Consider the following 72,089-nt stretch of genomic DNA (forward strand, 5'->3'; position numbering starts at 1 on the left):
ATTAATAATGCAGTGTAAAGATTTAACTTCAATAAGGACATCACATGAAAGAGTAATGAGCAAAAGTCAATGCATCCAATAACAATCATAAACAATCATTACACAAGGAAAGGATTACACATGCAGAGGAGAACAAGTAAATCTTGAGTAGAGATCAGTGGACCTGACGTTCGTGTTCAGGTTTGGGGTTCGCTCATCTCTAATCTTGAATCAGCAAGTCCTACATAGAAGTATGCTGAATAACTACACATGTGCTAAACCAATAAAAAGCATATTGTCAGGATTCGGGGTGTGTGAATCCCCTGGACCACTGCGGGAGGTGGTACCAGCCGACACCTGGGACCGGAGTCCAAGTGGCACCTGGTCTTCACCAGAGCCTGTTGCAAAGCGGGTTGGACTTGCTGCGGCAGAATACCACTTGGACGTTCCACAGGTGCGACTGGCCCGCGGTGGCAGCCGAGGTCTAGTTACCTTAACATCTCGTGGTCGGGTCCAGGCACAGGGTCAAGGCAGGCGGCAGAGATGCAAGGTCAAGTCCAATCCGGGGTCAGCAACACGCAGACACACAGGAACGCAGGAATACACAGGAACGCAGGAATAATTGCTTGGAAGCTTTCTCTAAGGCTATGAGGCACAAAGATCCGGCAGGGAATGATGGGAGACATAGGGTTAAATACAAAACAGGAAATGACCAGCGCCAATCACCTGCGCTGGCCCTTTAAATCTTGAGACAGTGCCGCGCGCGGCCCTGCTCCCTAGGGCGCGCGGAGACCTAGTCCGGATGGGAGCGGGAGCCAGGAGGGGTGAGTGCACAGGAGCGGGACCTGGGCAGTGGAGAGAGGCACGGGTGCACCCGCGATCCGTGGTATGGATTGCGGGGGTGCCCGCGACAGAGGCACGGGTGCACCCGCGATCCGTGGTATGGATCGCGGGGGTGCCCGTGACAGTACCCCCCCCCCCCTCTTCGGCCTCCCCCTCTTCTTCTTGGTCCCAAGAAACCTCTGGAGGAGAGTCCGATCAAGAATATTCTCTTCAGGCTCCCAGGATCTCTCCTCAGGCCCGAAACCCTTCCAATCTACAAGCAAGAACCGCTTACCCCTTACGAACTTCATGTCCAGAACCTCCTTGACTTCATATACATCTGGAGAATCAGCTTCAGGGGCCGGAGGAGGGGATTGCTGGGTGAAGCGGTTCAAGACGACTGGCTTCAGGAGGATACATGGAAGGAGTTCGGGATGCGCATAGATGGAGGAAGGCGGAGCTTGTAGGCCACTTGATTGATGCGCTTGATTACCTCAAAGGGGCCAAGGAACCGGGGCCCAAGTTTATAGCTGGGTATCTTAAGCCGGATGTATCTGGAGGATAGCCATACTTTGTCAACAGGAGAGAAGACAGGAGGAGCTCGACGTCTTTTATCAGCCTGGGTCTTGGTACGGTCTGTAGCTCGTAGAAGGGACTGGCCCCAAACAGCCTTGAGATCCTGCACCAGATCCTCCACCGCAGGGACAACAGAGGGAGTAGACAGCAGGAGAGGTGGGCGAGGAATACGTCCACAGACCAAAAAGAATGGAGCCGAACCAGTAGATCCCGAGTCCAGTGAATTGTAAGAGAACTCAGCCCAAGGTAGAAGGTCAGTCCAATTGTCTTGACAGGCTGAGACGAAGTGGCGCAAGTAGCAGCCCAAAGTCTGGTTAACCCTCTCTACTTGACCATTCGACTGAGGGTGGTAAGCAGAAGAAAAGTCAAGGATGACCTGCAGCTGGTTACATAAAGAACGCCAGAATTTTGACACAAACTGGACTCCTCAATCGGACACAATGTGAAGCGGAAGGCCCTGCAGCCAGAAGATATGTTTGAAGAACAAACTGGCAAGCTGTGGTGAAGACGGAAGACCTGGAAGGGGAACAAAATGGGACATTTTGGAAAACCGGTCCGTCACCACCCAGATGACAGTATTGCCCGAGGAGACAGGCAGATCGGTAACAAAGTCCATTGCCACGTGAGACCATGGGCGACTGGGTATCGGCAACGGGAGTAACAGTCCAGAAGGTTTGAGACGAGAGGCTTTATTGCAGGCACAGGAGGAGTAGGATCCCACAAACTCCCGAACATCTTTGACCAGGTCTGGCCACCAGTAGTAGCGGGAGATGAGGGCCACGGAGCGTTGCACCCCAGGGTGCCCAGCCAGACGAGAAGAATGTCCCCAAGACAGAATCCTCTTCCTGAGAGCAGGTCTAACATACGTCTTGCCAAGAGGTAGCTGCCGAAGGTCCACCGGAGCTGCAACAACAAGCTGATCAGGAGAAATTATGTGCCGAGGAACTGGTTCATCTCCAACAACATCTGAAGAACGGGACAGAGCATCAGCCTTGACATTCTTGTCTGCCGGACGAAAATGAATCAGCAGGTCAAAGCGGGAGAAGAACAAAGACCACCGGGCTTGCCTGGGATTCAGGCGCAGGGCTGTCTGGAGGTACAGTAGATTCTTGTGGTCAGTGTACACACAAACTGGATGGAGAGCTCCCTCCAGAAGATACCGCCATTCTTCAAGAGCAAGTTTGATGGCTAACAGTTCTCTGTCTCCAATAGAATAATTTCTCTCAGCTGGGGAAAAAGTCTTGGAAAAGAAACCGCAAGTCAAAGTTCGGCCCTTGGGCCCTTTCTGAGTGAGCACCGCTTCAGCTCCTATGGAGGATGCGTCCACCTCCAGAAGAAAGGGTTTGTCCGTATCTGGCCTAGAGAGCACGGGAGCCGAGGCAAAAGCGGACTTTAACTTGGAGAAGGCCATTTCAGCAGCCGGAGACCAGGCGCGTGGACTGGCACCCTTCTTGGTGAGCGCCACGATGGGAGACACCAGAGTGGAGAAATGGGGAATAAACTGCCGGTAATAGTTCGCAAACCCCAGGAATCTCTGTATGGCTCGGAGACCCTCTGAAAGTGGCCACTGAAGAACTGCAGACAGCTTCGCGGGGTCCATCTGGAGGCCTCTGTCAGAAATTATGTAACCGAGGAAAGGAAGGCAGTGCTGGTGAAACAGGCATTTATCTAACTTGGCATAGAGGTGATTGGCACGAAGTCGACCTAGAACTTGTCGTACGTGTGCCTGGTGGGACTGAAGGTCTGGAGAGTACACCAAAATGTCATCTAAGTAGACCACGACACATGTATAAAGAAGGTCCCGAAAAATGTCGTTCACAAACTCCTGAAAAACAGCAGGGGCATTACACAGTCCAGAGGGCATTACTAGATACTCAAAGTGCCCGTCACGGGTGTTAAACGCCGTCTTCCACTCGTCACCTTTGCGGATCCGAATGAGATTGTAAGCACCACGGAGGTCCAGCTTGCAGAACACCTTGGAACCACGCAGGCGATTAAAGAGTTCTGCAATCAACGGCAGGGGGTAACGTTTTTTTACCGTGATCTTATTCAGCCCACGATAGTCTATACAGGGACGCAGGGAGCCGCCCTTCTTGGTAACGAAGAAGAAACCTGCGCCAGCCGGAAAGGAGGACTTGCATATGAAACCCCTCTGCAGATTCTCCTTGCTGTAGTCGGACATGGCTATAGACTCAGGTACAGAAAGAGGATAGACACGACCTCTGGGAGGAGTGGCGCCAGGAAGAAGATCCACAGGGCAATCATAGGGACGATGTGGTGGCAGAATCTCCGCTTGCTTCTTGGAGAAAACATCCGAAAAGTCCCGATAACAAGCTGGCAGACCCTCCAGAGACTTGGGAGCCAGAGTCGAAGTCCTAACAGGTAGCGGACGGGGAATCTGCATACAACGTGAAGCACAGTTCGTTCCCCAACGGAGGATTTGCCCGGAGGACCAGTCCAGTACAGGGGCATGAAGCTGCAACCAGGGGAGACCCAGCAGTACAGCAGAAGTGCTTTGGGGCAGCACAAAAAAAAGTCTCTCTTGATGTAGGGCACCAACTTGCAGAAGCAGGGGTTCCGTGCGAAACCAGATGGGTACGGAGAGAATCTGACCATTGACCGAGGCAATGTACAATGGCTTCTCGAGACGAACCACCGGGAAGTGATGCTGAGAGACCAAGGCTGCATCCACAAAGTTCGCTGTAGAGCCCGAATCCAGGAAGGCAGAAACCTGGATCTGAGTACCGGTGCCAGCACTGAAAAGCACGGGAAGAGTCAAATGTGGAGAAGCTGTACTTACACCTAGGGACGCTTCTCCCAAGAAACCTAGGTGCTGTCGTTTCACGGACGTTGAGGTCGGACAGGACAGGAACCGATGAAGTGCTCTGGGCTGGCACAGTACAGACAGAGGTTCTCCTGTCGGCATCTTGAATGCTCCTGCAAGGAGAGCAGAATTCTGTCCACCTGCATAGGTTCCTCAGCAGACAATTCAGGCGAAGGCTGGAGAGGTCTTTGAAAGGCAGGAGCCAGGCAAGGAAAACGTCTTACCCGGGCTTGAGGGTGCTCGGTGCGGAATTCCTAGGCGCGTTCCTTGAACCGAACATCAATCCGAGTGGCCAGTGTGATAAGACCACTCAGAGTTGACGGCAGGTCCCAAGCAGCCAGAGCGTCCTTAACCTGCGCAGAGAGTCCCTTCTTAAAGGTAGCAATGAGGGCTGCATCGTTCCAGGCAAGTTCAGAGGCCAGGGTGCAGAACTGAACCGCATACTCTCCCACAGACGAGCTGCCTTGGCACAGCAGTCTCGGCAGAAGAGGCCCGTGCAGGTTCCTCAAATACAGCCCGGAACTCTGCCAGAAAAGCTGTGAGAGTAATCATGACTGGCTCTCCTCTATCCCAAAGAGGGTAGCCCAGGCCAGGGCTTTCCCGGAGAGGAGACTGACGAAGAATGCCACCTTAGACCGGCAAAATTCTATAAAAAGTGATCAAAAGGTCATACAGTCCTAAAAATGATAACATTGAAACGTCATCAAAATCCCCAAAAACCCACCACCGCACCACCCACAGCTCCATACACCAAAGAATAAAAAAGTTATTAGCGCCAGAAGATGGCAAAAATCCCCCCAAAAAATTTTGTACAGGAGGTTTTAATTTTTTATATATAAATTTGTCATCCCCGTAATCGTACCGACCCAAAGAATAAAGTAGACCTGTCATTTGGGGCGTACAGTGAGATCCGTAAAATCCAAGCCCACAAGAATATGGCACAAATGCATTTTTTTTACCAATTTCACTGTATTTGGAATTTTTTTCCCCACTTCCCAGTACACGGCATGGAATATTAAATATCCCCATTTTGAAGTGTAATTTGTTACGCAGAAAATAAGCCATCACACAGCTCTGTACAGGGAAAAATAAAGAAGTTACAGATTTTTGAATGTGGGGAGTAAAAAATGAAAACGGAAAAGCGAAAAAGGGCTGCGGCAGGAAGGGGTTAAATAACAAAAAAGACAAAATAAATAATATTCTCAATAAAAGATAAAAAGTATCATAGAAGGTGTGAACGCAGGAAGGGAGTCAAAAAGACAACAGCATACTGCTACTGATATATGAAATGAATAAAATCGGAACAGATGCCATAAAATATAAATTTTATAATTTATGTTAGTAGGCTACTCTAAACTCAGGGATTAGATATTGTGAGCCACAGGCAGGGTCTTCCTACTTGTATCCTGGTCACTGTAGTTTTGTATTTTGTACTTGCACCTGTTTTTGTCATAATGCAATGTATGTGAACCCCTTACTGATTGGACAGCACCATGCAATTAAATGGTGCCCTCTAAATAAATAATAACAATAAAACAGAATTTATCGCTACTCAGTAGGAAACTGGAAATGTTAGCAGAATTCCTATTGGATGTCTTTGTGGCCTTAATGCCATTACACCGTAGGCAGACCTACTGTGGGGGTTATGCTTCGTCACACAGGTCACCAAAACAGTAATGTCCAATAATGGAAGGTTTATTTTAAAGTCACTCATTCAGCAGGGTGCAAAATGAAGGCATAACATAAAGTTGACTTTTCTTCAGGCAAAAGGCTTTAACATAAAACAGGTTATCCTCACCATACAATCTGTAAAGTTACAGCAGAGTCCTCCAGCGTCTCTGACCAAGTCCTGAGACAAAAGCAGAAGAAAGACACCAGACCTACACTTCAGGCTTGGAGCCACACACTCTCCGCTCTTCTAAACCTCCAGGCTAATAAATGCTAGGCAACACCTGGCCTGGACACATGGGAGTAGTCATCCCACCCAGCTCTCAGACTACTCCAGTAAAAGCCATCCAGGATCAGCTGCAGCAAGCAGCTATACTACTTTTAAATAAGGGTCAGAAACCTAAGGTTCCTGACAAAGATTAGCAGCTTACTTCACTGAGGTCAGGCACCTCAGTGATATATATTGGCCCTCAACCACGATAACCTGTGCCTTATCACACTACCTCTAGGCAACACCTGGCCTGGACACATGGGAGTAGTCATCCCACCCAGCTCTCAGACTACTCCAGTAAAAGCCGTCCAGGATCAGCTGCAGCAAGAAGCTATAGTACTTTTAAATAAGGGTCAGAAACCTAAGGTTCCTGACAAAGATTAGCAGCTTACTTCACTGAGGTCAGGCACCTCGGTGATATATATTGGCCCTCAACCACGATAACCTGTGCCTTATCACACTACCTCAATAGGTAGTGTGATAAGGCACAGGTTATCGTGGTTGAGGGCCAATATAGTGGTGAGACCTAGTCCACAGATTACCTAAAGTTAAGAAACTGTATGCCTCTGTCTCTAGAGATTTGATTGCCTGTCTCCATTTTATCATTTCAAGGCTTATGTGAGAGGTAAGGAATGCTGATTTGCCACAAAGGTTCAAAGACAAATGTCTTTTCATGGACTGTCCGCTGGCAAGAAGAGGGAATTTCAAGAAGCAGCAAAGATCCTCTACTCTTACAATATTTTCTACAAGTGGGCATTCACTGTGAAAATGATTATCACTAAGGACGATAACAAAATTGTCATCACCTTGACAGGAAAACTTTTTCAGCTTCTCCAAGAATGGGATATGGATCCAGAGTGAGATCATCCAACTTCTTCTGCATCTACATCTCCATTGGAGGAAGGATGGCAGAAAATAAAGTAACCATAATTATTGCAACATTCCTTATTTTTCCTGCTTTTATGTTGGCTAGAATGACCTGTTGGTGATAATATTACCTATTAAGCAGAGTCGGGTTACAGTAGTTTGCTAGTCTATTCTGTGCCTATTTCCCAAAGTAGATACTCTGGTACCATCAATTCACCTTACTGTTTGGTGACATATGTTACATTTCTGTTTTATGTTCCTGTATATATATATATATATATATATATATATATATATAGAAAAGGAGAAGTCCAAGGCAGCACAACCTGTTTGTCTGGGTGCAGGATCTGTATATCCGTGGCAAGGATCCGGTAATATATTCAAGGAAGGCAGCAGCACTCCAGTAGGTGAATTAAACCAGGGTGATCTTTATTTCAGATGCAACGTTTCGGTGTATCCACCTTTTTCAAGCATATACATATATATATATATATATGTATGAGGTAATAATGCTCCTATGCCTCGTGAAGGCTATGTGTAGATATGCATCTTTGTCTAAGCTAGATTTGTGGATATACACTCACCGGCCACTTTATTAGGTACACCTGTCCAACTGCTCGTTAACACTTAATTTCTAATCAGCCAATCACATGGTGGCAACTCAGTGCATTTAGGCATGTAGACATGGTCAAGACAATCTCCTGCAGTTCAAGCATCAATATTGGGAAGAAAGGTGATTTGAGTGCCTTTGAACGTGGCATGGTTGTTGGTGCCAGAAGGGCTGGTCTGAGTATTTCAGAAACTGCTGATCTACTGGGATTTTCACGCACAACCGTCTCTAGGGTTTAGAGAGAATGGTCTGAAAAAGAAAAAACATCCAGTGAGTGGCAGTTCTGCGGGCGGAAATGCCTTGTTGATGCCAGAGGTCAGAGGAGAATGTGCAGACTGGTTTGAGCTGATAGAAAGGCAACAGTGACTCAAATCGCCACCCGTTACAACCAAGCTAGGCAGAAGAGCATCTATGAACGCACAGTACGTCGCAGATGGGCTACAGCAGCAGAAGACCACACCGGGTGCCACTCCTTTCAGCTAAGAACAGGAAACTGAGGCTACAATTTGCACAAGCTCATCGAAATTGGACAGTAGAAGATTGGAAAAACGTTGCCTGGTCTGATGAGTCTCGATTTCTGCTGCGACATTCGGATGGTAGGGTCAGAATTTGGCGTCAACAACATGAAAGCATGGATCCATCCTGCCTTGTATCAACGGTTCAGGCTGGTGGTGGTGGTGTCATGGTGTGGGGAATATTTTCTTGACACTCATTGGGCCCCTTAGTACCAATTGAGCATCGTTGCAACGCCACAGCCTACCTGAGTATTGTTGCTGACCATGTCCATCCCTTTATGACCACAATGTACCCAACATCTGATGGCTACTTTCAGCAGGATAATGCGCCATGTCATAAAGCTGGAATCATCTCAGACTGGATTCTTGAACATGACAATGAGTTCACTGTACTCAAATGGCCTCCACAGTCACCAGATCTCAATCCAATAGAGCATCTTTGGGATGTGGTGGAACAGGAGATTCGCATCATGGATGTGCAGCCGACAAATCTGCGGCAACTGTGTGATGCCATCATGTCAATATGGACCAAAATCTCTGAGGAATGCTTCCAGCACCTTGCTGAATCTATGCCACGAAGAATTGAGGCAGTTCTGATGGCAAAAGGGGGTCCAACCCGTTACTAGCATGGTGTACCTAATAAAGTGGCTGGTGAGTGTGTATGTATGTATGTATGTATGTATGTATGTGTATATATATATATATATATATATATATATATATCACATATATACTCAAGTATAAGCCGACCTGAGTATAAGCCGAGGTGCCTAGTTTAAGCACAAAAAACTGGGGGAACCTATTGACTCGAGTATAAGGCTAGGATGGGAAATGCATTGGGCACAGTCAGTATAAAGCTGACCATCCCATATTTCCCAGTATATAGTCTGCCAGCCCCTGCCCCCCAGTATATAACCTGCCAGCCCCTGCCCCATCAGGTATATAGACTACCAGCCCCTGCAGTATATAGTTAGCCAGCCCCCCAGTATATAGCCTGCCAGCCCCTGCCCCCTAGTATATAGCCTACAGGTCCCTGCAGTATATAGCCAGCCAGCCCCCTAGTATAAAGCGTACCAGCACCTGCCCCCCAAGTATATACCCTGCCAGCCCCTTCAGTATTTAGCCAGCCCATGCCCCCCAGTATATAGCCTGCCAGCCCTTGGCCCACTAGTATATAGCCTACCAGCCCCTGCAGTATATAGGCAGCCAGCCCTCAGTATATAGCTAGCCTGCCAGCCCCCCAAATATAGCATGCCAACCCCTGCAGTATATAGCTAGCCCATGCCCCCAGTATATAGCCTACCAGCTCCTACCCTGAGTATGCCAAGCCTTTTAATAAAAAAATATTTACACTGTAGTCAGACGTCCCCCACAGGTCCTCTTCTTGCAGTGGATTCTCCGATTCCTCTTTGGGTCCTCCTTGGGTTGTTCAGCTCCTCTTTGTGCCCAGCACACACAATGATGTCAGTGGCTTGCTGACTTCATTGTTTGTGAGCAACCAGCATTAGGAGGGGACCGAAAGAGGAGCAGCAGGACGTAAAAGGGCATCAGAGCATCCAAAGCAAGAAAAGGACCTGCAGGGGGGAACCGGAAGGATGAGTACAGTGTTAATTTTTTATAGACTCGAGTATAAGCCAAGTTTGTTTTTTTCAGTACAGTAGCTTATCCTTTATAAAGGTATAATGTGTTAATACAGATTACTTTAGTTAATATAAAAGGTGTAAACAGTCCTTATAAAAGGTCTCGTATGTGGAAGGTGTTCAATGCTCAGTGTTCAAGAGTAGATATATTTTGCATTTATACATTTTTTGCCTCCATCATGAACACTTTCCATTAATATTACTTTCCTTTCATATCTTATCCACAGCACCAGCGGTGGATAAGAAAAGGGGGGTGTTTATAGCAATAAGTAGTAATTAAGCAATAAGTCTAAAGCTTTCTCTCTTATTGACAAAATCTGGACCCATTGGCAGAGACGTCATTTTTATCTGTTCTCTCAACAAGATTACTTACACAATTATTTCAGTCTATGCTCCAAACTCACATCAGCCTAGATTTTTAAAAGCCTTTTTCTCCTTGGTTTATCCATGTAAACAAAGCGCTGTGCTTCTTGTTGGTGACTAGAGATGAGCGAGCATACTCGTCCGAGCTTGATGCGCGTTTGAGCATTAGCATACTCGGACGAGTATTTCGCCCGCTCAAGAAAATGTCATCTCGCTGCGTTTAGATTTTTGGCGGCCAGAAACAGAGCCAATCACAAGCCAGGAGACTCTGCAGTACACCCAGAATCACGTGGTACACTTACATGTCGATAGCAGTGGTTGGCTGGCCTGATCAGGTGACCCTGGAATATACTAGCCACTGCCCGCACTGCTCGGATCATTCTGTCTGGATGCCGTTAGGGAGAGAGCTGCTGCTGGTTAGGGATAGCGTTAGGGTGTTCTAGTAGATTACTCTTAGGCAGGGACGATTCCCCAAGAACCTTACTGTTACTCAGGAGTAATTCTCCAAGAACCCAACAGCCCTTGTTAGGGCTACATTAGCGTTTTTCAAAAGTTAAAGTGACACACTCAGTCACAGCACTAAATCCTTAGCAATCAACTTCTGTGGTTGCTGTCTGATTTCTTAAGCACGTTTTGTTCTATAAAAAAAAAAAATTACAGTTTATATTACTGTTTTGTCTATATAATAGACTTTAATTTTGAAAATGTTGAACCCGAGGGCTAGGGGTAGAGGACGAGGGCGTGGGCATCCAATTACTGCTAAGGTCAGAGGCCGTGGAACTGGGCGGGGTGAGACACCACCTGCTGATGAGGGAGCAGGGGAATGCCGCAGAGCTACACTCCCTAGCTTCAAGTCTCAAGTTACTAGGACTCGTGGTAGAGCACTGTTGAGGCCAGAACAGTGAGAACAGGTGATGTCATGGATTGCGGACAATGCTTCTAGCCATTTGTCCACCAGTCAGTCTTCATAGTATCATAGTATATAAGGCTGGAAGAGACGCAAGTCCATCAAGTCCAACCTTTAAGAATTAAATAAATGTTTTATCCCCATAACTCGTGATATTTTTTCTCTCTGAAAGGTATCCAGGCCTCTCTTGAACATGTACATAGAGTCCGCCATAACAACCTCCTGCGGCAGAGAGTTCCACAGTCTCACTGCTCTTACAGTAAAGAACCTTTGTCTATGTTGATGGTAAAATCGCCTCTCCTCTAGGCGTCGAGGATGCCCCCTTGTCCTGGTCACAGGCCGAGGTATAAAAAGATCTTTGGTGAGATCCTTGTACTGTCCGTTCAGGTATTTGTACATTGTAATGAGGTCTCCCCTCAGTCGTCTTTTTTCTAAACTGAATAATCCCAAATTTTTTAATCTGTCAGTATATTCTAGTTCCCCCATTCCCCTAATAATCCTGGTTGCTCTCCTCTGCACCCGTTCCAGCTCTACTATATCCTTTTTATACACTGGTGCCCAAAACTGTACACAATATTCCATGTGTGGTCTGACCAGGGATTTGTATAAGGGCAAAACTATGTCTTTATCATGAGAATCTATTCCTCTCTTGATACATCCCATTATTTTATTTGCTTTAGCAGCAGCCGCCTGGCTCTGGTCACTAAAATTAAGTTTACCATCCACCAATACCCCCAAGTCCTTTTCAGCTTCAGTTTTACTAAGTAATTGACCGTTTAGAACATAATTATACTTTTTGTTTCCATGGCCCAAGTGCATAACTTTACATTTATCTACATTAAACCTCATCAACCATTTCTCTGCCCATCCCTCAAACTTCCACAAATCCCTCTGTAATGCTAAACTATCGACCTCAGTATTTATTACTTTACACAGCTTAGTATCATCTGCAAATATTGAAACTTGACTGTGTAAACCCACTACAAGGTCATTAATAAAAATATTAAAAAGAAGTGGCCCCAATACTGACCCCTGTGGCACTCCACTGGTAACATCAACCCAATCTGAGAATGTGCCATTAATGACCACCCTCTGTTTTCTATCACTAAGCCAATTACTTACCCAAATACACAGATTTTCTCCTATTGCCAGCAGTCTCATTTTATATACCAACCTTTTTTGTGGCACGGTGTCAAATGCCTTTGAAAAGTCCAGATATACAACATCCACAGCGTCCCCCAGATCCAGTCTTGAACTTACCTCCTCGTAGAAACCAATCAGATTAGTCTGACAGGACCGATCTCTCATAAACCCATGCTGACGCTGGGTTATAAGGTTGTGCACAGTGAGATACTCCAGGAAAGCATCTCTAATAAACCCCTCAAATATTTTCCCCACCACAGCAGTTAGACTCACGGGTCTGTAGTTTCCAGGATCGCTATTTGATCCTTTTTTGTATATTGGTACCACATTTGCTATGCGCCATTCCTGTGGAACATAACCAGTCCTCAGTGAATCTTCAAATATTAAAAATAACGGTTTGTCTATCACCGTACATAATTTATGCAGAACCCGGGGGTGTATGCCATCTGGCCCAGGTGATTTATCTATCTTAGTGGTTGCGAGGCGGCGCCGTACCTCTTCCTGGGTTAAACTGTTGACATTATAAAAAGAATTAACATTATTCCTCATTGTGTCTTCCACCAGGGGATTTTCCTGGGTAAAGACAGTTGAGAAGGCGACATTCCACACAGTCCACCCATGTTACCCAAGTGAGCACTCCACCACCTCAACCTCCTTCCCCCCATTCTGCCCCCTTCCAGGAAAATTTGGCATTTGAGCCGGCATACTCTGAGGAACTGTTTTCTGGACCCTTCCCAGAGTCACAAACCACTTGTCAGGTTGCTGCTGAGCTCTTTCCCGATGCCCAGGTTTTCCACCGGTCGCAGTCTGCGGGTTATGATGAGCTTCTTGATGAAAAACTCTCTGGTCAGCATGAAGTCAGAAGATTTGCGTTCGTCACAAGAGATGGCGGAAGAAGATTCATAAGTCGATAGCCAAAGCACCCTCTGGTCTGTTTCTCAGCGCATATCGGAGGAGGTGGAGGAGGATGAGGAGGAAGAGGAGGAGAATGTTGGCGAGACAGAAGAGGGGAGCATTGCTCATGCCTTAACTGTTTAGCGTGTATAGGTAGAAGAAGAGGAGTTGGAGGAGGAGGAGGAAATGGAGAGTCAGGCCAGTGAGGGGAGTGAATTCTTGCACGTTGGGACTCTGGCGCATATGGCAGATTTCATGCTAGGCTGCCTATCCCGTGACCCTTGCCTTCAAATAATTTATTCCAGCACCGATTACTGGGTATTTTCTCTCCTGGACCCACGGTACAAGCAAAATCTTTCCACTCTCATCCCTGTAGAAGAAAGGAGTGTGAGAATGCATGATTACCAGCAGGCCCTGGTGCACAAGCTGAAACAGTATTTCCCTTCTGACAGCACTAGCGGCAGAGGGCGTACTTCTGCGGGACAAGTAGTGAGGGAGAGTAGGCCAGCAGGCAGCTTGTCCAGCACTGGCAGGGGTACGCTTTACAAGGCCTTTGCCAGTTTTATGTCTCCCCAGCAAGACACTGTCACCTGTCCCCTGTCTCGGCAAAGAAGGGCTGATCTTTACAGAAAGATGGTGAGGGAGTACATAACTGACCATACCATTGTCCTAAATGATCACACAGCTCCCTACAACTACTGGGTTTCAAACTTGGACATGTGGTCTGAACTGGCGCTGTACGCCTTGGAGGTTCTTGCATGCCCTACCGCTAGCATGTTGTCAGAGCGTGTTTTCAGTGCAGCTGGTGGCATCATCACCGATAAGCGTACATGCCTGTTGACTGACAGGCTAACATTTATCAAAATGAATCAAGCCTGGATTTCTCATGATTTCCTTTCTCCACCAGGTGAAAGCAGCTCAACCTGAATAATTCTCATGTATGCACACCTCCTCCTCATTCTCCTCCTTCTCCTCCTCCTTGTACACTAAAGCAGAGGCAACTGGCTATTTTTTGCAATGGGCCAGCTGGCTCTAGTTATAGTACTATATCTATTTAATTTTTTCTGGAGGGCCACCTACCCGGTCCTCTGTTTTAAACAATTTTTGGGAGTGCCACATACAGGTACTGAATGTATTTAATTTTTCTGGAGGGCCACTTACCCGCTCCTCTGTTTTGAAAACTTTTTTGGACTTCCACATACAGCCACTATCCAAATTTAATTTTCTCCATAGCAGCCTCCACATGTCGTCTTTATAGCAGCCTCCACACGTCCTCTTTATAGCTGCCTCCACACTGTGTCTCCATTGCTGCCTCCATATGTCGTCTCCATAGCTGCCTCCAAAATTCGTCTCCATAGCTGCCTCCACATGTCATCAACAGATACGTTATAGAACTTGGTCACTATTTTGCCACCATGCTGTGTTATCGACTAAATATACCGTCAACCTTTTTTTCACATAGGAAATCATTTCAGTGCTTCTTGCTCACCTCCTTTGGCTCCTCTCTGCTGCCATAACCAGGCCAAAAACTGATACGTACATTGCTACACATTATCCTCGCCAAAAGGAATTTTTTAAATTGGTTTGAAGCCTGAGTCCATTTTTGGGTATGTCGCCATGCCACTCTCTAGCCTGCCGCTGCTGCCTCCGCATGCCGTCCCCTATAGTGTCAGGGTCAATTATTGGGTGTTTTAGATGCTATCTCGTTTCACTCGGTCACTCTGTCATCGCCATGCTGTTGCCCATAATTTTGGCTTAATGGTGCGATTAGGCAGACTCAGAGGCATCCATGCATGCTACCACTGCTGTTTCCTGTCCATTTCCACAGTGTTTCCATCATTTTCTGAGGTTTCCAGGTGTTTGGCCAAGCTTCCCTGTGCAGAGCCTTGGTCCCCTTGAAAAATTCTCGAGTCTCCCATTGACTTCAATGGGGTTCGTTATTCGAAACGAGCACTCGAGCATTGGAAAAAGTTCGACTCGAGTAACGAGCACTCAAGCATTTTAGTGCTCGCTCATCTCTATTGGTGACTTGAATATACCAATGTCCCCTGGATAAATCTCATCTTTCCCATTCTTATCAGAGATCTTTCATCTTACACATAAGGAAGTATATTTAGACGTTTGGAGGTTGCAACACCCTGCTGACAGGGATTATTCCTTTTTTTCATATCCTTATAAAGTGTTTTGCTGAACTGACGCATTTCTAGTTGACCATTTAATTTACTTTTCAGCACAATTATTGTTCAGAATAGATGTTATTAGCTTGACTAACAACACTCCTATCCACCTAGAAAGTGCTGAAAAGTGCACTACAGTACATCCTGCTTCCTGGAGTCTGAACAATTTTCTACTACATCTCCCTAAATACTATAGGGCAGATTTCATCAATAAAAGGGATTAGTCCTTACCTGTAATTAGGTTTCCATAAGTCCACCATGATGGCCTCCTGAAGGTTGCTTCCCCTTCCTCTTTAGGGACAGGAAATAAAGAGATAAAAAGCCCCTCCTTCAACCTCTCCTCAGTGTTTTACCAAATGACTACAGGCGGTCCCCTACTTAAGGACACCCGACTTACAGACAACCCATAGTTACAGACAGATCCCTCTGACCTCTGGTGAAGCTTTCTGAATGCTTTACTATAGTCCCACACTGCAATAATCAGCTGTAAGGTGTCTGTAATGAAGCTTTATTGATAATCCTTGGTCCCATTAAAGCAAAAAATGTTTAAACTCCAATTGTCACTGGGGCAAAATTATTTTTGGTCTGGATCTACAATTATAAAATATACAGTTTCAACTTACATACAAATTCAACTTAAGAACAAACCTCCGGACCCTATCTTGTACGTAACCCGGGGACTGCCTGTACATCGGTATAGGATTCAACTCAATTTTATTAGTACATTCATTTCATATACAATTCAGGAACCTAACAAACAGAATGATCCTATGGGAGGTAAAATATAAGGTCCGTCATGGTGGACTTATGGCCTGGTCTCCAGATGATGCAATAACCAGTCTGTGGTGTTTAACCCCTTATTGATATGTGACGTAATACTTATTCGATAGGACAACCTAGGGTTAAAGTACCCTGGGGAGTCTGAAAAATAGTAAAAATAAAAATTAAAAAAGAAATTAGAATAAAAAAACATAAAAATTCAAATTACCCCCTCTTTCCCTAGAACTGATATAAACATAAATAAACAGTAAAAATCATAAACACATTAGGTATCAACACGTCTGAAAATGCCCGATCTATCAAAATATAAATAACTGTTTTGTACTGCGTTTAACTCCATAATGGAAAATAGTGTCCAAAGGTCATATAGTCCTAAAAACAATAACATTGTAAACGTCATCAAAAGTCGCAAAAAACAATGTCTCCCAAAGCTCTGTATACCAAAGTATAAAAAAGTTATTAGCGACAGAAGATGGCAAAATCCCCCCAAAACATTTTGTACAGGAGGTTTTAATTTTTGTAAATGTATAAAAACATTATAAAACCTATACAAATTTGGTATTCCAGATAAATTTGCGATGACTTCGGCATTTAACGGGTTAACGGGTTAAACACCCACGATCGGAGACCACTACGACCACGGGTGTTGCACTTGGGTTTCATGCTATTAATTATAGCTGGACGCCCTTGTATCCCAATGCCGGTTCGGCTCAGATCTTGAGCTGAAGCGGCATCAGCTCTGCGTCCGATATATCGGATGTTGAGCGCTAACTCACTGCGCTCAGCCTCCGATATATCAGACAGTGGGCGCCAAGAGGTGAAATCTACCAAGAATGTGTACATTTTTTAAAAATACATTCATAAAGCCAAAACAAATTTTATTTCGAAATTGCACCTGATTTGTTTTTCTCCTCTGAAACAATAAAGAGTTAACAAACTTCTGAAATTGATTAATTTATGGGGTTTTACAATTATTTAGGCCTCTCAAAGTGAGCAGTGAGCAAAGCTGAGCCGATCCTTCATGCATTCATTCTTTGTTTGTTTGCATATCATAACATTCTGCTAAGTATACAGTTTATCTCTGAGTTCCTCTTTCACCCATGTACTCTTTCAATCCAGTCTCACCCTCTGCAATAGTATATATTTCTGATTGCTGAATACATCTTTCCAGGGCCGACTCCAGGTTTCAGTAGGCCCTTGGGCAACAGAGCCTCAGTGTAGAGGTATGTATTCATTTTATACACTCACTGGCCACTTTATTAGGTACACCTGTCCAACTGCTCGTTAACACTTAATTTCTAATCAGCCAATCACATGGCGGCAACTCTCTGCATTTAGGCATGTAGACATGGTCAAGACAATCTCCTGCAGTTCAAACTGAGCATCAGTATGGGGAAGAAAGGTGATTTGAGTGCCTTTAAACGTGGCATGCTTGATGATGCCAGAAGGGCTGGTCTGAGTATTTCAGAAACTGCTGATCTACTGGGATTTTCACGCACAACCATCTCTAGGGTTTACAGAGAATGGTCCGAAAAAGAAAAAACATCCAGTGAGCGGCAGTTCTGTGGGCGGAAATGCCTTGTTGATGCCAGAGGTCAGAGGAGAATGGGCAGACTGGTTCGAGCTGATAGAAAGGCAACAGTGACTCAAATCGCCACCCATTACAACCAAGGTAGGCAGAAGAGCATCTCTGAATGCACAGTATGTTGAACTTTGAGGAAGATGGGCAACAGCAGCAGAAGACCACACCGGGTGCCACTCCTTTCAGCTGAGAACAGGAAACTGAGGCTACAATTTGCACAAGCTCATCGAAATTGGACAGTAGAAGATTGGAAAAACGTTGCCTGGTCTGATGAGTCTCGATTTCTGCTGCGACATTTGGATGGTAGGGTCAGAATTTGGCGTCAACAACATGAAAGCATGGATCCATCCTGCCTTGTATCAACGTTTCAGGCTGGTGGTGGTGGTGTCAAGGTGTGGGGAATATTTTCTTGGCACTCTTTGGGCCCCTTGGTACCAATTGAGCATCGTTGCAATGCCACAGCCTACCTGAGTATTGTTGCTGACCATGTCCATGCCTTTATGACCACAATGTACCCAACATCTTTCAGCGGGATAATGCGCCATGTCATAAAGCTGGAATCATCTCAGACTGGTTTCTTGAACATGACAATGAGTTCACTGTACTCATATGGCCTCCACAGTCACCAGATCTCAATCCAATAGAGCATCTTTGGGATGTGGTGGAACGGGAGATTCGCATCATGGATGTGCAGCCGACAAATCTGTGGCAACTGTGTGATGCCATCATGTCAATATGGACCAAAATCTCTGAGGAATGCTTCCAGCAGCTTGTTGAATCTATGCCGCGAAGAATTGAGGCAGTTCTGAAGGCAAAAGGGGGTCCAACCCGTTACTAGCATGGTGTATCTAATAAAGTGGCCGGTGAGTGTACAGCCTCCTCACCCTCATGGATTAATTATATGTATCTCCCCACATGGATTACTACTCCTACTCCCAATATATTACTTATATACAGCCCCCCTCATATTCCAATTCATTATATACAGCATGGGCCCTCTTTATCCTCCTATTCATTATATATAGCCCCTCCTAAGCCCCCATTCATTAAATGCAGCCCCTCTTATCTCCCATTCATTATAATTAGCCCCTCTTGACCACCCATGGACTAGTAAGTGTGACCATTCAAAATAAAAGAATTATACACACCTCACTCTTCTGCTCAGGTCCAGGGCTTCCTCTCCTCCAGCAGCCACACAGCACTTTACATGCAGAGACGCAGGACAGCGTCTTGAAGCGCACACAGCGCCGCTTTACAGGCTGCTGGGGGCGGAGATGTCGTCATGAGTGGGCCCACCCTGCAGCTGTGGGCCCCCGCACTTGCCAGGGTTTGCTGGGTGCTGGCCTTACATCTTTCACCTATGTACTCTATCTTTAAATTTAGTCTCACCGTCTGCAATGGTATATATCTGTTAATTACCTTGTATTGCATGTGTCTTTCTTTCTCAAACATTTGACCCATTTCTGTGCTATCCGTGAAGGAGGCCGGCTGCATGTGACAGCCGATCCTTCACACAAGCAGCTGGGATTGCGATAGTCGTGATCCTGGCTGTTTAACCCTTTAGAGTATGGGGGTGCCCATTATTGTCTCCATGGCAGCCCCAGGGTCCTTTGAAGGACCCCAGAACTGCCTTACACTACTGCCTGGGTCGGGCGGACCCAACATTGCAGATATCAGCTTGTTGTTGCAGATTACATCACATGTAAGTAAAAATAAAAAGTAAAAAAAAAAAAAAATTAATAATTTATTTTTTATATACTAAATAAAACTTCCATAAATGCCCCAATAAGCTTAAAAATCACAAGCACAATAAAACATGAAATTCACAACACAAGCTGCACATATTGTGGCTCATTTACTAAGGGTTGTGCTGCTCACTTTCGTCTGACTTTGCAGCTTTTTAGGGGATTGCACGGCTTGGACAGGTATTTAACAAGTATCTGTGCTGAGATTGTGTCGCACGTGTTCCTTTTGTGTCGCAGCTGCGCTGGCTTCCATGCAACGCTAATTGGGGGGAGTGCCGTCAGATGATCCGACTGATTCGGATTGAGGGTGGGATTTAACTTTCAAATTGTGTCACAAGCCCATGCACTTGCATGCACCACTTAAAAGATGGTGAACTCTGTCAGACCTGAGCGAGGAAGTGACATATCCATGATATCAGGCGCACGATCTTAATAAATTATCATCAGACAATGCTTTTTCAGTGAACACTGGGGACGGGGTAAGTAAATGTGCCTCATTGGGTATCGCCACGTCCGTATAAACCCGTACAATAAGACTAAAAATGTTACTGAACCTGTATAGGGAATGCCTTAAAAAAAAAAATAAAAACACAGCATAAAAAACCCACCATAAAAGTGATCAAAAAGTTACATTTACCCCTGTGTGATACCAATAAAAAGTACAAATCGTACTGCAAAAAATAAGCCCTAAAACAGCTCAACCAAAAAAATAATAAAAATATTACGCCACTTAGTAGACGGCAATGCAAAATGAAGGGATTTTTCTCTCCAAATGAGTTTTTATTGTGTAGAACGAGTCAAACAGCTATATAAATGGGATATCACTGTAACCATACTGACCTATAGAACATAAGAAACATGCTATCTATGCTATCTGGTATTTTAAACACAAAAAAAATTTGAAAATCAATTAATGAATACATTTTTTTTGAGACCGTTCTCCAAAAAATGCTTTTAAAGGTTTAACATTGGGGTATTGCGCACCCAAATATAGTTTAACTGCCATCCTTGAGGGCTCTAGTTTTTAAAATGGATCTATCCTTTAGAGGTTTTTACTGCCCTATGTTAGAGTAGTTTAACATACTTGGTTAACTAATTTAGTTATCCGCTTCTTCACTTATGCTTCCATGAACTTTTTACACACTAACAACTTGGAATACAGAAATATAATTTTGTTTTTGTACAATAGTTGCACAATAGTTGGCCTCTATCTTGGATGTTGGACGGATGCGGATGACCACAAGGATATATAGGTGTATAATCCAAGTTTTGATAAACAATGTTGTGCAATCTGTATAAATGTCAAATGGGAAACACATTTCTATATTTTATCCTTTTCCACATTTTTTTATATCTCATTAATTATATTGTCATGAGTTACTTATGCAAATGGTATAAACACTCTTACTTTGAAAAGGTATAAAATAAACTGTGCGTAGATCATTCTATTAGATCTCCGTGGATACAGCTATCTCTGTCTGTGTCTACGTCATTTCGGCCGTTTTATTATTTTTATTAATTACTCTCTGCCTGGTTGATATTGAACTACTTTTTACTTCAACACCTACTATATTAGAGGCTCAGACATTGTGACACAGCAATGAAAATCTGTTCCAGCAAAATCCGCCAATAGATGCCCCTTCCCTTCTGAGGCGCATTATGTGGCCATACAGCAGTTTGTAAAAACATGTGGGATATTACTGCATTCAGGAGAAACTGGGTAACAAATTATGGGTGCGTATACATCTTTAACCTTTTTTAAAAATAAATATTTAGGGGCCAAAGTAAGTTTTTTTTAAAAAAATGATTTTCTCTTGCATGAGCCATTGTAAATACTTGCTATAAAACATCTGTGTGCGCCCATACAGCAGTTTGTGATAACATGTGGGATATTACAGCATTCAGGAGAAACTGGGTAACAAATTATGGATGCGTTTACATCTTTTAAAAATAAAAATTTAGGGGCCAAGTAAGTTTTTTTGGAAAAAGATTTTCACTTGCATGAGCCATTGTAAATACTCGCTATAAAACATCTGTGGTGATAAAAAAAATATCAATATCAACGTAGACAAATTCTCCATTGTGTTTTAAATCTTGTGAGATGCTTAAGGGTTAAAAAGCTTAACAACAGCTGATCTGAATAGTCTGAGGGGTACAGTTTTAAAAATGTGACTATTTGTGCAGGATTTTCTAATAAATAGAGCTTTAAAAACTCTTATGAAGATGAATTATCCTCTACAAATATTGAATCTGAAATTAAATAAAAAAATTGGAAAATCACTGTTCGAACTTTAAGCCTCCTTATGTCCTAATAAAATAAATTAATTAAAACTATGTCAGCATAAAGCAGACATATGGTTAATGTTAGTTTGTAACCAACTTGGGCGGTTACACTAGCTATATGATGAGAATGACATTTAGAATTCAGAAAAATAGGCCATTTTTTCAAAATTTTCACCAAATTTCCATTTTTTTTACAAATAAGTGCAATATACGTTCACTAAAATATAGCATGTAAAGTACAACATGTCGTGAAAAAACAATCCAAAATCCGGGTTACCACTTCCTGACCAGGACTGATGAATCCAGATCACAGTAAGTTTCAGATTACATATGTTAACCTGTGACTTCCCTGTGACTCGAGGGGTGGTGATACCTGTGGCTGTAGACAGCTGGGATTGGAGGATAAATATGTAAAGCCACCTGGTGTCCTGCACGGGGTCTGAATTGTTAGACACTTCTGTGTGAAATTGAAACATGTGCCTTGGCTGCTGTGTGTAAGCGCTTGCTGAGCCAGAACAGAAAGGGAGGATGTTCCCAGGTCACACAAGATACTGAGAGAAGTACAGCGAAGCCGCAGTGAAGATCAGACACAGGGGCCACCAGAACAGGAGAGAATGGGACAGGTGTTTGCACATCAAACACAGGCTGCCAGAACAGAGGAGAATAGGACGGGTGTCTAGGCATTTTGACAAAGGCCACCAGAATAGTGGAACAAAGAAAAGGACAGGTGTCTGGGGATTTTGACAGGAATTAAGAGAAAAGGGAGATTGTTAAGTGGGGGCCTTCTGATAAACCTCTAACTGACACGCAGTGAGCTAAATCTCTTTTACTGGTGATCGGGGAACTTGGATGTCAGCCCTTAAGCTGCACTGGTAAGGACATCCTCCCGGAGGGAACAACTTGCGCACTAGTTCAGTGCAGGGAAGGGAAAGATGCATAGACAGAGGTTTTATGTAAGTAGTAGGTTGGTTGTTGAGTTAAGTAGGACTGTTGTAAAAATGCAAAGTTGACATAACAGAACAGGATGGCTGTTAGCATTCTGGTGAAAAGAAAAGTAGTAGTGAATGTTTGAAGGTTTTGGGATGTGTCAAATGATCTGATGATTGTACAAGTGAGAAAACTTGATCAGACTTGCAAACAGACCCTTACAGCCTCTGGCTTTGACGGACGTACCAGGACAGAGTGAAGGAATCCTTCAGAGTACCCATTAAGGAAGAGACAGACAATAAGGGGCATTTCAAAGTTTTTGATGTGGAGAGAATTTGAGAAAAAGAGTAGAGATGAGCGAGCACTAAAATGCTCGGGTGCTCGTTATTCGAGACGAACTTTTCCTGATGCTCGAGTGCTCGTCTCGAATAACGAACCCCATTGAAGTCAATGGGAGACTCAAGCATTTTTCAAGGGGACCAAGGGTCTTCACAGGGAAGCTTGGCCAAACACCTGGAAACCTCAGAAAAAGATGTAAACACCACGGAAATGGACAGGAAACAGCAGGGGCAGCATGCATGGATGCCTCTGAGGCTGCTTAATCGCACCATTATGCCAAAATTATGGGCAACAGGATGGCCATGACAGAGTGACCGAATGAGGCTAGATAGCATCTAAAACATCGAATAATTGACCCTGACACTATAGGGGACGGCATGCAGCGGTAGAAGCGGCAGGCTAGAGAGTGTCACGGCGACATACCCTAAATGGACTCAGGCTTCAAACCAATGGGTGGCAGAGAGGAACCAAAGGAGGTGAGCAAGAAGTGCTGAAATGATTTCCTATGTGAACAAAAGGTTGACGGTATATTTAGTCGATAACACAGCATGGTGGCGACATAGTGACCAAGTTCCATAACGTATCTGGTGAAACACCCGAAAAATGAGCCTGACACAGCTCGTTTGATAAGGGGACGACATGTGAAGGCAACCTTGGAGACGACTTCCATGATTAAGAGTGACAGTATGGGGCATCCATATTGCGCTTCTATGATTGCAACTTCAGGTCTCCAGCATGGCGGCGTTCCATTTTGTATCTGGTGAAACACCTGAAAATTCGGCCTGACACAGCTCGTTTGATAAGGGGATGATGTGCTGTATATCCTCTCGTGCTCCAGCGTCTGGGGTATAGAGAGTTGAAAGTTGCACATGGAGATATTGGTGGATGCTGTGGAGGTTCGTGGAGGCAAAATGGACAGGAAAAAGTATGGGCAGTATGCATGGATGCCTCTGAGGCTGCCTAATCTTGGGATAGTGCTGGTGGTCCACTGCCAGGCGAGCTTTCGCCTGTCCAAGCCCCTGTCTCTCGGCTCCTCCCCACCCAAAATGGGTCTGGGGGCCAGAAGCGTTTACTTTGAAAAAATTATAATTTTCTAAGCAGACGGGGTCGTTTGAATATTTTACCTAGGAATAATGGAATAGCATAGCGGTTCAATTTTTAATAGTTTTTTCGTAAATGGTTCCATGATTAAGAGCGACAGTATGGGGCATCCATATTGCGCTGCTATGATTGCAACTTCAGGTCTCCAGCATGGCGGCGACAGATGGGCCGAGTTCCATTATGTATCTGGTGAAACACCCAAAAATTCTGCCTGACACAGCTCGTTTGATAAGGGGACGATGTATGGAGGCAGTAAAGTAGTAGTAGATAAAAGGTGCTGCATTTAAAACTATGTTAGTTGGATCTTGGGATGGAGCTGGCGGTCCGCTGTCAGACGAGCTTTCACCTGTCCAAGCCCCTGTCTCTCGGCTCCTCCCCAAAAAGCAATTCTAAGAACCTTTTGTATAAGATCAAGTGTAGTAGTGTTCTTATAAGTTTGGGTTATGGCGGGTGAGGGGAATGTAAACAGATGCGCAAGAAGCGGTGAAATAATATCGCTAAATGATAAAAGTTTGGCAGTAAATTTTGTGGATTACACAGCAGGGTGGCGACAAAGTTAACAAGTTTGATGTGGAAGCCATGAAAACAACCCAAAATTCTGCCTGACACAGCTCGTTTGTTAAGGGGACATTGTATGGAGGCAGCTATATGGACGACTTTGGGAGGCAGCTATGGAGATGATTTGTGGAGGTAGCAATGGAGACAACGTGTGGAGGCAGCTATAAAGACGACGTGTAGAGGCTGCTATGGAGACAATTAAATTTGGATAGTGCCTGTATATGGCAGTCCAAAAAAGTTTTCAAACCAGAGGAGCAGGTAGGTAGTCCTCCAGAAAAATTAAATAGATTGAGTGCCTGTATGTGGCACTCCCAAAAATTGTTTAAAACAGAGGACCGGGTAGGTAGCCCTCCATAAAAATTAAATACATAGAGTACTATAGCTAGAGCCAGTTGGCCCTGGCAAAAAATAGCCAGTTTTCTCTGCTTTAGTGTGCAAAGAGGAGGAGAAGGAGGAAAATGAGGAGGAGGAGTGCATATATCATTCAGGTTGAGCTTCTTTCACCTGGTGGAGAATGGAAATCCTGAGAAATCCAGGCTTTATTCATCTTGATAAGCGTCAGCCTGTCAGCGCTTTCAGTCGACAGGCGTGTATGCTTATCAGTGATGATGCCACCAGCTGCACTGAAAACCCGCTCAGACAACATGCTAGCGGCAGGGCAGGCAAGAACCTCCAAGGCGTACAGCGCCAGTTCATTCCACATGTCCAGCATTGAAACCCAGTAGTTGTAGGGAGCTGTGTGATCATTTAGGATGATGGTATGGTCAGCTACGTACTCCCTCACCATCTTTCTGTAAAGATCAGCCCTACTCTGTCGAGACTGGGGACAGGTGACAGTGTCTTGCTGGGGTGACATAAAACTGGCAAAGGCCTTGTAAAGCGTACCCCTGCCAGTGTTGGACAAGCTGCCTGCTCGCCTACTCTCCCTTTCTACTTGTCCCGCAGAAGTACACTCTCTGCCGCTAGCGCTGTCAGAAGGGAAATACTGTTTCAGCTTGTGCACCAGGGCCTGCTGGTATTCATGCATTCTCACACTCCTTTCCTCTCCAGGGATGAGAGTGGAAAGATTTTGCTTGTACCGTGGGTCCAGGAGAGTGAACACCCAGTAATCGGTGCTGGAATAAATTCTTTGAACGCGAGGGTCACGGGATAGGCAGCCTAGCATGAAATCTGCCATATGCGCCAGAGTACCAACGCGTAAGAATTCACTCCCCTCACTGGCCTGACTCTCCATTTCCTCCTCCTCCAACTCCTCCAACTCCTCTTCTTCTGCCCATACACGCTGAACAGTGAAGGACTCAACAATGGTCCCCTCTTGTGTCTCGCCAACATTCTCCTCCTCTTCCTCTTCATCCTCCTCCACCTCCACCTCCTCCGATATGCGCTGAGAAACAGACCTAAGGGTGCTTTGGCTATCAACAAGGGAATCTTCTTCCCCCGTCTCTTGTGACGAGCGCAAAGCTTCCGACTTCATGCTGATCAGAGATTTTTTCAACAGGCCAAGCAGCGGGATGGTGAGGCTGATGATGGCGGCATCGCCACTGACCATCTGTGTTGACTCCTCAAAGTTACTCAGCACCTGACAGATATCAGACATCCACGTCCACTCCTCATTGTAGACTTGAGGAAGCTGACTGACCTGACTACCAGTTCTGGTGGAAGTTGACATCTGGCAGTCTACAATCGCTCGGCGCTGCTGGTAAACTCTGGATAACATGGTCAGTGTTGAATTCCACCTCGTGGGCACGTCGCACAACAGTCGGTGAGCGGGCAGTTGGAGGCGGCGCTGCGCTGCCCTGAGAGTGGCAGCATCTGTGCTGGACTTCCTGAAATGCGCACAGATGCGGCGCACCTTCGTGAGCAAATCAGACAGATTGGGGTATGTCTTGAGGAAACGCTGAACTATCAGATTTAACACATGGGCTAGGCATGGCACATGTGTCAGTCTGCCGAGTTGCAGAGCCGCCACCAGGTTACGGCCGTTGTCACACACAACCATGCCTGGCTTCAGGTTCACCGGTGCCAGCCACAGATCAGTCTGCGCCGTGATGCCCTGTAATAGTTCTTGGGCGGTGTGCCTTTTATCGCCTAGGCTCAGCAGTTTGAGCACCGCCTGCTGTCGCTTAGCGACGGCACTGCTGCTGTGCCTAGAGCTACCGACTGATGGCGCCATGCCCACGGATGGTAGTTCGGAGGAGGAGGTGGAGGAGGGGTGGGAGGAGGAGGAGGCATAGTAGGCCTGAAACACCTGGACCGAGGTAGGCCCCGCAATCCTTGGCGTCGGCAGTATATGACCAGCCGCAGGGTCAGACTCGGTCCCAGCCTCCACCAAGTTAACCCAATGTGCCGTCAGCGGTATATAGTGGCCCTACCCGGCAGCACTCGTCCACGTGTCCGTGGTCAGGTGGACCTTGTCAGAAACGGCGTTGGTCAGGACACGTATGATGTCTGACACGTGCTAGTGCAGGGCTGAAATGGTAGACCGGGAAAAGTAGTGGCGGCTGAGGACCGAATACCGAGGGGCGGCCGCCGCCATGAGGTTGCGAAAGGCCTCGGTCTCTACCAGCCTATAGGGCAGCATCTCCAGACTAAGCAATTTGGAGATGTGGACGTTGAGGTCTTGGGTGTGTGCGTGGGTTGCACTGTACTTCCTCTTGCGCTGCAGCGTCTGGGGTATGGAGAGCTGAACGGTGTGCATGGAGACATTGGTGGTTGCTGTAGAGGATCGTGGAGGCGAAGGTGTGGTTTTCGCACGGGAGGTGTTTGGGCCAGAGTCCAGGGCAGGGTGCTGACTAGCAGAGGCAGCAGGTGACACAGGGGAAGGAGCAGTGGTGTGCCCGGCCGGAGGTGAACGGCCTTGGTTCCATTAAGAGGGGTGTTTAGCATTCATATGCCTGTGCATATTGGTGGTGGTTAAGCTGGAAAAGTGGTTTGTGACTCTGGGAAGGGTCCAGAAAACAGTTCCTCAGAGTATGCCGGTTCAAATGCCAAATTTTCCTGGGAGGGGGCAGAATGGGGGGAAGGAGGCTGTGGTGGAGGAGCTGGAGGAGTGCTGATTTCGGTGACATGGGTGGACTGCGTGGAAGACTGACTGGTGGACAAATGGCTAGAAGCATTGTCCGCAATCCACGACATCCCCTGTTCGCACTGTTCTGGCCTCAACAGTGCTCTACCACGAGTACCAGTAACTTGAGACATGAACCTAGGGAGTGTAGCTCTGCGGCGTCCCCCTGCTCCCTCATCAGCAGGTGGTGTCTCACCCCGCCCAGGACCACGACCTCTGACCCCTGCAGTAGTTGGACGCCCACGCCATCGTCCTCTACCCCTAGCCCTCGGGTTCAACATTTTCAAAATTAAAGTGTAAACTGTAAATTTTTTTGTGTTTTGTTGGTGTTTTTTTTTTTTTTTTAACAAAACGATGCTATCCTATTGCTATGGCTAGTGTCTAGACTACACTGACAGCACACAACTGGATTTTGTGCTGTGCCTGATGACTTTGAGTTGTAAAAAAAAAAAAAGAAAAAGCAGACTGTGCCTAATTCAATCAAACCCCTAATAAATTGTCCCACTTAGGTGTTTGAGATGGATATGTGTGTCACTAAGAGCTAAATATAACGTTCGCAAGTCTCCCTGCAAATTCGTCACAATATGGTACTAGCTGCACTACTAGTGCCAGCAAGGCCAGCCACAAGCAAACAAAAAAAATAAATAAAATATAACGCTATTCTAGCCCTAACAAGGGCTGTTGGGTTCTTTTAGACTCACTTCTGCCTAAAAGTAAGCTAATATAACAACCTAACTCTATCCCTGCAGCAGTGGCAGCTCTCTCCCTAACGGCATCCAGACAGAGAATGTACCACGTCATGCTGGGTGGAGTGCAGAATCTCCTGGCTTGTGATTGGCTCTGTTTCTGGCCGCCAAAAATCAAAACGGCGGGAGATGCCATTTTCTCGAGCTGGTGAAGTATTCGTCAGTTACGAGTATGCTAATGCTCGAACGAGCATCACGCTCGGACGAGTGTGTTCGCTCATCTCTAGTGCTTACCCATTTAATCCCATGAAACCCTTAAATTTAAACTACTAAAATACCACATCTCAAAGATAAGATTGGAAACTACTGTGCACAGGAAAGAATGAGGACACACAAAATTTGCCAGTCAGGGGCCTGAAATTCCTAATGGCAGCCCCAGGGCCGATTCTAGCATATTTGCTGCCTGAGGCGAATATAAAAATGCAAAAATTATGTAAAGTAATCTATGGTATCCTATAACTAATATATCCCACCATATTATTATGTTACATGATTTTACATACAGTGCTACCCTGACCAATGTTAATATATAGCACCCCCTAATATACAGCCCCCCAGCTTAGTAATATACTGTATCCCATATACAGCCCCCCCAGCTTCTTAATATACCGTACCCCATATACAGCCCCCCAGCCTGGTAATATACTGTACCCCATATAGAGCCCCCCAGCTTAGTAATATACTGTACCCCATATACAGCCCCCCAGCCTAGTAATATACTGTACCCCATATACAGACCCCCAGCTTAGTAATATACTGTATCCCATATACAGACCCCCAGCTTAGTAATATACTGTTTCCCATATACAGACCCCAGCTTAGTAATATACTGTATCCCATATACATCCTCCCCAGCTTAGTAATATACTGTATCCCATATACATCCCCCCAGCTTAGTAATATACTGTATCCCATATACAGACCCCCAGCTTAGTAATATACTGTTTCCCATATACAGACCCCAGCTTAGTAATATACTGTATCCCATATACATCCTCCCCAGCTTAGTAATATACTGTATCCCATATACATCCCCGCAGCTTAGTAATATATTGTACCCCATATACAGCCCCCCAGCTTAGTAATATACTGTACCCCCCAGCTGAAACCCGACCCGATAAATTTATAACCCCCCCAGGAAAAGAAGAATCTGGCCTCATATAATATATACAGCCCCCCAGTATAAAATTATTCTGGCCCCATATAATATATAAAGCACCCCCCGCCCCAGTATAAATGACTCTGGCCACATATAGTATATACAGTACCCCCCCCCTCAGTATAAAACAATTCTGGCTCCATATAATATATACAATACCCTCCCAGTATAAAACAAAACAATTCTGGCCCCATATAATATATAAAGTACCCCCCCCCCAGTATAAAACAATTCTGGCCCCATATAATATATACACCCCCCCCCCCCACACACACACAGTATAAAACAATTCTGGCCCCATATAATACATACACCCCCCCCCCAAACACACACCCATATAATATATACAGTAACCCCCCAGTAGAAAACAATTATGGCCCCATATAATATATACAGTACCCCCCAGTATAAAACAATTCTGTCCCCATATAATATATACACCCCCCCACACACAGTATAAAACAAGTATGGCCACATATAATATATACACCCCCCCCCCCCCGCATACAATGTATACCCCCCCCCCCCCGAAGCCACAGCAGGTGGCGATACGCGTGGGGCGATCATCCCCAGCTCCCTCTTGTGTGTATGTTTGCCGCACAGGTAATACTTGCTTATGTCTTGACTGGTTACTGTGGGGGGGGGGGGCACTTTGACTATTGACTAATTTGTGGGGGCACTGTATGCATCAACATATAAGCAAGCAATAAAGCTATATTAACTACCATGACCCCTGTAACTATATTGTGTACTGTTGAGACACAGTGACTTTATTGTCTATTTTGGGGAACTGAGAATATATTGTTTACTGTGGGGGCACTATGATTATACAGGCAGTCCCCGGGTTACGTTACGTTACAAGATACGGTCTGTAGGTTTGTTCTTAAGTTGAATTTGTATGTAAGTCGGAACTGTATATTTTATAATTGCAGCCCCAGCCAGAATTTTTTGGGTCTCTTTGACAATTGGATTTTAAAAATGTTGGGTTGTCATAAGAACCAGGATTAACACTAAAGCTTCATTACAGACACCTATGATAACTGTTACAGCTGTTTATTGTAGCCTAGGACTAAAGTACAATAAATTACCAATATCCAGTGGTCCGTTTGTAACTAAGGGTCGTCTTTAAGTTGGGTGTTCTTAAGTAGGGGACCGCCTGTATTCCCTACTGTGGGGGAGGGCATTATAACTGTATAGTCGCTACTTTGGAGGCACTGTCACTCTAGTGCTTAAATGGGCACTGTTGCTATATTAACTTCTGTAGGAGCACTGGCTACTGTGGTGGCACTATTACTTTTTGGGATACTGGGGTGGCACCATTTATTGTCTAATGTGGGGGCACAGTTACAATCGTGACTAAATTGAGGCACTGTTACTATTGCGGCTACTGTGGAGGTCGTGTTACTATATTTGCTACTATGTAGGCACCAGTACTATATTGGCTACAATGTGGATGTTGTGGCTATATTGGCTACTGTCTGGGCTCTGGTACCATATTGACTTTTATGGGAGCATTGTTACTATATTCACTATTGTGGGAGAATAATAGTGATCACTAAATGGAGCAGCAGTACAGTATTAAGCTTCTATGAAGAATGTCCTAAAATTTTGTGTTGCTTTTTTGTGTTTTTTGTCTGCAGATATGAATCATAGCTGGGTGAAACTGACATAAAGGCCAGGTAGATGAAGAAAATAAGAAGACGTCCGATTAAAGACATCATCTGTAACCAGTGCTGGATCACACAATTCTCCAGCATTTCCTCTCTTCTGGGACTCTTTGTAATCTTCTCCTATGAGGTCGAGAAACATGGAGACATTCTTTTACTCGCTCTGCTTGTTTCTGGTCCTGTGCCTATGTAGTTAACCCAGTACTAGTGCTTTGTAGTAAGCTTGGTTTTGATAATGTATGCTTTTAGTAACCTTGGTTCAGGGAACATATCTATGTAGTAAGTAAACTTTGTTCTGGTACTGTATTTATGTAGTAAGCTTGATTTCAGTGCTGCATCTGTGTAGTTAACTTGGTTCTGGTAACATAACATTTCTGGGTAGTAATGTATCTCTATCTACATAGTCATTTTGGTTTGTGTCCTGTATCTGTATAGAAAGATTGGTTTCAGTGCTGTCCCTATGTAGATATATTGATTTTGGGAATGTTTATATGTAGTAAGCTTGGATACTTGCTCTATCTATGCAATAAGAATGGTTTTGGCATATGTTTAGTTCTGTTATAGTTTGAGTGCAACAAGTTTTGTTATAATACTACTGATGTCAATGATGACCTCAATACTTTTGCTATACAACATTGCAAACATAAGATCAGAAACTAATTTATGCTGGAAATTCCGAGTACCAGTCATGCATATATTGTATATACTCGAGTATAAGCCGAGTTTTTCAGCTCCGCTTCCATCTTCATGTTCGCGGCAGGTCCGCATCAGTATTATGGTTAGATAAAAGTTGAATTTTGAGACCATAAGTCAGTCTATAGTCAGTCTGTCAGTCACATGTGTCCCATTCATTATAAAAACACAACATAAAAAAGTAAAAAAAACATCACACAAACATTACATTTTTGGTATCAGAGCATGCAAAACAATGCATAATATTAAACATCTTTGAACCCAAATGGTGAACACCAAAAACTATGATTTTAATCTCACAAAAACATAACATAAAAAAGATTAAAAAGTCACAAACAATAGCCCAGCTGGTGTACAGCTGCCGTAAGGCTGGGGAACAAGAAACCAATGTAGAGAGACACCAGCACTGTAAAGGATTACTCCCAATAGTTACTTGTCATTCTATATTCTGTAAAAGCATGGGCATAGCTAAACACCACAGTCTGTGATCAAATCTCTGGAATCTCTCTACAAAAAAATGTAATGTTATTCCTCAAGAAAATAACAATATAAAGGCACCATAAAAAGAGTGAAGGATTTGGTGTACCCAATGTACTTCACAAAGCATACATAATCTTTTTCCCTATTTTCATCTCTGGAAAAAAAGCATCTAAAGTACTTACTATACCTCTTAATAAAATACCTGAACATTCTTTTGCGTTTCTTTTTCACTATTATTATAACTCCAGAGTATAAATGGGGGGGGGGGTGACATAAGCCAGATAATTATTTGTTCCACATCTGGGTGTAAGCATGAATTAAAGACAAAAAAAGCAGATGCTAGGGGATAGCAATCTTTATTGAGTGAACAAAAAGGACTATTAAAAACATTTAAAAACCCAAAGGAGGGAATCCATTTTGGTGCAAAACGCAAACTCCCTTCATAAATATCATAAATATGATGAAAAAAACAAATCTGTAGATACACCTTGAAAAAAGTAGTGGCAATGCAATATTACAGCAAATCACCTGGGGACTGAGAACATAGTTACACGGGCAGTGTCCTCTATACTCATTCAATAACACATGGTAATCATATGTAGAAAAACAGGTTGGTTACATTACCGCAAAAGTGATTCAAAACAAGGGAGTGAAGGTGCCCCACGCGTATCGCCCACTAGATGGGCTTCATCAGGGGATAGCAGCGTATGCATAACGTGATCCTTAAATACCCCTGAACGCTGCAGCGAAATGCGGCCAGCTGAGCGCAACATCATGCCAGGCGTCACTTCCGGTGTGATCACCGGAAGTGTGTCATGCGTTCCATGAAGCAGGAGACAAGGAGCTTGCGTTCCAAAGACGCGGTTGCTTCTCAACTTGCTGCAAGGGATCCGATCCGGATGTAAGTAAATAAAGTGTATGTTATCGTTAAATATATTTATATACACAGGAGATAACATATAACACAAAAGATGCTATTATCTATTATTTATGTAATTAAAACATCTATTGGTAAAAAACATAAAAGTGCAGGTGGTGAGGTGGTGAAAGAACAGTGCAGTGACTCCCCATGCAAAAAAAAAAGTGCAATCTGGGTGAGAGTGATGGTGGAAAATCAAAGTGATGTGAAAATATGCGGGTGCCCCAAAATTCAGACAACTTATTGCGTTAATCTGCAGTTAACACTTATTTGATGCTAAAATGGAATAAAAAAAACCTTACATTAGTAAACATCATAAGTTGATAATATAAACCCATCTTATAGATATGTAGCAGAAGATGGCATGGTAAAAAAGAAGGCAATGACGCTGTAATGACATCACATACAAAGTATGCAACCTAAAGTGCCATGTGCAATATATCAATGAAATGACCGCAATTATTGCTATCCATATGATGTCAATTCATCAACATAACTAAAGTGTCCGGTGCAAGTAAACCGTATGGCAGTAAGAATTTTATGTTGTGCAATGGCATGAAGAGCGCTCAAAAAAAGGAGGGGGCCGCACACTGTCGCAGCAGCCAGGGATGGAAAGCATGTAAATATTAATACAATAAATACATCATGTAACATGGTGTAACAATAGAGTGAAAACATCAAACAATGTTTGTATAAACTGTACAGTAATCATATTAGTGGTCACTAAAAAATGTTCAAATGCAGTATGTGGACAGCCATCCAGTGGCCCAAGGAGGGATAAGGCAAAGAAAGGGGTATTGGGAAGCTATCATATGTGAGACAACACAAACTCTTAGTAGTTCCTCTTGCGATGGTCCTTAGTTCAAATGATGATCGCCTGTGTGGTGGACACCGATCGTGAGAGGGGAAGATTCTCCTCAGCCGTGACAGATCTTCGACAAAGGTGGAATCTACAGCTTGAATAGACAAACAAAAATTAATCTGTGATAGGGGACCCAAATTAAAAGCTAAAAAAACTCAGGTAGAGGGTCCAATAAAAGAAAAACCAAAAACTCAATGTGATCATTGTGTGTTATATACAAATGTAGAGACACTGGAGGTGGACGATAATAAATATAGACATATTACCCAAAAAAAAAAAAAGGAAGAGGGTGAAGGCAATTATTGCGGAAATAGAGGACATAAAAGAAATGGAGGACACTAAGATGATTGTCAAGTAGTGTGTTACAAGAAAATTCATTTTTTGCTTCTACGATATTTGTTTATAATAATTTACTTTTTGTAATGGCCCGTGAACAGTAATTCTTCATTGAGTCCCCTAGGGGCAACAGTATTCAATGAGAAGATCCATCTAGATTCCCTTTGAAGTAAACGCGGGACAATGCTCCCTCCTCTGTTGTTCTGTGTGATTTTTTCTAGCCCCACAATGCGGAGATTGTGTGAGCGGCTACCATGGTGTTCCAGAAAGTGAAGAGCCACTGAAGTTAGGGTCTTACCTTTCTGTTGGTCAGATACAGCCGTGTTAATTGTTGACATATGCTGTTGGCATCTCCTGCGGAGCTCTTGAGTAGTCTGGCCTACGTACAGTTTTGGACAGGGACACATGAGGACATAAATTATGCCCTTCGTTCTACAGTTAATGTAGTCCCTGATTGGGAATCTCCCATGTTGAATGGGATCTTCGAGCACAGAAGTTTGATGGACATGTGGGCACACAGTGCAGTTTCCACAGGGGAAGGAACCTTTCAATCGTACCCCGCGTCCCAGCGGTGTGCTGGGGCGTTGGAAATGGCTTTTCGTGAGGTCATCCTTAAGATTTTTAGCCCGTCTTGCCGTCAGCTGCAGTCTTTCTGTTAGAAAGGGGAGAAGTTTAGCCTCACTTTGGAGAATTCCCCAGTTGTTGTCCAGGATTTTTCGAATGTCACCCCATTGGTTATTGAACATCGTGATCATTCTGGGTTTTGGATCTGGTAAGCGGGTTTTAACCTGAAGTAGATTTTGTCGTTCACTGGTATCCGCTCGTTGAAAAGCTCTGGAAATGACTTTATGTGGATAACCCCTAGCCTTGAAACGATCCGTGAGATCTTTTGCATGGTATTTTAACTCAGATCTGTCACTGCAATTGCGATTTACCCTTAAAAATTGACCTGTTGGTATTCCCTTTTTCAGGTGGTGGGGATGGAAACTGGAGAAATGTAGAAGGTTGTTAGTTGCTGTCCAGGTGCATACCTGATCTTGATGTCCAGGAAGTCGCCCGAGAAATCCGATATGTAAGAGGTCAACTTGATATGCCAGGGGTTGGTCTTCAAATAACCTATAAAGTTAAGACAATAATCCATCGTAGCTGTCCAAAGGAGGAGAATGTCGTCTATATAGCGGTACCATCCCACCACCTTGCTTTTGAAATTACTAGAGACATACACCACATTCTCCTCTTGCAATTTTCTTGTAACACACTACTTGACAATCATCTTAGTGTCCTCCATTTCTTTTATGTCCTCTATTTCCGTAATAATTGCCTTCACCCTTTTCCTTTTTTTCTTTTTTTTTTTGGGTAATATGTCTGTATTTATTATCGTCCACCTCCAGCGTCTCTACATTTGTATATAACACACAATGATCACATTGAGTTTTTGGTTTTTCTTTTATTGGACCCTCTACCTGAGTTTTTTTTAGCTTTTAATTTGGGTCCCCTATCACAGATTAATTTTTGTTTGTCTATTCAAGTTGTAGATTCCACCTTTGTCGAAGATCTGTCATGGCTGAGGAGAATCTTCCCCTCTCACGATCGGTGTCCACCACACAGGCGATCATCATTTGAACTAAGGACCATCGCAAGAGGAACTACTAAGAGTTTGTGTTGTCTTATGTATGATAGCTTCCCGATACCCCTTTCTTTGCCTTATCCCTCCTTGGGCCACTGGATGGCTGTCCACATACTGCATTTGAACATTTTTTAGTGACCACTAATATGATTACTGTACTGTTTATACAAACATTGTTTGATGTTTTCACTCTATTGTTACACCATGTTACATGATGTATTTATTGTATTAATATTTACATGCTTTCCATCCCTGGCTGCTGCGACGGTGTGCGCCCTCCCCCCCCCTTTTTTTGAGCGATCTTCATGCCATTGCACAACATAAAATTCTTACTGCCATACGGTTTACTTGCACCGGACACTTTAGTTATGTTGATGAATTGACATCATATGGATAGCAATAATTGCGGTCATTTCATTGATATATTGCACATGGCACTTTAGGTTGCATACTTTGTATGTGATGTCATTACAGCGTCATTGCCTTCTTTTTTACCATGCCATCTTCTGCTACATATCTATAAGATGGGTTTAAATTATCAACTTATGATGTTTACTAATGTAAGGTTTTTTTATTCCATTTTAGCATCAAATAAGTGTTAACTGCAGATTAACGCAATAAGTTGTCTGAATTTTGGGGCACCCGCATATTTTCACATCACTTTGATTTTCCACCATCACTCTCACCCAGATTGCATTTTTTTTTGCATGGGGAGTCACTGCACTGTTCTTTCACCACCTCACCACCTGCACTTTTGTGTTTTTTACCAATAGATGTTTTAATTAAATAAATAATAGAAAATAGCATATTTTGTGTTATATGTTATCTCCTGTGTATATAAATATATTTAACCATAACATACACTTTATTTACTTACGTCCAGATCGGATCCCTTGCAGCGAGTTGACAAGCAACCGCGTCTTTGGAACGCAAGCTCCTTGTCTCCTGCTTCATGAAACGCATGACGAACTTCCGGTGATCACACCGGAAGTGACGCCTGGCATGATGTTGCGCTCAGCTGTCCGCATTTCGCCGCAGCGTTCAGGGGTATTTAAGGACCACGTTATGCATACGCTGCTATCCCCTGATGAAGCCCATCTAATGGGCGATACGCGTGGGGCACCTTCACTCCCTTGTTTTGAATCACTTTTGCGGTAATGTAACCAACCTATTTTTCTACATATGCTTTTACATTAATATCATTAGGGACTGCATGATTGCCATGTGTTATTGAATGAGTATAGAGGGCACTGCCCGTGTAACTATGTTCTCATTCCCCAGGTGCTGTAATATTGCATTGCCACTACCTTTTTCAAGGTGTATCTACAGATTTGGTTTTTTCATCATATTTATGATATTTATGAAGGGAGTTTGCGTTTTGCACCCAAATGGATTCCCTCCTTTGGGTTTTTAAATGTTTTTAATAGTCCTTTTTGTTCACTCAATAAAGATTGTTATCCCCTAGCATCTGTTTTTTTTGTCTTTAATTCATATTATTATAACTCCGAAGCAAATGCATTACAGCACTCAAAATTCAACCCAGCAAAATCTGCACTCTTCCCCTTCTTCACCCAACTGTTGTTTATGCCAACATTTTTAAAGTGTTGAATTACTTAATACCATATTTATGGATATAAATTGCTTTAAAAAATCGCTAATGGTTTTCAATTAAATATATTTTTTTTCATAAATATATGCACAACTTAAGATGACGTCATAAAATCAGTGAAAGTGTTCTAAAGTTCTTACTGAATAAAATGACACATTTGAAAAATCAGTCTTGTCTGAAAGGTGAAAATGAGCTGTGTCCCTTAGAGGAAAAAAAGAAACATGTTTTATTTTTTTTCTGAACACTTTTTCTTTTATGATTACTTTTAATTACAAAAGAGTTTGATTTAAACACTTTAGGAATAAAGCAAAGATTCATGGCCTTAATAAGTTCTGACTTCTATTATAAAAGATATTAAATTCATGAAGAAGAGAAATGCCAGAAAGCATGAGGGGAAATTACCAGCTGTGTTCAAAAGCCGTAGCCCACATAAAGAACCTTTGGCAGTAATTACTGATAAACCACTTATATGAATATTGCTTTTTTTCTCCTTGAGCAACACATATATACAATAGACACAACCGTAAATAACTACCTAAATCAGATTATGGCTCTATAGTCAGCCCTTGGTGTATGTACTGCACACATTTTTGGAACAGGCATACAGTAATGATTTTTATATTATTTTTAATAATTTAAAACATAATAACAGGGTCCAACCATGAGCCAACAAATGCAACGATTCAAGAAACTTTTAACACTCAACCATGGAAAATAATTTTCTCCTTAGCTATACAAAATATATGGACTATAACTGTGATAGAATACTTCAATATTACAATATCCTTGTGATGCGCTTATATGGCAGTCATTTGAGGACATAACATTTATTCTTAATTAAATAGAATGGAAAAATAATAGTACAGGCACTCCCCATACAAGATAGGTTCTGTAGGTCTGTTCTTAAGTTGAGTTTGTATCTAAGTCGGAACCGTATACTTTATTATTGTAACCCCAGTCAAAATTTTTTTGGTCTCTGTGACAATTGGATTTTAAAAATGTTGGATTGTCATAAGAACCGGGATAAACAATAAATATTAATTACAGGCACCATTGATAACTGTTATAGCTGATTATTGTAGCCTAGGACTAAAGTGCAGCAAATTACTCAAATTCAGAGGTCCGTTTGTAACTAGGGGTCGTATGTAAGTCAGGTGTTCTTAAGAAGGGGACCGCCTGTATGTAGTAAAGAATAGTATGACCAAAAAAAAAAAAAATTTTAAGATAAAAATAAAAGTAACACATCTGCACATTTGATAAATGAACTAAAAGGCATGTTTAATTAATTGTATTTAACAAGGCAGCACAAATTTAAGTTACACCTTTTGCATATTACCCTTACACGTCGATAGCAGTGGTTGGCTGGCCTGATCAGGTGACCCTGGAATAGACTAGTCCCTGCCCGCGCTGCTCGGATCATTCTCTGTCTGGATGCCGTTAGGGAGAGAGTTGCTGCTGCTGCAGGGATAGCGTTAGGGTGTTATATTAGCTTACTGTTAGGCAGGAGTGAGTCTACAAGAACCGAACAGGTTCTTGTTAGGGCTAGAATAGCGTTATATATATATATATATATTTTTTTTTTTGCTTGCTTGTGGCTGGGCTTGCTGGCACTAGTAGTGCAGCTAGTACCATATTGTGACGGATTTGCAGGGAGACTTGCGAACGTTATATTTAGCTCTTAGTGACACACATATCCATCTCAAACACCTAAGTGGGACAATTTATTAGGGGTTTGATTAAATTAGGCACAGTCTGACGATTTATTTTTTTTTTTTCAAAACTTAGTGACTTAAAATCCAGTTGTTGTGTGCTGTCAGTGTAGATTAGAAACTAGGCATACTAGAATCCAACCGGCTTTCTTAGGCCTACGATAGCGTTATATACACTCAACGGCCACTTTACTAGGTACACCATGCTAGTAACGGGTTGGACCCCCTTTTGCCTTCAGAACTGCCTCAATTCTTCGTGGCATAGATTCAACAAGGTGCTGGAAGCATTCCTCAGAGATTTTGGTCCATATTGACATGATGGCATCACACAGTTGCCGCAGATTTGTCGGCTGCACATCCATGATGCGAATCTCCCGTTCCACCACATCCCAAAGATGCCCTATTGGATTGAGATCTGGTGACTGTAGAGGCCACTTAAGTTCAGTGAACTCATTGTCATGTTAAAGAAACCAGTCTGAGATGATTCCAGCTTTATGACATGGCGCATTATCCTGCTGAAAGTAGCCATCAGATGTTGGGTACATTGTGGTCATAAAGGGATGGTCATGGTCAGCAACAATACTCAGGTAGGCTGTGGCGTTGCAACATTGCTCAATTGGTACCAAGGGGCCCAAAGAGTGCCAAGAAAATATTCCCCACACCATGACACCACCAACACCAGCCTGAACCGTTGATACAAGGCAGGATGGATCCATGCTTTCATGTTGTTGACGCCAAATTCTGACCCTACCATCCAAATGTCGCAGCAGAAATCGAGACTCATCAGACCAGACAACGTTTTTCCAATCTTCTACTGTCCAATTTCGATGAGCTTGTGCAAATTGTAGCCTCAGTTTCCTGTTCTTAGCTGAAAGGAGTGGCAACCAGTGTGGTCTACTGCTGCTGTAGCCCATCTCCCTCAAAGTTCGACGTACTGTGCATTCAGAGATGCTCTTTTGCCGACTTTGGTTGTAACAGGTGGCGATTTGAGTCACTGTTGCCTTTCTGTCAGCTCGAACCAGTCTGACCATTCTCCTCTAACCTCTGGCATCAACAAGGCATTTCCGCCCACAGAACTGCCGCTCACTGGATGTTTTTTCTTTTTCAGACCATTCTCTGTAAACCCTAGAGATGGTTGTGCGTGAAAATCCCAGTAGATCAGTTTCTGAAATACTCAGACCAGCCCTTCTGGCACCAACAACCATTCCACGTTCAAAGGCACTCAAATCACCTTTCTTCCCCATACTGATGCTCGGTTTGAACTGCAGGAGATTGTCTTGACCATGCACTGAGTTGCCGCCATGTGATTGGCTAATTAGAAATGAAGTGTTAACGAGCAGTTGGACAGGTGTACCTAATAAAGTGGCCGGTGAGTGTATATATATATTGTTGATTTGCTTGTGGCTGGCCTTGCTGGCACTAGTAGTGCAGCAAGTAACATATTGTGACGAATTTGCAGGGAGACTTGCGAACGTTATATTTAGCTCTTAGTGGCACACATATCCATCTCAAACACCTAAGTGGGACAATTTATTAGGGGTTTGATTGAATTAGGCACAGTCTGCCTTTTTTTTTTTTTTTTTTCAAAACTTAAAGTGACTTAAAATCCAGTTGTGTGCTGTCAGTGTAGGTTAGAAACTAGGCATACAAGAACCCAACCGGCTTTCTAAGTGGGACAATTTATTAGGGATTTGATTGAATTAGGCACAGTCTGCTTTTTCTTTTCTTTTTTTTTTTTTCAAAACTAAAAGTCATCAGGCACAGCACAAAATCCTGTTGTGTGCTGTCAGTGTAGGTTAGAAACTAGCAATAGGGTAGAATCATTTTCTTAAAAAAACAAAAACACAAAAAAAATTTACAGTTTACACTTTAATTTTGAAAATGTTGAACCCGAGGGCTAGGGGTAGAGGATGAGGGCGTGGGCGTCCCACTACTGCAGGGGTCAGAGGCCGTGGTCCTGGGCGGGGTGAGACACCACCTGCTGAGCAGGGAGCAGGGGAACGCCGCCGAGCTACACTCCCTAGGTTCATGTCTCAAGTTACTGGGACTCGTGGTAGAGCACTGTTGAGGCCAGAACAGTGCGAAGAGGTGATGTCGTGGATTGCGGACAATGCTTCTAGCCATTTGTCCACCAGTCAGTCTTCCACGCAGTCCACCCATGTCCCTGAAATCAGCACTCCTCCACCTCAGCCTCCTTCCCCCCAGTCTGCCCCCTCCCAGGAAAATTTGGCATTTGAACCGCCATACTCTGAGGAACTGTTTTCTGGACCCTTCCCAGAGTCACAAACCACTTGTCCGGTTGCTGCTGAGCTCTTTTCCGATGCCCAGGTTTTCCACCGGTCACAGTCTGTGGGTGATGATGACATTATTGACGTAGTGGAAGAAGTGTGTAAAGAGGTGTCGGACGATGAGAAGACACGGTTGTCAGACAGTGGTGAAGTTGTTGTCAGGGCAGGAAGTCCGAGGGGGGAGCAGACTGAGGGATCGGAGGATGATGAGGGGCAGACCCAAGCTGGGTTGATAGGCCGGGTGAACACAGTGCTTCTGAGACAGAGGCGAGTCCTATAGCAGAACAGGTTGGAAGAGGCAGTGGTGCAGCCAGATGGAGAGGCAGGGCCAGAGCTGGTGCATCAGCGCCAAATGTTTCACGTAGTGAAGCTGCCGTGGCGAGGGCTAGATTTTCGGAAGTCTGGAGGTTCTTTAAACAAACACCGGATGACCGACAGACTGTGGTGTGCAACCTGTGCCACACCAGGATCAGCAGGGGTTCCACCACTACCAGCTTAGCCACCACCAGTATGCGCAGGCATATAAATGCTAATCACCCCACTCAATGGAACCAAGGCCGTTCACCTCCGGTTGGGCACACCACTGCTCCTTCCCCTGTGTCACCTGCTGCCTCTTCTAGTCAGCCCCCTGCCCAGGACCCCGGCCCAAACACCTCCCGTGCGAAAACCACACCTTCGCCTCCACGATCCTCCACAGCATCCACCAATGTCTCCATGCGCAGTGTTCAGCTCTCCATACCCCAGACGCTGAAGTGCAAGAGGAAGTACAGTGCACCCACCCACACACCCAAGCCCTCAACGTCCACATCTCCAAACTGCTTAGCCTGTAGGCTGGTAGAGACCGAGGCCTTTCGCAACCTCATGGCGGCGGATGCCCGTCGGTACTCGGTCCCCAGCCGCCACTACTTTTCCCGATGTGCTGTCCCAGCCCTGCACCAGCACATGTCAGACAACATCATCCGTGCCCTGACCAACGCCGTTTCTGACAAGTTCCACCTGACCACGGACACGTGGACGAGTGCTGCGGGGCAGGGCCACTATATATCGCTGACGCACATTGGGTTAACTTGGTGGAGGTTGGGACCGAGTCTGACCCTGGGGCTGGTCATATACTGCCAACGCCAAGGATTGCGGGGCCTACCTCGGTCCAGGTCTCTCAGGCCTACTATGCCTCCTCTTCCTCCCACCCCTCCTCCACCTCCTCCTCTGAATTACTATCCGTGGGCATGGCGCCATCAGTCGGTAGCTCTAGGCACAGCAGCGTGCCGTCGCTAAGCGACAGCAGGCGGTGCTCAAACTGCTGAGCCTAGGCGATAAAAGGCACACCGCCCAATAGCTATTACAGGGCATCACGGCGCAGACTGATGTGTGGCTGGCACCGCTGAACCTGAAGCCAGGCATGGTTGTGTGTGACAACGGCCGTAACCTGGTGGCGGCTCTGCAACTCGGCAGACTGACACATGTGCCATGTCTGGCCCATGTGTTACATCTCATAGTTCAGCGGTTCCTCAAGACATACCTCAATCTGTCTGATTTGCTCACGAAGGTGCGCCACATCTGTGCGCATTTCAGGAAGTACAGCACAGATGCTGCCACTCTCAGGGCAGCGCAGCATCGCCTCCAACTGCCCGCACACCGACTGTTGTGCGATGTGCCCATGAGGTGGAATTCAACATTAACCATGTTATCCAGAGTTTAACAGCAGCGCAGAGCGATTGTAGACTGCCAGATGTCAACTTCCACCAGAACTGGTAGTCAGGTCAGTCAGCTTCCTCAAGTCTACATAGAGGAGTGGGGGCGTGGATGTCTGATATCTGTCAGGTGCTGAGTAACTTTGAGGAGTCAACACAGATGGTCAGCGGCGATGCCGCCATCATTAGCCTCACCATCCCGCTGCTTGGCCTGTTGAAAAACTCTCTGGTCAGCATGAAGTCAGAAGCTTTGCACTCGTCACAAGAGACGGGGGAAGAAGATTCCCTTGTTGATAGCCAAAGCACCCTCAGGTCTGTTTCTCAGCGCATATCGGAGGAGGAAGAGGAGGAGAATGTTGGCGAGACAAAAGAGGGGAGCATTGCTCATTCCTTCACTGTTCAGCGTGTATGGGCAGAAGAAAAGGAGTTGGAGGAGGAGGAAATGGAGAGTCAGGCCAGTGAGGGAAGTAAATTCTTGCACGTTGGGACTCTGGCACATATGGCAGATTTCATGCTAGGCTGCCTATCCCGTGACCCTCGCGTTCAAAGGATTTATTCCAGCACCGATTACTTGGTATTCACTCTCCTGGAACCACGGTACAAGCAAAATCTTTCCACTCTCATCCCTGGAGAGGAAAGGAGTGTGAGAATGCACGAATACCAGCAGGCCCTGGTGCACAAGCTGAAACAGTATTTCCCTTCTGACAGCGCTAGCGGCAGAGGGCGTACTTCTCCATAGCAGTCTCCACACGTCGTCTTTATAGCTGCCTCCACACGTTGTTTCCATTGCGACCTTCAGACATCATCTCCATAGCTGCCTCCCAAAGTCGTCCATATAGCTGCCTCCTTACATCGTCCCCTTAGCAAACGAGCTATGTCAGGCAGAATTTTGGGTTGTTTTCATGGCTTCCACATCAAACTTGTTAACTTTGTCGCCACCCTGCTGTGTTATCCACAAAATATACTGGCAAATTTTTATCATTTACCGATATTATTTCAGCGCTTCTTGCGCACCTGTTTACATTCCCCTCAACCGCCATAACCTAAACTTATAAGAACACTACTACACTTGATCTTATACAAAAGGTTCTTAGAAGTGCTGTTTGGGGAGGAGCCGAGAGACAGGAGCTTGGACAGACGAAAGCTCGCCTGGCAGCAGACCGCCAGCTCCATCCCAAGATTAGGCAGCCTCAGAGGCATCCATGTATACTGCCCCTGCTGTTTCCTGTCCATTTCGCCTCCACGATCCTTCACAGCGTCCACCAATGTCTCCATGCGCAACTTTCAACTCTCTATACCCCAGATGCTGGAGCGCGAGAGGATATACAGCACATCATCCCCTTATCAAACGAGCTGTGCCAGGCAGAATTTTCGGGTGTTTCACCAGATACGTAATGGAACTCGGCCCATCTGTCGCCGCAATGCTGGAGACCTGAAGTTTCCATCATAGAAGCAATATGGATGCCCCATACTGTCACTCTTAATCATGGAAGTCGTCTCCATGGCTGCCTCCACATGTCGTCCCCTTATCAAACAAGCTGTGTCAGGCTAATTTTTCGGGTGTTTCACCAGATACGTTATGGAACTTGGTCACTATGTCGCCACCATGCTGTGTTATCGACTAAATATACCGTCAACCTTTTGTTCACATAGGAAATCATTTCAGCGCTTCTTGCTCACCTCCTTTGGTTCCTCTCTGCCTCTCATTGGTTTGAAGCCTGAGTCCATTTAGGGTATGTCGCCATGACACTCTCTAGCCTGCCGTTGCTGCCACTGCCTCTGCATGCCGTCTTCTATAGTTTCAGGGTCAATTATTGGATGTTTTAGATGCTATCTAGCCTCATTCGGTCACTCTGTCATCACCATGCTGTTGCCCATAATTTTGGCATAATGGTGCGATTAAGCAGCCTCAGAGGCATCCATGCATGCTGCCCCTGCTGTTTCCTGTCCATTTCCGTGGTGTTTCCATCCTTTTCTGAGGTTTCCAGGTGTTTGGCCAAGCTTCCCTGTGCAGACACTTAGTCCCCTTGAAGAATGCTCGAGTCTCCCATTGACTTCAATGGGGTTCGTTATTCGAGACGAGCACTCGAGCATCGGGAAAAGTTTGTCTCAAATAACGAGCACCCGAGCATTTTAGTGCTCGCTCATCTCTAAATACGAAGTAATTTTTCCATGTTACCTTTTTGCTTGTACTTCCTCATTTTTTTTATCACGCTTTACTGGTGGAATGAAGGATGCTACACTATCCATGTCTACCCAGTATTCAGCATTGTTGAATGTCCAAGCAGGTTTCATTGTGCAGGCACTGCAGTATGTATTGGCTCATGTTGGCAAGACTGCCCAGAGGCAAGGACAATCTTTCGTCAGTGGAAGGTGTCTGCTGCGTCCCATCTACATCTGCCAGCCATGCTATAATGACACCTATGAGCTGCACCTAGTGTCACCTTGCTAGGATGAAAACTTGAGTTGTGTGAAAAGTAGTGGGCCTGGGAATGACATTCTGTTGAACAGGTGCCGCCATTAGATCTTTAATCCCTAAACGCAGAAGCCACTTTTCACCTTCCTGACACGGCCCATTTTATCATTTTATCAAATCTACCCGTTCCACACTTGCCAGTGTCAGTTCAGTCCTGGTTTGCAGTGTTCGTGAGATCCAGGCAGCACACGTTGCGAGTGTGATGCGAGTTCATCGCATTACACTCTCAAGTGTGGAACGGGCCAAAGTGGTGATAACTTCGGAATGCTTTAACATAACAAAGTGATTTTGGAATTGTTTTCTCTTGACACTTTGTACTTTATGTTAGTTGAAAAATTTTGATCCATTAGAAAGAAGACAAAAGAAAGTGTGTATAAGGGACAAAACTATGTACAAAGTATATCTTTATTTATTTCATAATATAGTACCAAACAAGACAAAATTTAAAAACATCTAAAAAGTACACCAGTACATATCACAAAGACCACTATATCAAACCCTGATAAGCTGCTACATAACATTGCATCAATGAAATTCAATTTGATAATTATTGCCACAAGCCCCGTAAGTAAATAACAAATGTGCAAAGAGGTGCTAGAAAGTCACCACATGTACCTGCATATAATATATGGAAAAGATGGCACAACCTCAGGAAATCTGGCACTTCGTATAAGAGTATAGTTACCACACCAAAAAATAGTCAATGGAGCAAAACCGGGCTGGGTAAGTATAAAGCAATGTGTAGGAATACCCCACGCGTTCCGTCGCGAGCAGCGACTTCCTCAGGGGTTCACTGAATTAACAATATGTACACCTCCTATATATACCTCCCCCGGGTGTCTACCGGACCAATCATAGAAAAAGTACATACCCACAATTCGGATCCAAACCACCTGTGTGGTGTGTTGTCGGCGCAAGCTGGAAAGTTAAAGGGGTATTCTCGCCTAGGAATTCACATTCAGTTTGATTAATCTGCCATTAATAAACATTTCTTCAATTAGTTGTTATTAAAAAAAATGTTCCTGTGTGAAGATAATTTTCCATAAATGTAGTGATATGGTCCCTTAGAAACGAGATAGCTTCCTCGGATACGGCCACCTCTGCTGAAGGGATTGCACAAATAAACAAAAAGTTTTTGTATATGAAATATCTGAGAATTACTACATGTCCCACAGCCGTCCTTAAGTGATGATCGCTGAAGCCAGGTGGTCAGGCAGGGCTCAATAGTACATGTCTGGCCACTGCTGCCTAAATGTGACGTGGTCGTAACCGAGGAAGCTATCTTGTTTCTAAGGGACAACATGGCTATGTTTATGGGAAATTATCTTCACACAGAAACATTTTTTTTAATAACATCCAATTGAAGAAATGTTTATATATGGAAGATTAATGAAACTGAATGTGAATGCCGAGACGAGAATACCCCTTTAAGTCTGATCACATGATATTTGATCATGTGATGTTAAGTCTCTAAAACAGAAAAAAACCATGTGCTATGCCAAAGTACAATCTTTATTAATACATAAACAAATCACACCAAAAAAGAATAAAAACATTTAAAAAGGATCACAATCCTCTATACAAACACAAAGGGAGGATAGGGTATATTGTAAATACCCATGGAGGCAGACCTCCCTATACAGCCCCCAGACCTTTAAACCTGTCCAGCTATTAAAATATGACAAGTAGCAAAGGAAAGAATATCAAAAGTACCAATGGAATATGTTCCCCTAAAATAACAGGGAGAACAGTATGACAAGAGGTAAAACAATATGCAATGATAATTACCAATAACCGCTGGGCTGGCAGGAAAAAAGGGGGGAAAGGGGGCTGGAAGAGGCCTCTTCCAGCCCCCTTTCCCCCTTTCCCCCCTTTTTTCCTGCCAGCCCAGCGGTTATTGGTAATTATCATTGCATATTGTTTTACCTCTTGTCATACTGTTCTCCCTGTTATTTTAGGGGAACATATTCCATTGGTACTTTTGATATTCTTTCCTTTGCTACTTGTCATATTTTAATAGCTGGACAGGTTTAAAGGTCTGGGGGCTGTATAGGGAGGTCTGCCTCCATGGGTATTTACCATATACCCTATCCTCCCTTTGTGTTTGTATAGAGGATTGTGATCCTTTTTAAATGTTTTTATTCTTTTTTGGTGTGATTTGTTTATGTATTAATAAAGATTGTACTTTGGCATAGCACATGGTTTTTTTCTGTTTTATTGCATTAGTTTTTTCATGTGCCCATATGGAGCATTTTTTGTATAGACTGTTCCCCCTTGTGTGTTGTGATGTTAAGTCTCATCACGCGAGATAAAGAATAGTATAGCGCATGTGCCAGATCTTATATCGTGGACAACTCACACTCATTCCTTATGTGCATGCGCAAAACCTTAGTATCAAAAGGTACGAACATTAGTTATAGTGTCTATCGTCATTATGCGCATGCGGCATTTGTAAAATACAAAACGAAAAGGAGTAAATTGGTATTGGTCATGACATATTCCCAACCTTTTCCGAAAATACAATATAACCAGTGTTATATGAGGAAGATATACAAAAAACGTTTGTTATTAACCCCTTATCACCGACACTAGTTTTCAGCTCAATGACCAGACTCGATTTTTCAAATCTGACATGTCTCACGATAATTGGTTATAACTTCGGAACGCTTTAACATATCCGGGTGATTTTGAGAATGTTTTCTCGTGACACATTGTACTTCATGGTAGTTATAAAATGTAAGTGATAAGTTTTGCGTTTCGTTCTGAAAAAAAGTGAAAATTTGGCAAAAGTTTGTAAAAATTCTTCATTTTGTTTGAAATGTTCTGGTTTCCAGACAAGATGTAAAACTACCCAGAAAGTTTGATAATTAACATTCACAGAATATCTGCTTTATGTTGGGATGATATTTTATGCTTCCGGTCATTTTTCTAGGATGTTATGAGGCGCAGAACTTTAGGTGCGATTTTTCTTATTTTCATTAAAATTCACATTTTGAGGGACAACTCAGCTTTCAAGTGACTTTGAGAGGCCTAAATAATAGTAAAACCCCATAAATTACCCCACTATAGAAAGTTCACCCCTCAACATATGTAAAACAACTTCTATTGGGTCTATTAACCCTTTAAATGTTTCACATGGGTTAAAAAATATGGACTATAGAATTTTTTTGGAAAATACATTCATTTAGGCCAAAACTGACATTTTCAGAATAAATTAAATGATGAAACGCACTGCAACGCTTGATGCCCAATTCCTCCCGAGTGTACTGATACCACATATGTGGTGGTAAACTTCTGTACGGGCGCACGGCCGGGTATAGAATGAATGGAGGCGTCATTCACAGCAGATTTGTATTGTCACATTGTACGACCTATACATTTTTATTTTTTTTGGTAATGCAAACATATGAGGGCTTATTTTTTATGGGATGAGATACAATGTATAGAGAATTTATTTTGGGAGTCTAAAGCTTATTCATGAGATTTTATTAACTATTTCAAGGGGGACACAAACAAAATCATCAATTTTTATTTTGGATTGTTAGCATTTTTTTCCCCCGCTCACCGCAACGTAAAAATAATATTTTATCTTTATTCTCTGGTTCACTACGATTGTGGTGTTACCTCATTTATATAGTTTTTCTTATTGTTGCTCACTTTTCCTGAGCAAAACCAATATTGGAGAAAATCGCATGTCAGGGTCGCTAGGGAGAATGCTGGAACTTCTGGTTCTTCTGCTGGTGCCAGCAGCGTTCTCCGACCCCCGGCGCGTATCCGCGCAAACTCCACCTCTCGTCCCGGGCAGCGGCTGCTAAGATCTCGCGCTGTCTAGGAGTTGTGTACGGAACTGCTGGGACTTGTGGTACCTCTGCATGGTGCCTGGTTGTTTTGCACCATAAGGGGTTAATTCCCAGAAGCTGTCCAGCTCCTATCGGGTTCTGGAGGTGGAGTTCTGGCTGCATAAATTGCAGCTTCACTAGTCACCTGTGCCAGTGTTTGAAATCCCTTCATCACTCGCTCGCTGCATTAGGTTGTATTGCTCTGTATGTGTATCTGTATCGTTGTGACCTCGGCTAGTTTTTGACATTGACTCTTTGCTTACTGATTTTGCTCTTGACGTACCCTCTCGTTGTGACTCCGGCTAGTTTACCATTCTTTTGTGTTTTATGTTTGTCAGTCTGTTTGTGTTTCCCTTCCCACACTTATCCAGTGTATTTCGAGTCTTCAAGTAGCACACCGGGGGGAGGTCCGATCCACGGGGGACACACTTGCACGCCGCGGTCAAGCATGACCGCGGCGTGCAAGGGGTTAAACACCCGGGATCAGAGATTTTCCGATCCCGGATGTTAGTGCCGGGTCTGGGCTGTGATATCACAGCCCGACACCGGCATCCGGTGTCCCGAAATCTTCTTCTGACGCGCTGCCGTAGAAAGGCGTACGCGTTAGAAGAAGTACCCTTAATGACCGCCGTAAAAAGCCGATAGGGCGGTCATTAAGGGGTTAAGTATGTCATGAGTATTTGCTCTGGTATTAAAATTGGAAAAATTTAAATAGTAGACACCACGGGGGAGGTGAGAAAAATTAAAAACATAATAGTTTGGTACAAATTATATCAATAATCAATCCAAATATATATATATTGATCCAAATATTATTAATATAATCACTCGTGAAACATAATTGTCCAAGTTCAAGAAAAAAACGTACTGTATGTCATAAGACCAGAAAAAGTGGGGGATGAATATGGGGGATAAATATCCCTCCTTAGTATCTGGCAATATTGGGCATCAGTCCAAAACTCAAGAATCCCATCGGGGGGTAAGAAATTACAGATGGAATGTTGATTATATTGGGATGTCCTTGAGGTCTCAAAATTGTCCGGAGGCCAAAGCAGAGTTTTTTTTGTTTTTTTCTCTCCAAGAGGGCACTTTGGGTGCATCTCCGTTCAGATTGTTTGGCTCAAGTGGGTGGTGTCCTGGATTCAAGGCAATGGGCAAACGACCAGTAGTTCCAGAGGAGTCCAGGAAAGAGAATCCATGGTGAGTATGAATTAGTATACTCCAACATATATACTAATGATATCAATACTCTGTGAAAAATCATATACCCATATAATGTTAACAATTCATGCATAAGAAAGTTTACAATAAAAAGGAAGAGAGAGAAAGATATAGAATAATCCAACTCCATTTATACTTACCAATCAAGTGTTTTGTGCAAGTGTCTTTAAAAAATCAATTATATAGGTTGTTGGATGTGAAATGATTATGAAAAACAATCGTCAGTGATATGAATACATCACGTGTCCCGTGATCCTTAGAATAATAACCCTTCCAAAGTGTTTTTTAATAAGTGATAAGGGACCTGAAGGGTCCAATGCCTAGAAGGGGGTAAATGAAAAATGAAAGATACCATATATACAAAAGCAAATTTTATCTAGTCACCTAATATTTATCGTGAAATGAATTATACAAAGAAACTTTATATATTATGCATGCTGGTAAATAAACAATATATTTCAAAACTCACCAATTGAATGTGATTCTCTTTTCTTAGCATTGTTTGTAGAATCCCGAGAAGAGAGGGTCCTCGTTTATTCTTGCGAGTGCAGTACAACCTAGGTTATAGATCCAACGGGCCTCCCAGCGTAGTAGTTCCGGTGTGGTGTCAACCCCCCGAATACCTGTCTGGACCCTATCTATGCCCACGATCCGAATACCATTCGTCTGTCCCATGTGAAACCGTCTACTGTAGATAATGTTTTCCCCTGGCCAAAATGTTTTGTGGCGTTCCTAATGCTCGAAAGATGTTGTTGTATTCTTTTCCTAAGTTGTTGTTGTATTGTCTGCCCTACATACATTTTCTCACATGGATAAATTAAGCAGTAAATCACATTTCGGCTTCTACAATTTATGAAATTACGTAGGGTAAAGGTTTTATTATTGTTCGGATTAATTACCTGTTTTGTTGGTCTCATCAGGGGGAAGACCATACATTCCCCAAATGCATAGGAGCCTGTTGTTCTAGTGCCACGATTTAGTGATATCCTTTTTCTCTGAAAGTGGCTTCTCATCAAATTATCTCTCAGGTTGGTCGCTCTCTTTGCAATTAAACGTGGTCTCTCAGTGATGTGAATCCTGAGACGTGTTTCGGCCATTAAGATGTTCCAATTATTGTCTAAAATTTTCTTGACAGCTCCCCATTGGTTATTGTATGTAGTGACTATTCCTCCTTTGAAATCCATAGGTTTTACACGTGGTCTTAAGTGATCCTCCCTTTTACTTCTGGCCGCCCTTTGGTAGGCCCTGGAGATAATCTTTTTGGGGTATCCCCTATTCCTAAAGCGTTCAGTTAATTCCAAAGCATTTCTGCGAAAATCCTCATCCGTAGTACAATTTCTTCTCACTAGTCCTTCCTGTACAAATCTGTGTGGATGTGGTTGTTCTGGATAATAATCTTCAAATCCAAAAAATCAACGGAGCTCTGTGAAAAATGGGAGGTAATCCATTCAATCCATTATCATTCAATTCTCTTATAAATTTATAACAACGTTCAATAGGTCCCCTCCAAAACAGTAGCACGTCGTCAATGAACCTATACCATCCTAATATGTGCTGTTGGAAAGCACTGGATGGGTACACCTGTGCGTCCTCCCACCATCCCAAAAAGAGATCGGCATAGGAAGGCGCACAGCGTGCACCCATCGCTGTTCCTGAAGCCTGTCTGTAGTACTGCAAATCAAAAATAAAGTAACTTTGTCTCAAATGACGCATGCACATAATGACGATAGACACTATAACTAATGTTCGTACCTTTTGATACTAAGGTTTTGCACATGCGCATAAGGAATGATTGTGAGTTGTCCACGATATAAGATCTGGCACATGCGCTATACTATTCTTTATCTCGCGTGACGAGACTTAACATCACATGATCAAATATCATGTGATCAGACTTAACTTTCCAGCTCGTGCCTACAACAAACCACACAGGTGGTTTGGATCCGAATTGTGGGTATCTACTTTTGATTGGTCCGGTAGACACCCGGGGGAGGTATTTATAGGAGGTGTACTTATTGTTAATTCAGTGGACCCCTGAGGAAGTCGCTGCTAGCGACGGAACACGTGGGGTATTTCCTAATCATTTATACTTACCCAGCCCGGTTTTGCTCCGTTGACTATTTTTTGGTGTGGTAACTATACTCTTATACGAAGTGCCAGATTTCTTGAGGTTGTGCCATCTTTTCCATATATTATATGCAGGTACATGTGGTGACTTTCTAGCACCTCTTTGCACATTTGTTATTTACTTACGGGGCTTGTGGCAATAATTATCAAATTGAGTTTCATTGATGCAATGTTATGTATCAGCGTTTGATACAGTGGTCTTTGTGATATGTACTGGTGTACTTTTTAGATGTTTTTAAATTTTGTCTTGTTTGGTACTATATTATGAAATAAATAAAGATATACTTTGTACATAGTTTTGTCCCTTATACACACTTTCTTTTGTCTTCTTCCTAATGGATCAGTAGTTAATTTTGTGTGTGGGCCTGTTGACATCATGGATAGTATTTGTATGCATTGAGTTGTGCAGGTTTCCTTTTTCATGTACTAAAATTGCTTCTTGGGTCCCATCTGTTTGTGAGGACCCTTTTCCATAACCTTTTGCACGCAGTCCACTTGGACAATTACATTTGAGTATTGATAACCATATTAAATATGGATCTGAAAACTGGTGAATCATTTTGGTCCAGTCAGACTGGGTCCTTATTCGATACGCCCGGGGGTGGGGTTGGTACAAATGAATTTCAGGACATCACAAAGGACTTAACGGAAGCACATAAAACTTTTACTAAAACCTATTGGAATATCAGGAGCCTTGAGGAATATATGAAATTAAATTTGATTCTTAGAGGATTAAGGGTTCAAATTTTCCCTTCTTGGGAGGTGGAAGAAAACTTTAAACAGACCTGGGAAAAGGGTTTGTCACACTGTTCTCACATTATCATGCATATGTTGTTGACACATGACAAGGAATTGATGGCACAAACTAGGGAACAAATAAAAGAACTGGAGAACAAATTGAGCAGTTTTGACCCTGCAAGTATGGTACAGCCCTTTAAGAACCAATTACAGGAGACCATAGACAAATTAGAAAGGGATGTCATACAGAAGAAACGGGAGAAAATTTCACGTTATAAAATGGACTTCGATCGCAACAGACCTTATAATTGGAAACACAAGGGAAACCGTAGGAGATTTTTCAAGGGACCCTTTAGTGCACAAAACACTACAGACAATACATCGAGTGACAATTTTTTATCAGGAAGCAGCGACACGGACGAAATACCCGAAGGGGCAAATTGAGATCCCATCAATACCAGAAAAAGACAACCGGTGAACAGAACCAAATCTCCCACATACAAGAGGGGGAAACAAGGGAATTAGAACCTACCTCTGCTGAACAAGGTACCGCGACCAATAAATTACGCATTATCTATCTATCACCGTATGTATTAAGTCCTGTTGAGAGTGACGTTCTGAGCAAGGGATTAACTTTTTCTCCCATGAATAAACTCGACAAGTTTGAGTTGACGAAAGACGTGTTTCTCTTTTGTAGGCAACTGGCGTTCAAGGTGATGTTTCAACAACCGTCACTAATTGACAATATACCGGAAGAGGATCACCAGAGCTTTAGAGATCTTCTTGACTTACCACAGGAAAATGAAGAGAGGAACCATACAGGTAGGCAACCCTGCCCTTTGAGAATACCTTCCCAAATTACTCCAAATTTGGGTGTAATCCCAGCTCTTCAATTGTTTTACAACAAGGTCGCATTGCATATTGAAGCCTTACCATCTAACAATCATACACAGGAGAACTTGACCCGGGAGGAGAGAATGGCCATTAAGTCTCTGAAGGAGAATTCCAATTTCATAATAAAAGAGGCCGACAAAGGGGGCAATGTGTTATTATGGCCCATTGAGTTATACCTAGATGAGGCCAAACGTCAACTGGGGAACAGGACCTACTATAGCCCCCTACCATCGAACCCTACTGAGGTATTTAAGAGAATGATGGATAAATTATTAGATTTAGCTTACAATTATGGTATAATTACTAAAAGTGAACATTGATTCTTGACAGTGGAACATCCTGTGGTACCCACATTTTACATGCTGCCAAAGGTCCACAAGTCCCTGACCTGCCCCCCTGGGAGGCCGATAGTGTCAGGGATTGGGGGCCTTTGTGAGAAGGCATGCATGTATATTGACTATTACCTCCAACCCCTAGTATTGCGTCAGCACTTCTATTTTAGAGACTCAACGGACCTCATCTGCAAGATATCCGACTTGACTATATTGGATGATACTTGGATTGTTACCCTCGATGTTGAGGCTTTATATACAAATATAGCACATCATGATGGCATTATGGCAGTGGCCATTTACTTGGATAAGTTCTGCCCAGGAGATCGCAGACACGACTCCTTCCTTTTAGAATTAATGGAGTTCGTATTGAGACAAAGTTACTTTATTTTTGATTTGCAGTACTACAGACAGGCTTCAGGAACAGCGATGGGTGCACGCTGTGCGCCCTCCTATGCCAATCTCTTTTTGGGATGGTGGGAGGACGCACAGGTGTACCCATTCATTGCTTTCCAACAGCACATATTAGGATGGTATAGGTTCATTGACGACGTGCTACTGTTTTGGAGGGGACCTATTGAACGTTGTCATAAATTTATAAGAGAATTGAATGATAATGGATTGAATGGATTACCTCCCATTTTTCACAGAGCTCCGTTGATTTTTTGGATTTGAAGATTATTATCCAGAACAACCACATCCACACAGATTTGTACAGGAAGGACTAGTGAGAAGAAATTGTACTACGGATGAGGATTTTCGCAGAAATGCTTTGGAATTAACTGAACACTTTAGGAATAGGGGATACCCCAAAAAGATTATCTCCAGGGCCTACCAAAGGGCGGCCCGAAGTAAAAGGGAGGATCACTTAAGACCATGTGTAAAACCTATGGATTTCAAAGGAGGAATAGTCACTACATACAATAACCAATGGGGAGCTGTCAAGAAAAATTTGGACAATAATTGGAACATCTTAATGACCGAAACACGTCTGAGGATTCACATCACTGTAATCGCAAAGAGAGCGACCAACCTGAGAGATAATTTGATGAGAAGCCACTTTCAGAGGAAAAGGATATCACTAAATCATGGCACTAGAACAACTGATGAGACCAACAAAACAGGTAATTAATCCGAACAATAATAAAACCTTTACCCTACGTAATTTCATAAATTGTAAAAGCCGAAACGTGATTTACGGCTTAATTTGTCCGTGTGAGAAAATGTATGTAGGGCAGACAACACAACAACTTAGGAAAAGAATACAACAACATCTTTCGAGCATTAGGAACGCCACAAAACATTATCTACAGTAGCGACCCACGTCAGACGGTTTCACATGGGACAGACGAATGGTATTCGGATCATGGGCATAGACAGGGTCCAGACAGATATTCGGGGGGGGGTGACACCACACCGGAACTACTACGCTGGGAGGCCCGTTGGATTTATAACCTAGGTTGTACTGCACCCGCAGGAATAAACGAGGACCTTCTCTTCTCGGGATTCTACAAACAACGCTAAGAAAAGAGAATCACATTCAATTGGTGAGTTTTGAAATATATTGTTTATTTACCAACAAGCATAATGTATAAAGTTTCTTTGTATAATTCATTTCACGATAAATATTAGGTTACTTTTGTATTTTTTCTTTTTTTATTTTCACATCGTTCGTCACACTTGGGGTATACTTTTGTATATGTGGTATCTTTCATTTTTCATTTACCCTCATCTAGGCATTGGACCCTTCAGGTCCCTTATCACTTATTAAAAAACACTTTGGAATGGGTTATTATTCTAAGGATCACGGGACACGTGATGTATTCATATCACTGACAATTGAGGATAGCTGGGCTATCCCAGCTCAGTAATGGCAGGCTGCTGCTGCTTTTTTGTATCTGGCTGATTTGAAAAATAGGGGGCAACCCATGCCGTTTTTCCCCCCATTTTTTGTAAAAATGGGGTAAAAGGCCTGGGAGCCCCCTTTTAAGTGGGGACCCCACGCATATTTTTTGCCAAAATTGGAGGAAAAAATGGCATGGGTTGCCCCCTATTTTTCAAATCAGCCAGATAAAAAAAAAACAGCAGCAGCCTGCCATTACTGAGCTGGGATAGCCCACTGTTAGGGGGCTATTCCAGCGCTATTCCAGCCTGTAGCTGCCCCACTGCCTGACCATATATAGAGGGTCAGGTACTGGTTTGTACCCGGCTCTTCCCGGCACCCCTGGTGGCGGTGGGTACCGGGGTATTGGTATGGGCGTTAGTTAGAATTTGCCAAAAAAATTAAGGCAAACACTAAGGCCAGCCCTTAGTAATGACCACCGTCATCTAGCTGGCACTACTACTATGGAAAACTATGAAGAGTGTCGCAGAAAAATAAATCACACCATTTTTAACAAATATAAATTTAATTGAACAAAAGAACGCAGACACACCCTCATTGACCATTTTATTTGTTAGAAATGTCGGTCATCGACGTAATCCTTCGAATCCGAAGTAGTTCACAGCAGGCACCGTCCTGGAAGACACAAATAACACAAAGACACAAAAAAGGGCACGCAGCCATCGGGGGGGGGGGCATGCTCATTTTCTAGGGGGGGACATGCTCATTTTCTAGGGGGGGGACATGCTCGTTGTCTGGGGGGACATGCTTGTTGTCTAGGGGGGGGGACATGCTCATTGTCTAGGGGGGGACATGCTCATTGTCTAGGGGGAGGACATGCTCATTTTCTAGGGGGAGTGGAATATGCCCCCTAATTATATACATAAATATACATTGGTGCCAGTGAGGTTAATGAGCAGTGGATATATATATATATAATGCTGCTATATATACATTGGTGTCAGTGGATGCGTTGGAGGTATGAGCAGTGGCGTGGCCTGGGTGAGGTTAGGGGCGTGGCGAGGATGTAGTTATTTACGTGGCTAGGGTGTGGCTTCCACGGAAAAAAAAACGATTCGCGCGCCACCATTTTGTCCCTCTTTTTCCTCCACAAAAGTTGAGACGTATATAAATATATCAATATATGCCCAAAAGGAGCAGCTCACCCATGTAACAGTCTTAACTTTGCACGGATCTTCTCTCTGCTGAAGGTATATAACTTCCAAAAGTTGGCAGTTATATCCCTTTTAATAGGTGTAACCCCTGCTAAGAGCACAACATGTGCGCAGGACAATGTAATTGCTGGGCAGCAGGGGTTAAGACCAGCAGCTAGCAGCACCTACTCCTCAGGAGCCGACTGGACTACATTTCCCAGCAATCCCTGCTGCTCTGTGACACTGATAGGAGGAGATGCTGGAGAAAGGGCTGATGGGAGAAACAAGGGATTGTGGGAAGGAGAAGGGAGAGAGACCTCATGTGCAGCAGAGAGGACTGACAACACATGGCAGAGTGTAGAGAGTCCTGCACTGAGAGTGACACAGCAGAGGACTAGAGACAGCCCAGCAGCACAGCCCCAGAGGAGAAGAGGACCTGCTGGAGAAGCTTCACCTCTGCACCACAGCCTGATCCCCACGAGTTCTCCACATCCACCACACAGGAGGGTCCTGCCTGCCCCTCCATTACCATCCAGGTGCCTGAACCCTGCAGCGACTAGCAGAGGACTGGGTGCAGTTACTCAGAGTTGTGAGTAGACTTTATTGTTAGTAAGGAGTTTGCAAGAAAATAATTTCCAAGAGTACTGAAAGTACTGAAAGTGCACCAACGCTACACCAAAGCTCACAGAGCTCATTATTTAAAGGGACCCCTCTGCACCATTATCCCAACCAGGCCTGGGGAGTGCAGTTACCCTTCATTGCCACTAGCAGTACATTTTAGTAGAAAATTTTGCCTATGTAAATACTTTATTCCTATTTATGCTTTTCCCTGTTTGCGTTCATTGCACTTGGCCCATCCCTAATTCCTTCCCTTACAATAAGCCTGCCAAGTTGTTTTACCCTTACCTATTGTGAGTGTGTGTTAAGCTTAGGCAGGGGTTTCCCGAGTCAACCCCTGGCAGAAGAGGAAAACCCTCCTGCTTACCTACAGAGCTTCAAGCAAGATTCGAGTGGAGGCACTGCGCCATATTGAGTTTGAAGTCACCATACACCCTTCCTGCAGAAGTAGGCCTGAAGGGGTGTTACATAGGCATGTGTTAGGGATTTTTTATGCAGGGCCCCAACAGCCCTCTTTACTTTTGTAAGGTGAGTCCTAATTAACCCATGATTGAACATAAAGACCAAGACATACGTCAATCTCTTAGTCAAGATCTTCTCCCCTTTAATAATCAAAATGCATAATATATATCAGACAGAAGAGTCATCAAAGGGGTGTGAATAGTATACTCCAAACCTATTGGTCATCAGCACATTCTGGGAAAAAAGTTAATTAATTGTGCTCAGTTCTCAGAGACCTTGTACACAGATATTGTTTTTACTAGTTTGCTGAGAAGGAGATGATAAGTGGCTCCAGAATCATATTATTATGCAGCTTCGAGGACAGACTGGCTTCTCATTACATGTCAAATGGTATTAGCTGACAGGCGAGCAAACAGGTTACATAAAATGAAGTTTGAATCATGACATTAACTTGACAATGGTCAGGGAACATGGCCGCTGTATCTAAGATGGCGGACAGTAGTCAAGATGGCGTCCGAAACAAGTGCGACCTCCTTAACAGCATGGCAGATTCTTCTCCTGAATATCTTCTCCTGTCTGCTTGCTACAATCTCTCTCTGCATTGGTATGCTCCTGTTATGCAGTGTAATGCAACATAGCCCTATCTATGAAATGGGACATGACAGTTTCCTGCAGAGCTTGAAAGAATGATCCCTGCTATATGGAGAAACCATGAAAGGAATGCAGTCACCAAAGTGGATGGGCATAACCTGGACATAGTTAATAGTCAGGAGTTCCTTACACTGGATGGTAATTATCAATGAAGCCATAGGGTGTTTTATGATAGCAGGAAGAGTACCACTGTGTTTTCACGTTTAGGATTTAAACATGCAGTTTTTTGAGTGCAGGATATTTGGCAGGTGACACTAACCCTCTTTTTTATCTCTACTCCTTGCTTTGGCTTCATAAACTGAATGTAGAAACCTACCAGAATGTATATGGCTGTGGATTCCACAATCCAGTGCATGAGTTGAGTGCTTGCACCACAAAAGATGGAAGAGATCCTATTCGGTTCTGTTTTTGCAGCCTGGGCAGTCTTATTCTATTGAATCAGCTTAGGAGCAGAGCTCACACGGCAATGACAGGTAGCCAGCAAACAAGGGATCCTGTTACTTTGTTTGGGGCATATAAACTGTACATTTGTGCATGTGTTGCAGATTATGATTGTAGGAATAGACGGTCCATGCATTATGCACAGATCAATGTAAACGCAATGTTTATACCGCATTTCTGTAAGCCCTACATGAAAGGAACAGCCTGCATTCCCACACTATAATTAACATGAAATTTGCATTGCGTTAACATTGCCTTAATTTAAACTGTAAAAGCAACATGAACACAATGTTTATACTGTATGTACGTAAGGGCTAAATGAACGCAATATTATCATGCTATCCCACACTCTTAGTTTACATCACATTTACATTGTGTTAGCATTACTTTAAAGAGGACCTTTCACCACCTCACACATCTGGAGATTAATATACCATTCTGTAGTGGTGGATACACAGATTCAGGGGCACTTTGAACTTTTTTCTAGCCTGTATTGTTGCGGCAGCCAAATTTGATGTGTGGCCACAACTTGCAGAGTTTACAGTAGAGAAGCTGTCCTGCCCGGCAAGTAATGTAGCATCAGAGTGGTTGTTCTGTGCGGCGGAGGCCATCGTTAGCCCAAGGAGAACCCGCTTGTCCACCCGTAATGTGGAGAGACCTTTGTCAAGATGAATCAGGCTTGGATCGTCCAGGATTTCAACACAACAATGCCTTATGCATCAGATTACATCAGCCATGGCACCTCCCCCGAACATTGAGAGAAACATTGAGTCTGGATTCTAACTACCTGCCTCAGCCACTGATGCTACACATCTGCTGCCAGTGGCTCCATCTGCCTAATACAATCTTTACCAGGGACTGGAATTGTCCGCCAACTCCACAATCTGCCACTTTGTGGGCTCCTGCTGCTGATGCCACCTCCACACTATATCATTGTGCGACTCTTTGGCTTACCATGTTGCTGCCACCTCCACTCTCATTTTGCCACACTGTGGGCTCCTGCTGCTGCCACCACCTCCACACTATATCATTGTGCTACTTTGTGGCTTACCAGGTTGCCGCCACCTCCACTCTGTCATTGTGCCACCCTGTGGGCTCCTGCTGCTGCCGCCACCTCCACACTCTGTCATTGTGCCACTTTGTGACCTCCTGCCGCTGCTGCTGCTTCTGATACTGCCACCTCCACACTCTTATCATTGTGCCGCTTTGTGGCCTCCCATGTTGCTGCCACCTCCATAATTTGTCATTGTGCCACTCTGCAGCATACTCATGTTGCTGCCAACTGGACGCTGTCTCCCTGGAACACCTTGTGATTTCCATAATGCTGTTTTCACCATCCACCATATGATGTTGCCACTATGTTTGGTTTCCCCTTCATTTAATCTGTCAGAAGGAATGAAAAGCCTCAGGATTCATAGCCAAAAGCAGGAGTGGAGACAGATTACAGAGGACATGCAAATACCCCATTTACTGGTCATATCTGTTTTGGATCCAATCCTGTTTGTTTTTGTCTTTAGCAATACTAATGGATTATTGACCGATTGAAAGAGGACACTGACGGATGAAAAGAAGGGCAAAATGATCAGTGACATCAATACAGAATTACTGCCGACACCCGCTCCACTCTTTTGGGGGATTTCTACATGTATCAGGGTTTAACAGAACAGGTTCTGTTGTAACCTATGGAATCATCTGATGTCAGTGTAAAAAGAGTGCACTCTTTGATGTTATAGTGGGATCTTGGCTCTCAGCTCAGTCCTTTCGAGCTGGCACAGACGTTACCTCGTCAGGCTGCGTTCCTGTTTCACTTATTTGTTGAAATTGGCCTCTATGAATTTTTGAGGAGTGAAGCGATTCCAATAGTGGTGTGTCATGTGCGTGTCATACTAAAACACAGCATTGTTTGAAGACCAAATCACACTCCCTATGCATATTTGAGCATGGCACAACGTTCTACAACACCCTACAGGCTCTCTAAAGTCAGGTAATACCTGTTTTTAATGTGATTCGTCATGATTCGGTTCGGGTCAAATCTAATTTTTTTGAAAAATTCAGCAAATCTGGTTGAACCGAATTTCAACAAATTCACCCATCTCTAGTTATTATACAAAAGATTCAGCCAGCAGCACTGCCAAATGTTCCTGAATATGAAGAAAAAACTGGTGAAATTGCCTATAAAGCCAGACCACAGTGGGGCTAGGCCTAGGCTTATTAGCATAATTTTATAAGTTGATTTTAATGTAGCAACTTTCTATGGTCCAGCTTCCTTTGGTGCCTAGCTTTTTTGTGCCTGCATTGCTAATGGAAACCAACTTAACAGGTCAGATGTTACATTGATTGAAAATAATGCAGATAGCATGATTTAATGAGCTAAAAACCTGGCAATAAAGACACAATCCCCCATCTGTTGTGAATATTTTCTATCTTTACAAGCGATTAGCTAATGATGTATAAATTTGTTTAGCAATACACCCATTATAACCACATAGAGGAGTGAGTCATGCTGCAGATTAAAACTGTTAAAACAAACATGAGCTGATGATTCCAATTTATAAAATATCAGAGTTCAACAGTATATTAACCCTTTATTGCATATTGTATAGCATCCAGACAGCTTCAACAGAGTTTACAGTGGGAAGAGAGGTCCCTTTAAGAGTCGTCCTTAAGTCGGGGACTGACTATACTTTGAGTAAAGAAATCTTTATATGAGGTCATAATGTTCTGCAGCGCTTAAATGAAGTGACAACCAAACTAGTCACTTTCTTTGAAGGTGACTCAACTATTGCTGAACATAAGGGTTGTTTCTAATGGTTTATCATATGACATATGTGCATTCTTTGATGCTACCTGTTGCCCTTATAAGTAAAACTTTCTACATTCCTTTATGCAATTAACTGTATGATATATAAAGCTGCATATGCTTTTTTTTGAGAATCTGGAAGAAACACTGAAACCTGCACCAATTTTTAGGATGCTAGAACATATATACTGGAGATGTAGAAGATTCCAGCCATTGCACTGGGGACTTTTGCTTTACTTTAAGGGTATAGGTTTCAGTGTCTGAAACCTATACCCTGAGGCTGAGGCTGAGAATATGTGTTGCAACCATGATACAGCTGTGATGTGGCCGGTTGCATCAATTAATGCTTCACCGTCAATTCATGCCATAGAAAGTCAGAAAAAAAACCTTATTTCATGTTCCAGATTTGAAAAGGTTTTTTTTTAACATTAATTTAAATTTCTTTAGAAAGCTTTACTTTCCTGTAAAATGAGTGGACAATATTTGCAATCAAAGTCTGCATAATTTCCTGTCACCATTTCATTTTTTATTCTTACAATGTATCCATGTGTAAAATGAATGGCAAGCACTGTAATTACATTCATACATTTTGTTCTGCTCTACAGGTAGACAAAGGCAATGGTTCTACAAAATATCTGGTTTTTAATCTGAACGCACAAATTAAAAAGAAAGCTGCATAAAATTATTAGGTTAATCTGTAATGTATTTTGTACCTATATTTTCTTTTCTTCGCTTGACATCCCAGTAGTACAATGGCACTGGTTTTCGGAAAGACAATCTTTAGAAAAGTAAGGCATTATTGTGTTTGTCAGTGTATTAGTAAATAGGTTTTCCTGACTCAATTGAATGCTTTCTTCTTTAGCTTATTTTTTTTGCAAGTATTTTTTTTTTATCATGCCAAATACAGTAGTTGAAGCTTTTATTAAAACCTTGTCTCAATTTATAATATTGTACAACAATTAATGTTCTATATGCATAAAATGTGTATGTAACTTCAAACCAGAAACATGCTAGGGACATTATGCAATGCAGTTCTTGAAAATTCTGTAATATGTTGATTTTTTTTTCTAGAAATATTAAAAACTTTGACTGTGTATCTTAATAATATTGTTTTTTATCGATTCTATACAAGTTTTTTTTTGCAAAATGTTAACTGAAACCTAGCCATAGAATAGATACATGTCTGATCAATGGTAATCAAACTGCTGGGACCCTAACAATCATGGGTCATCATGAGCCATCTGAAAAACAGAATAGGGGGTCTGCTGTATTATATAGCAGGCACACCTTTGTTAACAGCTGCAACTGCTGCAACTTTTTTTTCTTGTTAAATATTGTAGCTTTTTGTTACCAGGAAGGCAGAAAGAAATTGTTGGCATTCACAGACCAAGAATAAATGTAACAGTTCATGGAATGGGTGTGGTCCATTTAGTGCAGGGTGCCTGCAGTCCTACAGAGACCATTTGATAACTGACATTTCTAGTGGCGGGCGGGACTGCACATGCTGGGAGCGGCACAATTTGGAGAAGGGGGAGGGTGCCACTGCAGGGGGCACAGCATGTGTGTGTGTCTCTGCAGTTGGCACACATGTGTGTGTGTGTCTCTGCAGGGGACACAGCATGTGTGTGTGTCTTTGCAGGGGGCACAGCACATGCGTGTGTGTCTCTGCAGAGGGCACAGCATGTGTGTATGTATGTGTCTCTCTGCAGGGACACAACATGTGTCTTTCTCTGTCTACAGGGGGCACAGCATGTGTCTTTCACTCTCTGCAGCGGGTACAGCATGTGTCTCTCTATGCGGGGTGCACAGCATGTGTGTCTGTCTCTGCAGGGGGCACAGCATGTGTGTCTGTCTCTGCAGGGGGCACAGCATGTGTGTGTGACTTTGCTGGGGGCACAACATGTGTGTATGTGTCTTTGGAAATGTAATCACGGTCCAGCCAGGTTCCCGTTGACTTTTATGAATTGTTTCATGGAGTGGTTATGATGTAACCAAATAAAAGTTCTATGTTGTCGGCAACTTGGCTGGACCGTGATTACATTTCTGAATCTCCACATGCCTTGGCAGAAGGGTGGGCCATGCTGGATCCGACACAAGAGCCAATCTACGGGGTGGTGAACTGTTATGAGGCGCACCATCACAAAAAATGTTATAAAAAGTGATCAAAAAAAGCTACATTCCCTAATATGATACGACTGAATAGAACAACTCTTTTCGCAAAAAATAAGCCCTCAACCAGATCTGAAAACAGAAAAATACAAAAGTTATGGCCCTGAAAAGTTGTCAATAGTAAAAACAATGCGATTTATTTCCAATATTGGTTTTGCTCAGTAAAATTGAGCAAAGTTAAGAAAAATTATATAAATGAGGTATCACCGTAATCGTAGTGAACCAGAGACTAAAGATAAAATATTATTTTTACATTACGGTTATCGGGGAAAAAAAGTGCTAAAAATCCAAAATAAAGATTGATGATTTTGTTTGTGTCACCCTTAAAATAGTTAATAAAATCTCATGAATAAGCAATAGACCCCCAAAATGAATTATCTATACATTGTATCTCACCACGCAAATAATAATCCCTCATATGTTTGCATTACCAAAAAAAATTTAAATTTATAGCTTGTACAATGTGACAATACAAATCTGCTTTGAATAGCGCTGCTTTGATCCTATACAGCAGTTTACCACCACATATAGGGTATCAGTACACTCGGGAGAAATTGGGCATTAGACGTTGCAGAGCGTTTCATCATTTTATTTATTATGAAACTATCAGTTTTGGCCTAAATTAATGTATTTTCCAAAAAAATTAAAAAGTTTCTAAATCACAGGTCCATATTGTTTTAACCCATGTGAAACACTATAAGGGTTAATAGACTCAATAGAAGTTGCTTTACATACATTGAGGGGTGAAGTTTCTATAGTGGGGTAATTTATAGGGTTTTATTATCATATAGGCCTTACAAAGTCGCTTGAAAGCTGAGTTGTCCCTCAAAATGTGAGTTTTAGCAATTTTCATGAAAATAAGAAAAATCGCACATAAAGTTCTGCGCCTCATAACATTGTAGAAAAATTACAGGATGCATAAAATATCATCCCAACATAAAGAAGACATTTCGAAAATGTTAATTATCAAGCTTTTTGGGTAATTTTATTTCCTGTCTGGAAAGAAGAACACTTCAAACTTGGAAAATGAAGAATTTTTAGAAAAATGATCACTTAAATTTAGAACTAACATGAAGTACAGTGTGTCACGAGAAAACATTCTCAAAATCACCTCGATATGTTAAAGCGTTCCAAAGTTATAACCAATTATCATGATACATGTCAGATTTGAAAAATCGAGTCTGGTCATTGAGCTGAAAACTAGTGTCGGTGATAAGGGGTTAAAATGGAGACAGACTTTATTGTGATGGTTTATACTAGAGATGAGGGAGCACTAAAATGCTTGGGTACTCGTTATTCGAGACAAACTTTTCCCGATGCTCGAGTGCTCGTCTCGAATAACGAGCCCCATTGAAGTCAATGGGAGACTCGAGCATTTTTCAAGGGGACCAAGGCTCTGCACAGGGAAGCTTGGCCAAACACCTGGGAACCTCAGAAAAGGATGGAAACACCACGGAAATGGACAGGAAACAGCAGGGGCAGCATGCATGGATGCCTCTGAGGCTGCTTAATCGCACCATTATGCCAAAATTATGGGCAACAGCATGGTGATGACAGAGTGACCGAATGAGGCTAGATAGCATCTAAAACATGCAATAATTGACCCTGACACTATAGGGGATGGCATGCAGAGGCAGCGGCAGCAGTGGCAGGCTAGAGAGTGTCATGGCGACATACCCTAAATGGACTCAGGCTTCACCAAAGGAGGTGAGCAAGAAGCGCTGAAATGATTTCCTATGTGAATAAAAGGTTGACGGTATATTTAGTCGATAACACAGCATGGTGGCGACATAGTGACCAAGTTCCATAACGTATCTGGTGAAACACCCGAAAAATGAGCCTGACACAGCTCTTTTGATAAGGGGACAACATGTGGAGGCAGCCATGGAGACGACTTCCCTGATTAAGAGCGACTGTATGGGGCATTCATACTGCGGTGCTATGATTGCAACTTCAGGTCTCCAGCATGGCGGCGACAGATGGGCCGAGTTCCACTATGTATCTGGTGAAACACCTGAAAATTCTGCCTGACACAGCTCGTTTGATAATGGGATGATGTGCTGCATATCCTCTCGTGCTCCAGCGTCTGGGGTATAGAGAGTCGAAAGTTGCGCATGGAGACATTGGTGGACGCTGTGGAGGATCATGGAGGCAAAATTGACAGGAAACAGCAGGAGCAGCATGCATGGATGCCTCTGAGGCTGCCTAATCTTGGGATGGAGCTGGCAGTTAGCTGCCAGGCGAGCTTTCGCCTGCCCAAGCCCCTGTCTCTTGGCTCCTCCCCACCCAAAATGGGCCTAGGGGCCAGAAGCGTTTACTTTGAAAAAATTATAATTTTCAAAGCAGGCCGGGTCGTTTGAATATTTCATCTAGGAATAATGGAATAGCATAGTGGTTGTATTTTTAATTGTTTTTTCGGAAATGGTTCCATGATTAAGAGCGACAGTATGGGGCATCCATATTGCGCTGCTATGATTGCAACCTCAGGTCTCCAGCATGGCGGCGACAGATGGACCGAGTGAAACACCTGAAAATTCTGCCTGACACAGCTCGTTTGATAAGGGGACGATGTATGGAGGCAGTGAAGTAGTAGTAGATTAAAGGTGCTGCATTTAAAACTATGTTAATGACCAAACCAAGGACATTTTTGCTATAAGCTTGCTAAATTCAAATATGCATGATAACCATGGAACATGTAGACAACACTTAAACCAAAAAGAAGAGAGTTCCAGAAAAAGTATATATTCAAATATTGATGAATTTTATTATAGAAAAAATCTAAAAAAGAGAGAAAATATATATACAAACTGGTGGACAACGGTGTCCAGGCAGAGTGTACCCCGGCACTAGATAGCGTGGGCTGAAACTATATACAATACTTTGCACAGTGGCAACGTTCAGAACACATGATGAAAATGATGACATAAATTATCATGTAAGCACAGGTGCGGAATCTGTGACAAAAACCTGGAATGGGATTTGTACACATCAAAAGTATGAGAAGACAGTAAATGCATAAGCAAAAAATGGACTGCTAAGTAATCATACATACATAAAAGCAACAAGTTCTCCTCACCCATAGTGCGAATGAGCCCCACGCTGACCCCGACGCACGTTTCAGCTGTCAAGCCTTCATCTGGGGGTGATGTAAGGCTGACCCGGATGTGATATAAATTCATACGACCAACCAATAAACAAGTACCTTCCAGGTGATAGTTCTCAGGTATTAGGAAATAACATGCTGCTGTTTTTTGGCGCATGCTGGTCAGGACGCGATCCGGATCACAAAACCGTAAGTACAGCACGCGTCCGAGATCTCGCGAGCATGGGGTTGCCATGGTTACGAGATGCCAGGCGCAGAGCGACATTCCCGGTATGTTCACCGGTCTGCCTGCGCATGCGCGCTCAGCGCACACAAATGAGAAAACTCAAAGTCATCTGGATTCACAGGACTTAGTGTATGGAACAGATAAGACATTTTGATTAAAAATATTAAAAATATATCGCAACTTAGTGCATAAGTGTATATGGAAAATATGTATAGAGTGTATATAAAAAAGTTATATAAGAGACTGTGGAACAACTCTCCTCCCAGGTCATATATTGCATGTGCCCAAAGTGCATATAAGTGCTAAAATGATTCAGTAACAACTGCTGAATAGTACAAATGATATGCCGCCTAGACATAAAATGTGTGGTTAAGCAAGAAATATATTCCTGATATATAAAAAGTTTAGGTGAAAAAAAAGTGAAGACGCAAGGAACAGTACTGAGGGAAGTGGGGGAAAAAAACTTGTAAATGAGTGAAATAGATTTGAACCAAGCAAGATTTGAGAGGGGAAAATAATGCAATAGACAAATAACACATCCAAATAATGATACTTTAGAAAAGAGAGGGAAAGCGGATGTGCAAACAAGATAAATTTTATTATTTCATCAATATACAAAGATAAAAACATTTAAAAACCCAAAAAATGGGAAAAAGAACACAATGGTCTCTCCTCAGAGAAATATTTCATATATGTACAACCAACAATGGATAACAAAGCTGCTAAATATAAAGGTGTAAAAATATGCACAAAATCACATGTAATAATAAGGTGCAAAGTGCCTAGGCTGAATACATACAAAGGTTCTTGGACTGTGTGCTGTGTGGTGTACAAGACAAGTAGAGACAGTGGGGGTCATTTACTAAGGGCCCGATTCGCGTTTTCCCGACGTGTTACCCGAATATTTCCGATTTGCGCCGCTTGTACATGAATTGCCCCGGGTTTTTGGCGCACGCGATCGGATTGTGGCGCATCGGGGCCGGCATGCGCGCGACAGAAATCGGGGGGGCGTGGCCGAACGAAAACCCGACGTATTCGGAAAAACCGCCGCATTTAAAAACCGAAAATGTGTCGCTTGGGGAGCGCTCACCTTCACCTTCTATGGGATGGTGCATTCCGGGGCGTTAAGATTATTTTCGGCGCTGCAGCGCCACCTGGTGGACGGCGGAGGAACTACCATCTTAAATCCCAGCCGGACCCGAATCCTGTGCAGAGAACGCGCCGCTGGATCGCGAATGGGCCGGGTAAGTAAATGTGCCCCAGTGTCTCAATGCAAGGTGTTTACATATTATGAGATCAAAAAACAAAACAAAACATAGATAAAGTGCTGCGTGCAGAAAATAGCAGCTAGTGGTGTAGATACACAATTCAAGTAGATACAATAAAGCAGTACATCACATTATATTACCTAATGTAGAGCATGAAGAGGAGAGACCACAAACGCCCCACGCGTATCGCCCGTCTGAAATCCTATCTATTCACATAGTGAGCCAATTTTTAATGAGACCTGCAGAAAAGAAGGAAGGAAAAAACAAAATTAATATACATGATAAAAACAAGTAATAAAACCGGGACTGGGGAAAACGCATTTACCCCATACACCCTACACTAGGGGGACTTACCAAGAAATCACAGGAATGCCGCAAAGGACAGACACTCATTGAGAACAAAAGGTTGCATAGTTTTCAAACGCCAAATCCATTTTGTTTCAGTCTGTTGTAGTTTCTTCATCAGAGAGCCACCGCGGAGAGTTGTTTCAACGTGGTCAATTCCTCGAACACGTAGTAAGCTAGAGTCGCAGGAGTGATGTTCGAAGAAATGTCGGGGAATGGTCTTTAGATTTGGAATTTGGTCTTCTTCAGTATTTCTTGCATTAGAAATCCCAATCACATGTTCGCGCACTCTCACTTTGAGTTCACGGCTCGTGAGTCCTATGTATATCTTAGGACACGGACAAACGGCATAGTAAATCACACCCCTTGTGGAGCACGTAATTGGCCAGGTGATGTCGAAACTCAAACTTCCCCGAGAGTCAGTAAATGTCGTACTTCTTTCGATGTTGATACATGCGACACAGTTGCCACAAGGGTCACAACCCCACTTAGGTTTAGGTGCCCCAAAAATTGATTGGGTTGGAGGAGGGGGATAAAAACTGTGGACTAAGTGGTCCCTTAAATTCCTGGATCTCCTAACCGATAACGATGGATGAGGGGGTATGATCTGTGATAGATTGGGATCAGACAAAAGAATTGGCCAAAATATATCCAAACATTGGTACATTGTGGACCAGTTGCTATGGAATGTTGCTACATACCTGATGTTTTCTTTGGGCTTTTTGGGGTGTGGTTGTAACAGAATGTCCCAAGGTGTGTCCTGGGCTCTTTTATATGCTTTTGAAACAACGCGTCTTGAATATCCGCGTTCAAAGAAACGGTTTTGTAGGTCTTTGGATTGTTTCTGAAAATCGGAGTTTGTAGAACAGATCCTCTTTGTCCTCAGGAACTGTCCAATTGGGATAGCATCCTTGAGTCACTGTGGATGAGAGGAAGAAGCCAATAAGAGAGAATTTACAGATGTTTCCTTGTGGTAGAGGTCAGTCTGCAAAAAGCCATGATCATCTTTTTTAATGAGTATGTCTAAAAATTCAATTTGACAAGGGTCGGATTTCCAAGTTAGTTTAATGTTGACATCATTTGTATTTAGAGATGTGAGGAAAGCGTCCAATTGGTTCTTGGGTCCCTGCCAAATAAGGAAGATGTCATCGATGAATCGTGCCCAAAAAAGGACACGACCCACCGACGGCACCCTATCCGAGAGGAAGAGGTCCCTCTCCCACAGCCCCAGGAACAGGTTTGCGTATGAGGGCGCGCAGGCCGCCCCCATAGCTGTACCCTGGAGCTGCAGGAAGAAGGACCCCTTAAATGTGAAGAAATTGTGTGATAGTACAAAGTCCATCAATACACATAGAAATTTCGTCAGATCATTATCCACAGAAGACATCCCAAGAAAGAATTTCATGGCCCGTAATCCGTCTGTGTGTCGGATACTTGTATAAAGGGATTCTACGTCACATGTGGTTAGCAACATGTCATCGGCCACATGGAGACCATCCAATTTAAGTAATAGGCCCGCCGAATCACGCAAGTATGATGGCAGGGCTTCTACCATAGGTCTCAAAAAAGAATCGATATATTTACAAATATTGTCGGTCAAATTTCCTCGACCGGATATTATCGGCCTACCGGGGGGATTTGATCGATTTTTGTGCACCTTGGGTAACAGGTACATTGTAGAGATCGTAGGTTCAGTTACCCAGATCGCCTCCATGACTTTTTTTTTAAATGATGCCTTTCTCAACACCTCTGTTCAGAATCTGCTGTAGGTCTCTGCTGAAGGAGGACAATGGGTTGTAGGTAAGTTTTTGGTAACAGGAAGTGTCTCTTAGTTGTCGGTTTGCCTCCTTTTCATACATCTGTTTTGGCCATACAACCACATTGCCCCCCTTATCAGCGGGCTTATACAAAACATCCTTCAA

This window comes from Engystomops pustulosus, chromosome 3, assembly GCF_040894005.1.
Source record: "Engystomops pustulosus chromosome 3, aEngPut4.maternal, whole genome shotgun sequence".
Taxonomy (NCBI): Eukaryota; Metazoa; Chordata; class Amphibia; order Anura; family Leptodactylidae; genus Engystomops; species Engystomops pustulosus.